The 72089-nt window shown below is 34.9% G+C and overlaps 1 protein-coding gene across 1 annotated transcript; it reads right to left on the reverse strand.

Annotated features, from left to right (window-relative positions):
- Nucleotides 1-17422: 17422 nt before the first annotated feature.
- RAB11FIP2 (RAB11 family interacting protein 2) lies at nt 17423-48544 on the reverse strand. The gene is made up of 5 exons (XM_070946288.1): nt 48063-48544; nt 37697-38139; nt 34133-34598; nt 30095-30185; nt 17423-17650 (listed from the first exon to the last, which is right to left on the reverse strand). The coding sequence occupies exons 1-5, from the start codon at nt 48410-48412 to the stop codon at nt 17423-17425; spliced, it is 1578 nt and encodes a 525-aa protein (XP_070802389.1). The 5' UTR covers nt 48413-48544.
- Nucleotides 48545-72089: the final 23545 nt, after the last annotated feature.

Raw genomic sequence — 72089 nt, forward strand, 5'->3', positions numbered from 1 at the left:
AATCCCATTGCAATTGTCTGGTAAGTAGAGCTGCTGGAAATATGGCACTTGAGAGAGGAAGTTGAGCAGTTATCTGAAACAGAGTGGAAACAGTATGTTTAAAGGAGAGGGAATCTGTGTTTTGGGGATTATGAGTTCACCTTTCTCGTTAATTCACTAATACTCCATTCACACAAATACAAATTGCTGAGGACAAAATCAAGGTGCTTGCCTCTAAATCTGAATACAAATAGGTCAGAAATCTGAATACAAATAGCTCAGACCATATAATATTACTACTATAGACCCAGAAAAATTGTAGAGCATGAAAGTTCTGATCATACAATAAGAATTCTAACTACAAGCTAAAAAAAAAAAAAAAACCCTATGAATACATTAGTAGAAGCCATGGTTTTAAAAAATCTCAAGGATGTCACTTTACCTGAATACTAATAATGAGAACACAGTTTTATTGATGTCTTTTCAAAATGCTTTCCTTTTCCTTGTTAAAATGGGATTAATGGCACTTATCAATATTTTATTTTAGATATAAATAGGAAATATTATTGTGGTTTACAAATCTGACAATATACAATGCAGTCAAAAACAATATGATAGTTACTATAGATTCAATTATTGAAAGAGTTTTGAGCCAAGACATGAACATAAATATCTTTAGTCTACTAACATGTGTTGCTTTTTAGTTTTGTGTCCGGAAACCACAAGGAAGGTTTGGTAAAATAGAAGTGATTAAGTACCCATCATGTTTTTCAAACTTCTTCTAAAAGGGATCATGAAGCTGGCTTGTCAGATGGCAGAGCTTTCATCATATCACACGCTGAGCTGCTAATGAAATGATGGGATTGTAGAATTTTAATCATTTGCTGCATAATAGATCTCCTGCATAGAAGGCTTGCATTATACTGTACCTGCTTGAAAAGTGAGCCTGAAATTAAACCTGCAACATATTAGTGGAAAATATGAAGCATATACTTCCATACTTATCAAAAAAGCTTATTCTCATTTTTGGCCAAATGACATTTTATTGGAGAAGATTTGAGCCTCTCCATTGAAATCAGATATTACAATATGTAACAGATATGTAAAATTACAGATATGTAAAATAGAAAGAGACTGGATGCCCATCTGAATAATTTCGATGCAGTCCTCCTTTTGTATTTTTGTTCACTGTTTCCACTCCCCAATCTGCTTAAAATAGTTTTAAGCCAATCGGTTCCCAGTTGTCTAATAGGAGAACATCATTTCTTATGTCTTGCTCGTGGTTTGTCCAATTGGCTGGTGATTTTTCTAAATAAAGAAGAATGGTTGCTATGGAAAGAGAGATCCAATCCAGTCAAGGCTTTTGTACTCTGTTACATTTAAAAGACCTGCGATTCTGGCATGGGGGAAAATACTGACCCAGTCAGCAAGAAGGTTGAGCAAGACAAGGCTCTGCCACTTGGAAAATAGATCAATGACAAATTCTGAAGAGCTTCAATATGGTAAATAGAAAAGTTGGATTTTCTGCTATTCTAGAGACAGTGCGGCTGAACTAAATATCATTGGCTCAATTGCTCAGCACAATCAGGACACTCAAGTGCTAACCTATTTTTAGAACTGGGCAAAAAACCCATGTGAAAGTATCCTTAATCACACTCATTTCTTGAGAACTAAGTTATTGGTGAAAAACAAAAGCTAGGCTCAGCATTTCTCTCCTCATTTTGAATGAGGTGAATGTTGCAAAACTTCCCATTCAAGATGCTACTCCATATATGGAAGACTGGTCTTGGGAATGATATGCTACATTCTGTACTGAGCAGGTTTTAAATATACAAGTATTAAAGTGCAAATTAATTTTGTGAATGCACTCTTGGTAATGATGCACCTCAATATAGATATTCTGCATGCTGGATCATGCAGTTCTGCTCCAAGGATAGAGCTTCCCAAATTATACATCATGAGTTCATTATCTTGCTGCCAAACATGCTGACACCTTGATGTGGGATTTTCAACTCTGACATGTAAGGTCTTAATTCCTGCCCAACACCTAGAGACAACCAAGGAGCCATAAACAACCACATCAATGACTAGAGATTACACAACCAAATTTGGAAGAAGGCATTTTTCTTAAAGTTACTTATCAGATGAGAGACATGAGATATTAACAAGTGGGGAAAACTACATTCATAAATATAAAACAATGAAAGACATGAAATTAATATTGTTTTAATATTAAAAGATACCCTCTGTACTAAGCTTCAAGAAAATCTTGGCATATTACTAAATACGTCAGAATGAACCTTGAGGCATTGCTCTTCCATAAAAAAATATTTGTACAGGCAAGTTGGCATATCACATATATGAATAATATTGTGCCTATTCTGAATAACATTTTGCATCTATATAGCTGAGTAATGGAGGGATACGAAGATGAAATTCATTGGAAAGCCATATCAGCTTGGCCAAATAGGAAATATCCTTTCCCTTTAGCTTTACCTCAATCTTCTTCTCTTAACTAACATGGTACAAATATTTAAGTTTGCATTTTTAATCTTATTCCCTATAGATACAAACTTGAACAAAAGATGAACACAAAGCGAAACCAAATACCTTATTCACAGCCACAAAATCTCAAGATAAACAGGCAAGTTAAATACCTGTATATGTCTAACACTACAATGAGTTATTGTCCTTTTTTAACATTATAATTAACAATTTTCAGAGTGAATGTTGATTAATTAAATAAAGAATTTAATTTAATTAATTTAATTAATTCAATTTATATGCTGCCCCTCTCCGAAGACTCAGGGCCCCTCTCCGAAGACTCAAGACGCAGACTCACAATACATTTAAAAAAATCATTATAAAAAACAACAACAAAAAGTTTGTGAAGGCAGAAAGATAGTGAGATCTAGGACAATCCAATGGATTTTATAAAGTAACATTTGTATGATTAACTAGTCTCATGGGCAGAAGTTATAAATGTGTGGTTCATGTAATGACCTCCTTTTTACCAGGAACAACCTCATTTTTTGGGTAGGTAGGCAGATGATCTGGAAAGCAAAATGGTTTGTAAAGCCATAATGCTTGTATATACTCTCCAGATTGTCTTAAAAACATGCATATGATAGAGAAGGGATTTCTCTAAGGAAGAAAGAGATGGTCCAATAGATGTAACTATTCCTTTGGGGGTCAAAGTATTTTTCTCTACTACAAATATATGTATTAAGGATTTGTAGTCATAGATAATCTGGCATGGTAACCAGCTTACTTAGTGCAAAGATGATGGATATGATACTTCATCTACTTTATATGCTTAAATATGCTAGAGCAGGGGTATCAAACTCACAGGCCCTGGGCCGGATTCATCACATGCTGGCCACACCCAGTCCCACTTTAGCGAAGGTGAAAAAGGTTGTGATATGTCACGTGACAACAACATATCATCACGAGTTTGACATCCCTGCACTAGAGAGAAGACATTGCTATGGAAAATTTTTGGGGGGAGACTGTGTCAGATAATGTAGGATAAAGGGAAATGGAAAGGGAAAGGTTTCCCTCACACATACATGCTAGTCATTCCTGACTCTAGGGGGTGGTGCTCATCTCTGTTTCTAAGCTGAAGAGCCAGCACTGTCTGATGACAATTCCGTGGCCATGTGGCTGAAGGTGCATGGAATGCTGTTATCTTCCCACCATTTTTCTATTTGCATTTTTACATGGTTTCAAACTGCTAGGTTGGCAGAAGTTGGGGCAAGTAACGGGAGCTCACTCCATTACTCGGTGCTAGGGATTCAAGCCGCTGAACTCACGACCTTTCTGATTGACAAGCTCAGCATCTTAGCCACTGAGCCACCACATCTAGCTAATAAATTGAACATCTGTGTATCTAAATAAGATTTTTCAAAATATGCAGAAGTGTCCTAGATGGTCTAAAAATATTTTATTATTCATATAATTTAATATAACAAATACACCATTACAATATTAGGCTCCACATCTTATTTTTTTCCTTAAACCTGGACTGACAAGTTAACAAAGCAGATTTTTTTCTACTAACCATGAAATTCTAGCCCCTTGTTCTGAAAGTAAATAGCTAACATAGAAATAATCTGAGCAACCATGGATTTTGCAAATTATAGGATGTAGTGAGGTATACAAGAATTCTTTCAAAAAGAAACAATTAGGAGGACATGAGTAAGCATTTCAATTACATTCTCTCTACAAGGGAAAAAACATTTGTAATTGGTTTTTTTAAAAAAAAAAAATCCCCACATTCTAGAACTACAGAAGGAAGGATATTAAGTGTGCCAAGGTAAACTCTCTGTGATATTTTGCTATAAAAAGATGTTCCAGGTTTTGCTGCCTGGGGTTTGAACATCTTATTTCCAACTATTATATTTGTAGAGACTCTAAAAATCTGTCTCTATGTCAACATGAATTATCCTCTGCCTCAGCACACCTTTTTTAAAAATCATACCTCCTCCTCAGAAAAATACTCTAGTGTAAGCCTGACATGAGACATCTTTTCCTCTACCTTCCAGATCCATTTGAAAGCAATGCCAGTTTTATAGAGATTAGGCCATGAAGATAAAAACTCAGCTTAAACCAACAATTACAGGTAGTCCTCAATTTAAAACAGTTTGTTTAGTACCTGTTCAAAGTTACAATGGCACTGAAAAACGTGACTTATGGCTCTTTTTCACAGGTACAACTTCTGCAGCATCCCCATGATCATGAGATCAGAATTCAGATGCTTGGTAACTGATTCATATTTATGATGGTTGCAGTATTCCAGAGTCATGTGATCCCTTTTTGTGACTTTCTGACAAGCAAAGTCAATGGGGAAGCCAGGTTCACTTAACAATCAGGTTACGAATTTAACAACTGCAGTGATCCACTTAACAAATGTGGCAAGAAAGGTCATAAAATCAGACAAAACTCACTTAGCAAATGTCTCATTTAACAATAGAAATTTTGGGCTCAGTTGTGGTTTTAAGGACTACCTGTGTTATTTACCAGGGTCTTCTAGACTCTATTAGTCCAGGTTTCAAAATATTTGAATACATTTTCGAATGATAGAATTTCCTTTAAAATTTGGGTTGTACCATTTATTCTCTAAATCTAATTCTATGCCAATTTAGTGTAGTGATTAGAATGCTGGATTAGCAACTGGCAAACCATGCGTTCTAAAAGTCTCTTAGGCATAATAACCAGCAGGATGACTTTTAGTCAGTCATTCCTTCTTAGCTCAACCACTCCATAGAGTTGTTGTGGGGGGGAAACAGGAAGTGGTAACATTAACTAGAATGTTGCCTTAAATTACAGAAAAATAAAGATGAGATAAAAATTAAATCATGTACTATACTATACTTCAGGGATGGGCAATTATGGCCCCTTTATGACCTGTGGACTTCAACTCCCAGAATTCCTGAGCCAACCATGCTGGCTCAAGAATTCTGGGAGTTGAAGTTGATTGGACATAAAGGGACCATAGTTGCCCAGCTCTGCTATACTTTATCAACTCATTAAAAAGAGTACAGAAGTGAGGAAACATTCTGAATTAAAACACTGTTGACATTAATTGATAAGTATTTTTACATCATTTTCACTTTGAACGTTTCCAGGTTTCTTCAAGTAATTAATATTTTAAAAAAGAAAAAGAAAAAGCAATTGAGCCAATTAAGTACCCAACATTTGGAAATTAAGGAAACTCAAAGTATAAATTGCAGCAGTATTTCTGTTCTATCTACTTCTAAATTCCACTGTTTTTATGTATATTTCAAAGGAATGAAGTTTGTATAGTAATGTAGGATTTTCTTTGGATCAGAAAAAAAACCCAGCTGAAGACAAAACTGGTAACAATTTTGATCTCTGAGGAATGAAAACTTTTGAAACTTACATTTCTTTATATCAGTAATAATTATATCAAATTCAAAATATCATCTGTCGTGTGTGCGTGTGTGTGTGTATGTGCATGTGCCTTGTAAAATCCATGAAGACAGAGCATTGCCTTTAAATAGTTTGAGGGGCTCATCATAAGTTTTGTTTTCTAAACAAAGTTATCCTGCCTTTTGATTATTTCCATAAATATTCCAAATGCAAAGCTCATTGTGGAATTGAGCCAAATTAAATTGGTATGTGTATGTACAGGACATTACTTTGGGTCTCATCTTGCTTCCTGATCATACTCCTTAAGACACAAATAAACTAGAAAAGACATTGATATTTTGTAGAGTATGTCCGATCAGGTGATATTGGCATAAAAGATTTCTATAAAGACGTTTATATCAATATATCTGGCTTAATGACATTATCATATTGCAGCAATATCACAGTAACTCTGCAATTTTATTTTTAGAAAATCTCCCCCCAAACATTTTACTACAGAACACAGAAATAAATTTTTGTTCTGAATGCCAGTTTCATTAATGCAGATATGCGAGTGAAGTGTACTTATAGTTGGTAAAAGAAGATACTGGATAAAAATGAAATGGACAGTTTTGCCTATGGCAACCATAGTGAGCAAAATATGGGAACAAACAATGATATTATATGAACACAATTTGAATCCTGGTCTGTGGAGACAGTTCTTGCTGATATAAGCTAGTGCTTTTTGAAAAATGGAGTTCTGACATTAGTTACAGTATAATGGAGGTAATAATGCAAACTATTTTAAGGAGTTTATTTTTCTGGAGTGTTTGTTTTGTAATGTGATAGATATATGATTGGTTGATCCGATCACTACCTTTCTACAATTTCCTTGAGTTGATTGGCTGGCATATAGCTAATACAGAAAAAAGCCAGAAGGAATTGTGTGATTCTTGCATGTAGTAATAGTTCTATTAACTTTTTTGTGAAAAAAAAGTTTTGCTGTGATCACTGCTTTCAATTTATAAGAAACAATTTTGCTTTTTAAACTAGCTGTAACTCATTCCCTGCATTTTCTAAGTGGTTCCCTTTTTAATTAATTGAAATTAAGTTTGGTGGTTTATTTTAATCAATGGGCAAAGACATGTCACAACACAGCAGAATTTGCTCTACTTCTCTCTTTCTGAAAAGCTTCCTTCTGTTTACTATTAAAAACATCATCCAAAAACATTAGAAACTGTAGTCTTAAATTCACACTTCCTAAACATGAAAGCAATGTTAGCACTACATTTTATATAGATATTTACTGTAAATATAAACATCAAGACACATGACATTTAATTAATTCTATGTGCTGTGTAGCACAATGAGTAAAACATAACAAGCTACCGAATTCTTCTAGGTTAGTTACATGTTTTTGGAATTTAACATTTAACAATTTAACCTTGGGTAGAAGTAAATATTGCAAGGAATATTGTTGGAAAAATATAAATTCAATATATACCATTGTTGAGAAGATAGAAAGAGACTGTGCTTGCTATTTGTGAGTGTCTGCAAAAATTTCCTGTTTCTATCAAAATGATAAAAGCAGCATTGTGTCATTTTGCCACAAGCTTCCCCATTTTGGGGCATGTGTGCAACACCACAATGTACATACGGATGGGTGGACCTTGTGGAGAAACACAGTTTTCATCATTCTACCCCATTTAAACCTTCCTGCAGATATATGTATATCTCCTTATATGTAGGGATCCTAGAACGAACGTATCTCTACATGAAAGATATAGATATCTTCATGCATCCCCATTCATACATGATTGATCTAGCCCATGCTAACCTGTTACTTTTTTTTTTTCCTTTTAACATACAGGAATGTTACTAAATGCATGAGAATACGTCAGCTTTTTCTACATAATGTTTGTGTGTAGAAAGAGAGACATAGTAACTTATATTTTTCCTCACATATATGCCAATCATCATTAGAAGACAAAGCTTCTAAACCTGTTTAGGGATTTCATGTTTTATGATGGGGAACATATTCTCTACTCCAGTCATTCACAAAAATTTTTTGTGGAACCATGAATACACCGCAGGTAGGCAATAGTTATAGTGGAATATCTATTGTACCTTCCTTGATCTCTTCTATTAATTGAAACTTTCCACAAATAGGATTCTAGATTCTAGCAATATTGCACACTGATTTCCATGAACAGGAACTGAATGATATTCAAAATGTTGCTAAGCATAGCTGGGAAGTACCACTTGCCACGTCTTGCCTTCACATAGTTAACAAGTTCATATGTTTTCTATCTCACACCACTTCTTACAAGATATGATCTGCCATGTTTATTGGTCACAATATTTATTTCTTGTGCATTTAGTTGTTTTTTCTTCTGCTCAATCTTGTTTGATTTTGATTCTCAAAGATTCCCTGGACAAGTTCCTATAGTTTTCTTGGCAAGATTTGTCACATGTTTTCCGATTGTCTCCTTCCTAAGACTGACAGAAAGTGATTGTCCTATAGTCACTCAGCTGGCTTTGTGCCTCAGGTGTGACTAGAACTCACATCTCCCAGTTTATAGCCTTAATCCATAGACCAAACTACTCTTCTATTTTCTATTTGAAGTAAACATCATTTTCTACATACAAAAAGTATCTGGAAGATCCATCAGTTAATTTATTCTCAATCTTATACCAGCATAAAAAGATATCATAAAGATTTGATCATAAGTATTATTGAGAATTTGGCATTTAATGTATAGTGACTCTATATCATACACTGTGATAGAGAAACAGAAGGAACATTACAAAGTTCCATTTTCATTCTTTTCTCAGCTTTCCAGAGACTGACAAACTAAAAAATGAAGAAAAACATTATACTAAGTAAAATTTACTTTTAGAGTTTATATGCATTCATATAAATACAAATCATATTTAACTCTGTCATTTCTCAGATATTTTAGCTGTTATAGCATTTTTAAGAATCTTTGTGTATAGGATAATCAACAGATTACTTTTGCTATATTTATATACGTGTGATTTAAATGTATATACATTTATATATGTGAATTTGAGTCTTTTGTATTTATAACTTGTCCCAGAAATGCCTATGGAGATTCTCAGTCATCCAGGTCATGGTTGTCCTCAAGATGCTTTTTCAAAAGGCAACTGGACTTTCTTGTTTTTCTTTGAAGACTTTTCACTTCTCATGCAAGAAGCTTCTTCAGCTCTGACTGGATGGTGGGCAATGGAAGGATTTATATTCCTTGCAGACAGCTGATCATTTGCATTCTTTCAGAGGGTTGTTGAGGCCACTGGAGGTTTATCTCTTGAAAAAGCACCTTTGGATTGCCCCAGAAACATTTCTTATTGATCAAACTAAAATATAAATAAATACTCTTAAGTAATTACAAGTAAATACTATAGAAGCAGTGTTTTGATTAAACACCCAGGAAGAATAGCCAGAACAATCTTTATAACTTTACTCTTCAGAAGCCTGTTTGTGTGTTATTTTTCAAGTTCGGACTAGCTTTTTCATCTATTTTTTCATCAGCCATTCATAAACTGAACATTTCTTAATAGTTCTATATTAGTACATAAACTGCAGTACCTTAAGGTTTTAAAAGTAAGTAGAGCCTAGTGTGACTTTATACTGTATGTTGGAAACTAACTTGTAACATTTTCACTAAAAGCAAAGGCACATGTGGTATTATTGTTGTGGAAATCACGGACCTCAATTTGGGCAGTGGTTTAATATACCTTTTAAACCTTTTTTTTAAGCCTTTTTTTTGCAAGCCTTTTTCTCTTTAAAGCATTACTACAATTCAAAGTTGCTATTAACTGAAAAGTGTAAGGTGTGTGGATAGGAATGAAGGAATAAATATAGTTCTGTGCAAATTCTGTGTTGGAGACAAAATCATTTTTTTTTAACTTTGTAATTTCTCATCTGCTTAGAATTGAAAGAGCAATGGCAAGGTTTAATGCTCTGCTTCTGAGTTTCTAAGAACATTCATTTGGTAGCAGCAAAGAACAAAATACTGATCTTAACTGGATCGTTCCTATGATCTTGCAGGGCTTCTTTTGTGTTTCCTCTATCAGCATGAGCAAGCTGGCACCCAAACAACACGTATGTTTCTATATTAAGAGTTCTATAGCTTTTCGCTACGTCATATAAATATTTAGATGTCTATTGTGACATTATTATCTCACTATTTAGATTGTTATTCTAACTATCAATCTAACTATTGTTACATTCTTTTGTATGACTTTTTAAACATTCTTATTTGCAGATTTTAAAAAAAGAAATAGAGTAGTATTTCAGAAGGAAACTATGCAAAATCTTTGCCTCAAACCACAGGAAACTGTTTTGATTGCCTCACAATATACTGCCTTTGAAAGCCAGAATTTCTAATGTGAATTGTATTGATTATTAGATTCTTAACTGTGCTGCCTTAGTTATAACATTAATTAAAACTGTGGCTGTTTTAACTAAAATGACTACAAACTATTGATAGTTGGTCAAGTCTACATCTGGTTGAAGCAGGTTCTTATTTTATATTTAGTGTTGCTGTGGAGTTTACTCATTGATGCCGCCATAGAGAACAAGGGGAATATTGGTTTTTCTAATGCCATTGTTGGGAACGTTTATAGAATGGCATGATACTCATTAAAATGAGACTCTTTGAAGTTACTTCTAAAGGTGTCCTGGGGAGTTAATTTTCAAGGAATTTCTAATGGAAACCACGGAGATCTGAAAATGAGGCCCACAACACCTTAACAAGGCCAGCAGCAATCATTTAGGAGGAGGTGACATGACACATTGCAATGTTTTTCCTTGTTAAAGCTATTGGCACTATGCAGCAGGCACCTACATGGGGCAACAATAGAGGCAATCTGGCCTGCCACATTCAGCCTATGTCACCAGATTTCGTAAGACACTGCCTGCTGATACTGGTGAGTCTAATCCCTAAAGGTTTAGAAAAGTGTCCTAGAAATCTCAAAAACTGAGGTGACAGCAGGCTGAAGCAATGCATTTGCCCCAGGCATATGTCTTATGGGCTGTGCCTTAGTTACAAACCCATCTGCTAAACTTCCTACCATCTTGCATTGAAAATCAGAATATAATGGTTTTTAATTAAGCAGAACCATAGTTAACTACACACAGGTAGATATCTTAAACTGAAAAAATAAATTCAAATTAATCTCTGCTAAATGAAAGTGCTCCTGTTTTAGCATAATTGGAAACTGACTAAATGTCCTCTAAAGTGATCACGTTCTTTATTTTTAAGTGATTAAACTGAAGATCTGACTAACTATAAGAGTCAGATAACTTGTTTTATTGTTTAGAAACATAATCATTGAATTATGTATATATGTAAAATTATACAAAATTGCATATATCATTATATGAAGTTTGTGATGCAGTCTTTAATATAATTTTGCTGATTTATGACTATATTCTATTGTCAACATACAGTCAATATAAAAATATATTGAAACAAAGTTATTGTATACTAACCTTGTAAAATAAAGCACCTGTGAGCTTCAGGCAGAGATCTAAGGAAGGTCAACATCTGTAACCAGCAGTTACAAAGCCATTGAAATCTGAAATAATAGGAATATAAGGGAGCTCTTTCTATAACTCTGTTCCAATAGTTTTGGGTGAAGATTATGACTGGTTGGGTGAAGATTATGAAATGCAGTATAAGAAACTTCTCTAGTGTCTAATTGATGAAGGGTTACCTATTAGTATATTTAACCTATCAATAGTGAGCATGTGAGCATTCATCTTCCAGTTGAAAACCAATTTTATTCTCGTATGCAAACAATTCCTTTCATCAATAAAACATTTTTTTATTATATAAAACAAGCCTTTCTCTATTGGTATATTACTTCCATGCCTTTGCTTCAGGGATTCAGCTGCAGATTTTTTTTCAGTCACATCGAAGTTATTTAAATCAATTTCACATAAGTGATGGAATACCTTAAATTTTTGATGTAAGATTATTTTTAAAAGAAGTGTAGATTGATAATCATGGATTAGAACTGACTTTGCTGCATTTAGCACTCTATAGCTAAAAGCACAATTTGTAACGTGCTTACAGTTCTGACTGGATAATATAAAACTTGCATTTTCTGAAGCCTATAAGGGGCAGTCAGGCCTTATAAAGAAAGATATTGTACAATTGATCACATAAGCAGTGATGGTAAATATCTCTTCTATAAAGGTGATGTCAGTGAAGGATCAGCCAGCCCATCTGCTCACGGTGAACTCTCTTAGTGATAATTAGAAGCCCGTATATTTAAATTAGTCTTCAGAGAACCAAGTCCCACTTTGTAAAACATCTAAATATCTTAGGTTGAGAAAGATTTATTCACCTGGCTGTGATTGTTGGGAGAACACCAAGTGTACCATGCTTGGATTTTTCTTCATCCTGTTCTATCCACTCCAGACTGCCATAGCTTCCATAGAGTGGGAAAGAACATCAACAGAATATTTATACTGCCCAGGGAACTGATGCATATCTGGATATCATTAGCATAATGATAACAACATAACTCAAACTATTGGACCTTCCCCAGTGGTTTGATGTAGATGTTAAATGCATGGGATGAGAAGCCCTGAAATAACCCTAAAGATAGACTACACCAAGAAACAGATACCAGGTGTTTCTAAAACTATTTTTAAGTTTTATTAAGATTTGCTATTGTAACAGAATTTTGCAAGTCAGAATGTGCTTGTCCTTCTATCTTCATGTGAATTTGGGATACTTTTGCCACTCGTCTCCCCCTGCCAAATCTCAACCTCGGCTTCTGCAATGTTTATTTGCTTGTTGCTTCTATCCGATCTTCCCCGTCAAGATCAACCTCTTACTCTCCACAGATATCCAATATATCAGAAGCCACTGGGTTGACCATTCCTTCCCCATAACAGCAGATCATCTTAAGAAAGAGAAGAGCCATTGTAAAGCAGTGTTTCATCTTCCTAATCCCCAAAGATAAATTACTAAATTATTATGGTCAATGCTATCAAAAAACCACAAGAGATCTAAGGGGACCAGGAGAGGTGTATCAATTCCATCCAGATCCCCAAAGGAGAAGTTTGGAGACTGGCCAATAGTAATTTAGGAACAAAGGATCCAGAGATGGCATTTTCAGAGAATATACCACAATCTATTTTGACTATAGGCAATTCCCCTCACACAGGGAGGCATTATCAATCTCATGGGTCCAAGTGGTCACTTCCCCATTCACTCCTCACAAAAGACAGGGATCCAAAGTATTTATACATGGTAGACCTCACCCCCTCAAATTCCTTGGAGTTCCCCCATACAAAGAGAATCATAATATGGGAGGACAGTGCCCTAGTCACGCCCCAAATTCTGATGAGTCAAGATTGTGGCACTTCGCTGTCAGCAAAGTATTATGCAAACTGATTTTAGCATCCAACTGAGATGACTTTTCTCCAAAAGGGAGTTCTAAACCTAAACAAGACTGCAGGGCAAGTAACTGATACAGTAACAGTAAGCTCATTTTACCACTCTTATCAGCTAATCTGAGCATATAACCATGTTTACTGAATTCTGGTTTTTGTCTTTTTCTACTGAGGCTACAGGCATCATTTCTGGCACATTTGCTGTGTTTGTGTGTGTTTGTCAATCATGGTGCCAACTAGGCTCCACCTTCAGAAAGAGGCTGCTCAGGAACCATTGAGTTCAGTACCCAGCTTTTCCCCTGTTGCAAGGGTTTACCAGGCACTGACCAATTAATTGGAATTTTAAAATCTTATTTAATGGAATACATTTCATCTACTAATTTGGTATGGCAGAGTAAAATGCAGCATATACTGAATACATTAAAATGATGACGACACAAGTGACCGAGTACACAGTGGCATTTTATTAGTGCTTAACATGCAGCAACCACTGGGACAAAATCTAAAATTTAGGATTACAATTTTGATTTTTAAAAAGTGTTGAAGACTACAAATGCAACAAAACAGATGGTTCATGCATTTTCACATTCTACACACATAGGCTCTACTTACATCATGACTTTCCATTTTGTGGAGAAAAATCGTTGTTCAATAGATGAACTTTTCTTGTGCAAGACCTGTTTGGGGATTTAATATATGGCTATACAGGCATTTTATCACACTAATACATAAAAACTGGAATCATCCATGCTGAATGAATCGGAAAAATCATTCATGATAAACTGAAATATACGTACTTGAGATTCTTTTGATACTTGATTTAGAAGATTTAGTTGGGCTAACAATCTTTAAGGGTGTAATAGTGTTATAGTCATAAAATTATTTTAAAAATTTAAAATTTAAAAAAAGATAAAGTGCTATAGCAGTTGCATACTAAAACCTTTTAATAAAAGTAATTAAATGTAGAACTATATTGAACATTCATAAAAAGGGATATCTGGAAGATATCTCATGTTTAGAAATAGTTTAATGGAACTAATACTGCCTTTTTCTTCCTATCAATGCTATGGCTTTTCTTCAGTTGCTTTGAAATCGGAAGGAAATTACCATATTTAAAACATGTTTTCAAATACATATATTTGCATTCCTAACATTCTACAAATGCACAACTTGTGCACAGGACTTTGGATATAGCCATTTTACATTGTTAATAATATTCAGTGCAGCAATAACTTTAGGATATACATTTGATTTCTTTTAAGAATCTGAGCAAAAGGTTTAATGGAGGCAGAAGGGAAGAAATCATTAAAATGCTTAACAGAGATTATTACTCCAATTGAAAAAAGCCTTCAAAATACAGGCAATGTTTTCATAGCTGGACCATTACAAATAGCCCTTGATTTAAGCGAACAACAATAGATAAGTCAACTATAATCTATGGATAATTCTAAATTCAATGAAAAACTGTAATTAAGCTCAAATTAATGTTCATGCAAGGTATCACAAGAGTGTGTGAAATATATGCTTTCCTAATATTACCCATCAGGTAATTTCAATAGATGTAATTTGATTTTAAACAATGCTTCAGAATTATTTTTTTTATGGAACATTCTTGGAGGCAGCATTCTATTTTAAATAAATTAATGAATTATAATGCTTTCCAGAGAATAATAAGCTCTGAAAACACATTAATACTGGCTGTGATTTCACCAACATCATATTTAAAGCAAAATTGCCTTCTATACTGTTAAAGAAACATAGATGCAACAATTATGCTTTTGAAGGCAGTCCCTGCTAATTTATATTATAGATGGTACTTTGTATTTGTTTCTGTAAAACACTTATAAAAGGAAGCCTTGTACCTCTTTTGAAGTTTCAATTATTATGTAGTTAAAGACACTGATATTTAAGAAGTTGATCACAAAGCAGTATTTAAATTATATTAATAAATATATAAGCCATTTCATATATAAATTATAGAGTTGCTATTTATATACATTGCATTGAATATATTTTATGATGCTTTTTAATATACCTGCCTTTTGTGATTTTTATAATTAACTATTGTAAATTTAAAGTATCCTTTAATTCACTTTTGCATCAAGCAGAAATTAAAAGGAATAGAGAATTTAAGGAAAACAAAAAACAAAACCCGTCATAAAACTTAACTTTATTTTAATTTTAAGAATTAAACACTTTACACTCCAGTCTGTTGTTTTTTCCCATTAAGATTAACCAAATTAATTTGAAAACTTAAGTTTTTAAAAGTTAAATATTAAAAATTCCAACATATAAAGTGGTTTACATTCATCTGGTATATTTGAAGAACACATGTAGGAAGGATCTAATGAATTTAATATAGTGGAATCTCAGATTAAATGTCATTGGCCCAAAAATTTAAATAATATAAGTGGAAGTCATTAAATGTGTTACCATGCAACATCTGTAAGCTTTCAATCACCAACTGATTTTTAAAATATATTCTATACAAACTATGAAAATAAGCACCTATTTTAAATGCACAAGTTAACATTAACAAATAAAGCATAGTTTAGGATTTGTACTTTATTTGAATTATAGAGGAAAAATGTATGCAAACTATCTCCACTTAATAAGTTTTACTTATTTATTCCAAACTGTATCGAAAAATAAACCAAAGTCTAATAATTCAAATGGGATCTCTGTTCATGGCACAATATGCTGCTTAATGTGGATAGGGAAATTTAAAAATACAAGGAACACTTGCTCCTTCTGATAATACGCTAACCTATTTTAGTTACAAAAGGGTTTTAATCAGTAATACATAATCAAAAACAAAACTTTCTGAATTTAAATTATTATTACTCTGAAAAAGGGAAAATATTTTCCATTCTTCTCCATAGAAATCCTTAATATGTTTGTGTATGAAAAAAATGTTCATTACACAATCAAGAAGAAAATTGAACAAAAACATCATTTCATTCTTCCCAACACTGCATCCTCCTTATGTCTAAGTCTATTTGCACTTCATACTAGCAATCATTCTGCCTGAATTTTTATAAAATAAAGAAATAACTTTTTGATTACAATATAGTAAACAATATTTTCTGTATGGCAATATTTTCCATTAGAATTGCATTTACCACTTTGAAATAGTTGCACAACAATGCACATACATTTATTTAGTCGGAGACATGCTGAGTCAAATATGTCCATCGTTCTTTAATAGAGGACAATATTTGATTCTGACACAGAATACAGTACTGAAATAATTGCAATCTATTTTACAAAATAATTTCCTATATTGGAGAAAACAAGCAAGTTAATCTCAATTTGTTGTCTCAAATATTGCAGAACCCAAATGATGCATATGTTTATGTATATGTGTATGTGTATACAGACAAACCCCTAAACACACATGTATAGGTTGGCTGACAATGACATATTAATATTTAGACTTTTATGTTCCTGTCAGCTTTTCTCCCCATACTTCTTATACTCTAAACAAATGAGGTATTATCCACTAGTTTCTTCTGCTTTATTTCTTTCTTTTTAAATATGCATATGTATGTTTAAACTAATGGCATGCTGTACCTTTGTATATTAAACTCTGGTCCATCCATATAGGTTATGGAATTTGCCATTTGAAAAGCTCACATTTCTTCAAGAGCACAAATGTAATTGTTTCAAGCTCTACATTAAGGATCAATACTGTCCATCTCCTTAGACAAAAATGTATTATCACCTCATTTAGTAGTGATTCCTAAAGTACATCACATTTTCCTTCATATTAAGAGCTGCAAAACACATTCTAACTCTGCACATTCATTCTGGCAGCATGCTGCAAAACTCCAAAGTGTTTGATTGAAGTGCAAAATAAATATTCAAGTATGTATATTACATGACTATTGTACAGTATTATTCAAACCATAATATTTTGAAAATAAAGCATACCTGGATGTACATGTTCAAGGTAAAAGAATGTTTTGCAGCAAAAGGAGTTTACATTTCACCTTATAAAACCTGGAATTTATATACAGATTCAAGAACTAATACTAACTTAAATTTGGAGTCAAATGCATGAATATGAAATTTACAATATCAAAACACTGGACTGATCCATCTTCTTAATTAATACCAAGGAGTGTTGGCATTAGCTTAGGTTTTTGAAAATTTGCCAGCTCGCCGAGAAGGTTCATATGGCACTCGTAGAATACTTGGAGTTTCTTCCATTACTCGTACTAAAAGATTGTCAATGTAATCCTCAAGTTCACGAATGTGGGTATCTTTTTTCTTCAGTTGTTCTTTGTGTTTCACCAACTCTTGTAAGACCTCTTCATATGTAAGATTACGATATCCTGTTGAAGCATCAAAAGGATTTCCATCCTAGAATAAAGATATTTCTTTAAGATGACAGACCTAGGAGCATTGTCTTAATAGAAAAATGTGAATCAGAGGCCTCACAAAAGTTTTTCCATATAATTCATAATGCCATATGCATTATAGAAGCACGTTTAAATAAAGAGCAAAGAAATGCACTTATGACAAACACCTCTGCATAAATACTGCAAATACATCAAGACCCATTTCTGTCTTGAAGATATAACAAGTTTTTAAAATATTGTAACAAACAGCTTACAGGTAATTCTCACAATTGCTCAGTTGCGACCGGAACCTCTGTCATTAAGTGATGTGGTCCTTAAGTGATTCACACTCAATTTATTACCATTTTTACAGTTTATAAGCAAATGTGGCTTCCCACATGGTTTTGCCTGTCGGCAGCACTGAGGAAGTCTCAAATGGTGATCATGTGACCTCAGAAGTCTGCAAACATCATAAACACATGCAATTGCCCAGTGGCCAAATTTTGTTCACATGACTGTGGGGATACTGCAATGTTCTTAAGTGCGAGGGCCAGTCATTTTCCAGTGCTGTCATAAGTTTGAACAGTTGTTAAACAGGATTCAATCTGGGTTGGTCTTCATTCGTGAGTTGTTAAACAAATGGTCATAAATTAAGGATTACTTGTATTTAACCCAGTTTCTCCATATCACTTCATGTAATTTCAGCATTGCTCTAATTCTATTATCATAGCACATCCTACATAGCACTGTACAGGGTGATGTACAGTGGTCACAAATTTCATGAATTAATGAATAATGAGAACTTCATTTCTAAAGAAATGCAAAGAGCATTAGTAAATGTGTCCTATATGTCATATGGATTGGTAAAAACCAAGGATACTTATATTACTATCATGTGGAAGCTGCAGGTAATATTTCTACATCAGAGCCAGAAATTGTAACCATACAATTTCAGAATTATTCACATATTTTCTCAAATCAGCCACTGGACATCAAGAATTATAAGATTTGGTATATTTGTATTGTTTCTATCAAACTTGCTATTCCAAAAAAAAATCTGTTTAAATCAAGTTCTGATTTGTATTTATATATCCATTGTACAATTGGTCAATAGTATGGAAAAACTTAGCCTTGATCTGAGAAAACAAGCAAAAGGAACATACTGTACTTTCTGCTATCAATTAAGGATCTAGGGCAACTATTATGACTATGAAGTACTGGAACGATCAGGATAACTATATTCATAAGCCAGGAAAAGAACAGCTATATCCTTCTATGTAGATAGAAGCCCTTAGCTGCAACAACTTGTAGACTTGAGCCTGAAAAGGGGGAAAGTGAAAGAAACAGGAACAATTAATTGCCATTCAAGAAAGAATTAGCGGAATGAAGATTAGTCTTGCCCAGCTGGTCACAAATCCTGGGTATAGTTTATCACTTTGTTCTGGCCTTGAAGAACTGATCTCATCCACTGCCTTTGCTTGTATATCTTGCTTTTTTTTTTTTTTTTTTTTTAGTTTGTAAACCTGATGACAGGGCCTCTCTCTCTCTTTTGTTATATGTGAATAGCTAGTTAATTGAAAATTGGGACACAAATACTCACACAAAAGCAACAAATAAATAAATAAAACAACCCAGAGAATTCTGGGTAAATCCTGCAACGATCAGAATGGTTCAGCTGATTAATTCTGGCAGAACTTCAATAAGAAAGTTGCAAGAAAATATAAATACTAAGGAATTTACAGAACATCATTTTTTTTCCATCTCTCACTGTTGGTCTGCACCAAAAGCAGGAGCAGATTGTAATTGAGATCTAAGTGAAAGAGGCCTCCATCTGGGATCCACAATGCAGTGTTATTAAGTGAACATTTCTCTGGACTGTTTCCCACTTTCCTGGCAGATGATGATGCAAGGCAACTAGTCTATATTTGAAAAGAACCCAATATGATTAAAATGGATAATAGACATGACTCAAAAACATTTCTTGGTTGCTTCCCAACAGTGAGACAATGCTACATACTTCTTTTTAATGAATTCAGGCTCTATTTTAAGATTTGCTGGTATCTATCACTTTCTATATTTAAACAAGAAGTTAGGGCTAATTCACATCCACAGAAACCACACTATCATCCAATAATCTGCAACTGAATGAATGAAATTGAAAGTATTACTGCATATATGAGGTAAATTCTATGATATAAAAATGCTCTCTCTTTCTTATTTATCTAGATGACAATTAATACATTGAATTAATACATTCAAATCATCAACTAATGTTGAGCTCATCAAATATAAATATCAATGAATTCTTCTGCCTTTTTGAAACTATTCACAGTAATAGACAGATACAGGCATATAGGTATAGATTTAAAATGGCATTTAAAAGTAAGTGAAACATTTAGATGTGCACAATTACTTTCTAATATACAAAACAGGCAGAACATTTGCAAGATTCCAGATATGTATCGGAAGCATTTAGACTGCTACCTGATGAATGAATATGACTGGAAAATTTCCATGCAGTTTGAAAAAAAGGAAACATCTCTGACCAAACCACCTTAAAATCTGTTCTATACCTCATTATAATCTGACAACATGTTCTAATTCTGTAACTTAATGAAAGAATATGCAAATTCCCCTTGTTCCATTTTGTATACCTTATCTGTACAATTTTATATACCAACCTTTGCCTATCCTGGTAATATAGGGAATGAAATTGTTTTTTTATTTATTTTTTATTTATTTTATTAGATTTACATACCGCCCTACTCCTGCAGGATTCAGGGCGGTGAACAGCCAGATAAAACACATAAATTACAAAATTTAAAAACACTATAAAATCTGATTAAATAATTTGGCCCATGACAATTTAAACAACCCTAATGTTTTTAAGACAAATTTAAAATTCATCATTTGAATTAAAAAGGAAAAAGAAAAAGTTAGGCCAGGCCGGTCTGTTGAAATAGGAAAGTCTTGAGAGCGCGGCGAAAGGTGCGTAGATCCAGGATTCTCTGGGGGGAGCTCGTTCCAGATAGCAGGTGCTCCCACAGAGAAGGCTCTCCCCCTAGGGGCCGCCAGTCGACACTGTTTGGCCGACAGCACCCGGAGGAGCCCCTCTCTATGAGAGTGTACTGGCCGGTGGGAGGCCATTGGTGGCAGCAGAAGGTCCCGTAAATAACCAGGTCCTAAGCCATGGAGCATTCTAAAGGTGGTGACCAAAACCTTGAAGCGCACCCGGAAGACCACCAGGAGCCAGTGCAGCTCGTGCAGGAGAGGTGTTACATGGGAACGCCACATCGCTCCCATAACCACCCACGCGGCCTCACTCTGCACCAGTTGGAGCCTCCAGATGCTCCTCAAGGGGAGCCCCATGTAGAGAGCGTTACAGTAGTCCAGGCGGGAAGTGACGAGGGCATGAGTGACCGTGCGTAAGGAGTCCCGATCTAGAAAGGGATGCAACTGGCGGATCAGGCGAACCTGATGAAAAGTCCTCCTGGTCACGGCCGTCAAATGCTCTTCTAAAGACAGCCATGAATCCAGGAGGACGCCCAAGTTGCGAGCTCTCTCCGTGGGGGCCAACGACTCGTCCCCAATAGTCAGTGATGGCTCCAACTGACTATATCGGGACGCCGAAAACCACAGCCACTCGGTCTTGGATGGGTTGAACCTGAGTCTGTTTCTCCCCATCCAGATCCGCACGGCCTCCAGGCACCGGGACATCATTTCAAGGGCATCATTGGGGTGGTCCGGGGTGGAGATGTTCAGCTGAATGTCATCAGAGTACTGATGATACTTCACCCCGAAACAACGGATGATCTCACCCAGTGGCTTCACATAAATGTTGAACAGAAGGGGCGAGAGGACCGACCCTTGCAGCACCCCAAATATAAGGCGCCTCGGGGTCGACCTTTGACCTGCCAACACAGACTGCTACCGGTCAGAGAGAAAGGAGGAGAACCACCGCAGCACAGTGCCTCCCATCCCCAACTCTTCCAACCGGTGCAGCATGATACCATGGTCGATGGTATCAAAAGCCGCTGAGAGATCTAACAGGACCAGGACAGAGGAACAACCCCTGTCCCGAGTCCTCCAGAGATCATCAACCAATGCGACCAATGCCGTTTCTGTGCTGTACCCGGGCCTGAAGCCCGACTGGAACGGATCTTATTCAAGACATACCTAAAAATTGAAGTCTGAATTGCCTTTCTTTCAGAACTGAATCTTAAAGGTACAAAGATTTATGGTACTTCTAAAGCATTGTTTGTCTAAGTGCTGTACATTTTAGTCCTACCAGAGTTTTAATAGAAAAATCAGAATATTTGCAATATTCATATTTCAGTGATACTAATGACTCTGTGACTATATATGTTTCTCTTCCAGATTGACCAAAGTGACTGTAATATCTAAATTTAAGGATAGCGATAAACTGTCAATATTGCAATGCAACACTTAGTAAAAAATAGAATATCTGAAATTTGTCTTATATGGCTGGTCATATACAGATTTTTTCTTTAAATGGAAGAATAAAAGAGATGCTTGTGTAAATTTTTAATTTTAATATTAATTTGTATATTGTTATAATGATTATTTTATGTGTGTAATGTTTATATTCAATTATTATATGCTGCCCAGAGAAACTTCTTGAAAGGCTGTATCAATTTGATTAATGAATAAATAAATAAGGAACTATTGATTATGCATAGATTATGGTACTTCATTTACTGTGCAAATATACATTTGCATACTATGTATCAATTCAAAATTAAGCTCCATTGTATCAATATAATCAAATTTGAATAAAGAAACAATTTATTAAACTGACTATGACTATCATTAAGTATTGTACCTTATGATTCTTGACGAATATATCTTTTCTTTTTATGTACACTGAGAGCATATGTACAAAAGACAAATTCCTTGTGTGTCCAATCACACTTGGCCAATAAAAAATTCTATTCTATTCTGTTCTGTTCTATTCTATTCTATAACATTATACCAAAAACAGATATTATACACTGCTTCTCAAATGAAATTTATTTGTTAATGTTATCTACAAATAAAAAAGTGTTATGCTATCAGCATAAAAGCAAATTCCTCAACTTGTCTACTAGTAAAAACCAGAATTTCTGCTATGAATGTAAGATCCTTTAACTACTTATCATATAGCCATTAAATCAGATTTTCAACAAATGGGAAGCTTTTGTTTATATCTGAATATGATCATAAAAATAACACCAAAATCATTTGTGATTTAGGAAGCTAAACTACATCAAATGTACAATAATTCAGTTTCAATCTCTTTTATTTAAATTACTTCTATTTAGTTTGGCTATCCTACATATCATTAAAATATGCAAGTGGAAATTTGAAATAAAGCTAACTAGAATGGGTGAGGGAGGGAGGCAATATAAATGCTGCAAATCAGTCAAGTGTTAATTTTTTTGAGCTCCTGATCGATCATTAATAGAAAATAAAGAGAATGCTTTACTTTTTATATCTCATCTGCTTTTAGAAATCATCTCAAAATAATGTGTATATCTCCTGCAACTTTATAAATACTTATAACTGGGAAAAGTTTACAGTATCATAGACATAGCTTTCAAAATCTAAAAGAAATGGTGATCCATACTTTTTGTCTTTCTGAATTATATAAGTAATAATTCTGTATCTATATATTCATTTGGGCTTAAAAAAATATGTTCGTATTTTAGATAATCAATTTTTTTCCTGTTTCCAACTTTGTAACAGTTGGCAGAAGAGATACCATTTTAATTATATACCACAGATGGTTGAATATATTAAATTTTGTTCATTTCTGATCATTTAGATCAAAACATATGCATAGTTGCAAGTAAAACAACTATGTCTATGCAACTAATGTAGTGACTGAGATCTGCATAATTTTACTAATGGAAACACATGTTCAGTAAATGAGGATAAATTAACAAAAAATAAATATTCTATGCCATTTCCCAACAATACTGATATCAAATTCAATAAAGAATAAGAGAAAAAGTTTCAAGCTAGTAAGTGTGTAGAGAAAGCCTGATAATCAAGTATTATTTGGGTACAAACTGATAGCTGCTGCTGGAAAAAGCAAAGATAACATTTGAACTTGGCATTCTTTGATCATGTTTATTCTAATGAGGAGTTTTGTTTTGGGAATATAATTGAAACCACTTTCACATCTCTTGTTTTACTTTTCCATTCTCCTTTTGGCTTTTTAATTGGGCTTTCTTTTCAATGGGCTAACTCTTGTTCAATCACAGGTGATGGCACTAACAAAACAAAACAAAACAAAACAAAACAAATACCATTTTCCCAGGAGAAAACTACAATGTAAGTCATCGAAAGAACACTATCTAAATTACTTCAAACTTATTTGTTCAGTTTAATATTTAATAGTTAAGTTGCGATCTTTGAATTCTTACAATAATTATGTTTTAAATTTCCTGAAAAGTGCCTTCTAGACATTGTATTCCCATAATTTGGACTTCAAAAGTAAAATAGTGTTTTTTTTAGAAATTTGTTATATTGTTCTGAATAATAATATAGAAGCAGAGACATAAAAAGCTTTTAAATATTAGGTAAATAATAACATTTGTTATGCAGGCACTTGGCAACCTGCCCACGTTTACAAATACAAGGCGTGTTTCAGCTTCCTTAGCCATCTATCTCCTCACCCAATCTCGGACTTCAGTCAGTCTGTCGTCTTCTTCTTCCCATTGCTGATAAGATGCAAATGCCCAGGTTAGCAAGGGCAATGGGAGTGTAGAGTGCAGTGAGGTCAAAAGAGCAGAAATGTTGAGGAGACAGAAGGGATGAGTTGAAGCAGAAGTGTGCTAACAGGGTAGGAGAAGTGTGAAAGCCTTGCCTAACTACAGCACAGTCCTGGCTTAGTGACAGCAACAGGGACTACCAAAACTGTTGTCACTAATGCTGTTTTGCCTAATTACCACATCACTTAGAGAGGGAAATTCCAGTCTCAACTGGGTTGCAAAGTGAGTACTACCTGCAATTTTTTTTTTCAGTAATTCTAAATTACATTTTCTTTTTTCATTCTGGTTTGTCGCTATTGCTCTTTGTACTCTACTGGGAGTCATTTATGATTGAGTTTATTTTTAATAAATAAATAAATGTTTCTTGATTATCATCTTGTAATATTTATTAATCAATCTAGAATTCACATTTGGATTAACTTTCCTAAACCACTTAAAAAGACCCATAGGACTTGGATTTAGCGAATAATAATTGAGTATATTATCTTCGAATAAACAAAAAGCAAAAGGATGAAAAGGGATTAGGGAATTTAGGTTCAAAAGTGCTCATGCATTGTCATCTTCCAGTATTTCTGTTACCTACTAATATATTTCCTTCTTAAAATATATATTCCAATGAATTTAATGAATAAAAGTTCATATTTCCATCAAACCGACAAGTTTGTGTGAAGAAGTATTATTCTGTATCTAGTCACCCAATTAAAAATATATAACCAAGGTGAAAAACAACAGGTAATATAGTTGAGAATGTATGACTCCATTCAATATAAATAGAGGCCGAGGGAGGTTAATCTCTTCAGATTAGAAAGCAAGAAACTGGGGAGAAATATACAGCAACATAAATAAAGTTAGATAATTAATTTTTCTTTAACATAGAGTAAGGATAGGCAGCTATGACCCTTGAGCATTTTTTGTAGCTGCCATAACTGCCATAACATATACTGCAAACACTTAAAACTGATAAAACAATTTATTCCCATTTTAAGGCAGGAGATTATTTTAAAAAGCGTAAAAACAATCTTTTAAAAGTTAAACTTTCCCCAAAACAAAAAGGGAAAGTGATAAACCCTACCCCCAACCAAATGTGGTATTTGGTTGTTTTTATTGTCCATCACTGTTCCATCCAATATAGCCTTTGCTTCTAGAAAAAAGTGCTGCCTCCAACCACTAAAAGATTGCCCATCTTAAATATAAGAGGAAAGCACTCTCTGTGCAGGTCAGTCATATCACCCACTTACATATTCAAGCAGTGTGAAAACAGTCTATATTTATACCGGTACAAATTCATCCTTTTTATGTTATGTTATGTAAATCAATTGTTATTCCTTGCGCACTTAAAAACATTAAGAAAACACATAAGTAGGTATGCATCCCTTCTTATGCATATCAGGTATGGGATTAGACTGCATTATTCTGCTTTTCACCCAAACTTTTAATATGTGGTTTGATTCATGAAACCACTTGCCACAGGTTCATGAAGAACAGGCTACCGTATTTTTCGGAGTTTAAGACGCACCTTCGTTTTTGGGGAGGAAAATAAGAAAAAAACTGATTAGTAGGTGGATCGGCCTCCCGGAATACCACCAATCAGCTGTTCCCAGAGGTGAATTTTAGCAACAGGTTCCTTGGTTGTGAACTCTGTGCCTTGCTTTTTTTTCTGCCTTTGAAACTTATAAAACTCTGTTTCAGAAAAAACTTTTTTTCCTGCGTCTGAAAGCCTCCGAAACAGAGCTTTAGAAAAAAAGCCTCTGAAGCTCTGTTTGGGGGCTTCTTTTCTGAAGCTCTGTTTGGGGGCTTCTTTTCTGATGCTTCATTTCTGATGCTTTTTTCAGCCTCTGAAACCTCCGTTTGAGAAGCCAGGCGGGGCTACATTCGGAGTATAAAACGCACCCAGATTTTTACCCTCTTTTTTGGGGGAAAAAGATGCATACCGTATGAAAAATACGGTATTTATACCTTTAAATTACTAACCACATTTAATATATCTCACGTCAAAATAATCAACAAGAAAAGACAACTTGTTTCTGAATTGTCCATTTCAAGAAGGAAATAAACGTATTGGACTAGATAGGTTTCTGAATTAATTCAGGAAAGAAAATCTGCCATTTGTACTATGAAATTAAGGTTCAATCAGTCAGTATAAAAAAAAACAAAGTTTTAAACAACAAAGCTTTAAACACCGGATATCCTTTCTCAATATCAAATGGAACATCAATCAAGTAGTTACTTACCATTGTTTTTTGAAATTCTTCAGAGTTTTCAGAATTCACATTAAGACTATGGAAGTAATAAAAATATATATTATATAATAAATATTTAGAAGCATATGATCTCAACATAATGGTTGCTCTTTTTTTCCATATATCATCCTTCCCCCAGATTTTTGAAAATCAGACATTTTTTTCTAAAGAGCACTATCTTTTTAAAAGTTAACATGTTAATATTTAACATGTGTAGCAAACATAAAGTTCAGAAAATTTGGATGTCTTCAAGAGCTATATGAATAATGGAGTTCAAACCCTTACAAGACATTATCAGACCATATGTGAGCTCAATAAAATGACCGTGCATGGTAATAATGTGCTATTATTCTGGTTACAAAACAAACACAAACACACTCTTCTTTACTATAAAGTCATAGTAAGAAGCAGTAAAATATATATACATTATATGCAAATACATCATAGAAAACTATTTGGCTGTAGCATTTTAAAATGTATATTAATGTAAACACATATACTAAGAGTGGATAAGTTGAGAGTTGGCTGACCCTATTCCAACTTTAATGACACTAAAGCACATCGATTCCTATAGGCCCTTCTTTATCTAGAATAAATGCTATGTGAAAATTGGTTGAAGTTTATACCAGGTTTTCAATGCAAGGGGTAGCTGTCCTAAAAACACAAAACACAAAAAACCTACTGTATTTTCCGGTGTATAAGACGACTTTTTAACACATGAAAATCTTCTCAAAAGTCGGGGGTCGTCTTATACGCCGGGTGTCGTTCTCCTGTAACCAAGCAGACCATCCCGAAAGGCTCTGACGAGCCTTAAATGGCTCTGGCGATCCCAGCTCTGGCGATCCCAGCTGAGTTCCCTGCAACTCAGCTGGGATCGCCAGAAACCATGTAAAAGGAAAAAAGTCTTTTCCCTTTTACTCTGACGATCCCAGCTCTGGCGATCCCAGCTGAGTTCCCTGCAACTCAGCTGGGATCGCCAGAACCATGGCTCTGACGGTCCCAGCTCTGACGGTCGATCCCATCCCAGCTGAGTTCCCTGCAACTCAGCTGGGATGGCCAGAGCCATGTAAAAGGGAAAAAGTTTTCCCCCTCCAGCTTGCTTACCTCAGCTGCTAGTCCCAATGCTTGCCTTGCTTCGCTTGCCTGAATCTATTCCATCAGCAATCAGCAATCAAGCAAGCAGGGAGTTGTGGACTTCAACTCCCAGAATTCCTCAGCCAGCAAAGCAAAGCTGGCTGAGGAATTCTGGGAGTTGAAGTCTACAAGTCTTAAAGTTGCCAAGGTTAGAGACCCCTGTTCTATTGGGTAAGTTTTTTTCCCCTTTGGGAGCTTTAAAAAAAATAGTCAATTGGGTTTTTTTTTAGTTGTTCTTTTTTAGACCTAGCCATTTAAAGTTTAGGAAGTTTTAAATTTAGCTTTCATATAAAAATAAAAATAAAATAAAATAAAATAAAATAAAATAAAATAAAATAAAATAAAATAAAATAAAATAAAATAAAATAAAATAAAATAAAATAAAATAAAATAATATTTGTGCAGCTTTCTGAGATTTAGTGTGTTTCTGTAGTGTTTCACTCTAACTACACAAACACACAAAATCTCACAAAGCTGTATGTGGAATTTTGTGTGTGTAAAGTGTGAAAGTTGGTTTTTTGGACTTTTTGTGGCTGTGTGAGGTTCCTGCTTGTTGCAGGGGCCATTTTGGGTCTAGCACAGCTGCTTTTACATTGTGGGTGAGCCAGTTGTGTTGTGTTGTGTGTGTTTAGAGTGTGAAAGTTTTTTGGGGGGGCTTTTTGTGGCTGTGTGAGGTTCCTGCTTGTTGCAGGGGCCATTTTGGGTCTAGCACAGCTGCTTTTACATTGTGGGTGAGCCAGTTGTGTTGTGTGTGTGTAGAGTGTGAAAGTTTTTTGGGGGGCTTTTTGTGGCTGTGTGAGGTTCCTGCTTGTTGCAGGGGCCATTTTGGGACTAGCACAGCTGCTTTTACATTGTGGGTGAGCCAGTTGTGTTGTGTTGTGTGTGTTTAGAGTGTGAAAGTTTTTTGGGGGGGCTTTTTGTGGCTGTGTGAGGTTCCTGCTTGTTGCAGGGGCCATTTTGGGTCTAGCACAGCTGCTTTTACATTGTAGGTGAGCCAGTTGATGTTTTTTAATTTTTATTTGGTGTGCATTGGAAGATGGGTAGTCTTATATGGCGAGTATAGCCCAAACCCTATATTTTAACAGGAAAAGTTGGGGGTCGTCTTATACGCCCAGTCGTCTTATACGCCGGAAAATACGGTAATGGTTGACCCTTTGGGGCTTTGTGTCCATGTAGCAAGAATATAGTTAGGATGGGGATCAGGATATTAGTTTTCCTTCCAGAAGAAATTTGCTCAGGTATTATCAGAGAGGAAGAAAAAGTCCAAAGAAAGTAGAATAAAATCTCTTTATAAGCCTAAGGTTATCAGTGCAATGATCCCATGGGTACTGATTCAACAATGGATTAAAACAGCTGGTTTGCTGTTTTCTCCTTTGAAGAAACAATATTGCAATTTGGCTCTGTCCCCAAATAAAGAATGAAGGAAAAAGTCATTTATCCCTAGCAGATAGAGAGTTGATATTTCTAATTTCCATGAATTCAAATCATTCTAATTAATTCTAAATAACAAAATATAATTTGTTAGAAACTAGAAAAAGCATAATTTGTATCATTTTTAATTCTTTCAAAATGATTACAGGGAAATTCACAAGAATGACTCAAAATATAAGTCTTAAGATATGTTTTGGCAGTAAAGAAACATCTGTTAAAGAAACATCCATTTGTATAATTACTTTTTAAACTTTTGTATAAACTTAGGGTAATATTTTTGTTGTAGGAACTGTAGATACTTGGGCTGTTAACAGAGATGTCTGCTCTTGGTTTACAGTATCTCAAGCGGGCAGAAGTGAAAACAGAAATTAACTTTCTTCTAAGTACTTTTGGAGGTTTGGAACATAGAAACAGTACGGGTATAGCAGAAGCAAACCTATGTGAATAATATTATAAACAAACCAGGTCACAAAAGTAGCAATATGTTTTTATGTGAGTGTTGCTTGCCTTTACATTTTAAGAATACAAGTAAATTACCCCAAAATAATCAGGCTTCCAAAATCAAAACATTAGAAAAATATTACAATTATTTTATATGCTAAGTTATGACTGCCCATATCTGCAAAATATATTCCAACTTTTTTCCTCTAAGCAACATGATGTCCAAAACACTTTTTGTTGTTGTTCCTAGAATTTATCCCAACCACACTTTTCTGGTGAGATTGCTAAAAGGCAATCTCCCATTTCAGGCTTCAAAACACTAAACTCTAATGCAAGCCTGAAATAAATTTACATAGTTAGTGATTCTCCTCCCCTCTCCCAACGCCCCCCCCCCAATTATTATAAAATCAAGAGCAGACATATGTGTAAATTGTCTTCATTTACCTTTTTTATTCTTAACTGCCCAATATAACCCTCAATTTCCTCAAAAATGTGAACCTGTTCCCCCAAAGTTTCTTTCCCTCCCTTAAAAAGACTATTATACATAACATCAAGATGATATGTTGCTAAGATAAACTACCATAACAAACATCAAACCATGAATAACATTTTCAAAATGTGGCAAGGAATATACCCTGCAAACATGGAAAAATAGATCCCAAGTAGGCAATATTAACAGTTTGAAACTTTGTTTTATTATGAGCAGATTAAATCAATGCCTGATATAAATTAATGCCTGATATAACGTAGTATGCCTAACATTAAATTCCATCAGTATTCAGAAACATGAACATTCACAGATGAAGAAAATAATGTTGCTGAAACTGTCAGACAAAAAGGAAGCAGAAAGATAAATGAAAAAGATGGAAATTAAGATATTTGATTTTTCCTAAACTTTTTTTTAATGTTTGAAGTAGCAAAAGAACATTTCAAAACATAAGCTATCAATGCAGAGTACAAAATACAAATCAAACCACTTTTTTGTATTGCCATAATATAGAACTTGAACACTGAACAATATTTAATATGCTAAAATTACTGATTTGATTTTGCAGTAGTGGAAAAAACGTATATTTTCAAAATTATACTAGCTATTCCTCCATTTAGTTCCTTATTCAAGGTCTTTCAATTACTACCCATTTTTAGAATATATTTCACCATAATCAACATCATCACCATCACCATCATATATTTTAAAAAACTGAAAATTATAAACATTATATGAATAATTATAAAATTAAATCCCTTTTAAAGAAAAATATACAGTGGGCTTAAAAGTTTGTGAATGCTTTTGAATTTTCAATATTTATACATGAATATGTATAAATTACCTAACAGGTGCTCCAAACAGTTGTTTCATTGGGTTCTCTTTAGCTATATTGTTTAATTGGGTTCTCTTCATCTGTTAAGATTCCATTCACTACCAAAAACCCTACATATTTGATTTCTTTATAATCCAGATGACATTTTGTTGGCTCTACTGTGAAACTCAATTTTTGGAGACTTGTTGCTACTTTTTCCAATGCATTAAATGATTTTCCCAGCTTTCACTATAATAATGATATCATTTAAGTAAGTCTCACATCATTTTAGTTGATCAGGGAAGATTTGGTCCATTAACCTTCAGAAGAGACTGTCTCATTAAGTGGTAGGTCCTTCTTCACTAAAGCTGAGGCTGGATAAACATTTGTCTGATATGCTTTAGTAGAACTTTTACCAAGCAGAAAGATAGACTAGATGACCTGAAAAATCTTCCAACAACTTGTGCATAGCTAGAAATTATAAGCAATATTGGAAATGAACTAAAGTAGAAATGATGGAACCTCTCTAAACAACAATGGAAATAGAGGAGAAAGAACTGGAGAAAATCACAAAATACAAAGACCTGCAAATAGAAAAGGAACAACTGTAGCAAAAGAAAGCAATTTCATTTCATTTCATTTCATTTTATTAAATTTGTATACCGCCCTACTCCCGAAGGACTCAGGGCGGTGAACAGCCAGAAAATAAAACATATAAATACAAAATTTAAAATAGAGATAAAACAAATTAAATAAATTTGGCTGAACCGTTTTAAAACCCCAATAATTTAAAACCAAATTTAAAATTCCCATTTAAAAGAGGAAAAGTTTAGGTCAGGCCGGCTTGCTGGAATAAGAACGTCTTAAGCGTGCGACGGAAGGTACGCAGATCCGGAATCCTCCGTATCTCGGGGGGGAGCTCGTTCCAGATAGTAGGTGCCCCCACAGAGAAGGCTCTCCCCCTGGGGGCCGCCAGTCGACATTGTTTGGCCGACGGCACCCGGAGGAGCCCCTCTCTATGGGAGCATACTGGTCGGTGGGAGGCTATTGGTGGTAGCAGGCGGTCCCGTAAATAATTATAGTACCAATAGTAATAAGTGCCTTGGGTGCAATCCCAAAACATCTGAATACTATTAGTATTGACAAAATACATTTAACAATACATTTAACATCATCAAATCACAACATCTGTATCCCAGGTCCCTGGAAAGGACTTGTTAGATAAAAATGTGAAATCCAGTCTAAACATCTGGTTGACTATGTGACCAATATAATAATCTAATTAGACACTTCATTGAGACACCTATCTATTCACATTCTCAAACCTGGCATTCGATCATGCTAGTAACAACCTGTCGCCTTTAACTACTGAACTATTTGTTACCCTGTGTCCAGTGCCTAAGAGCTTGTTAATTATCCAAATTTCTCTTTCTCTAGGTCTTGTTAATTACCTGTCTCCTGTCTCAGAGGACCTTGTTAATAACTTTTACAGTCCCTCTAAAGAGGGCCTAACAACACATTAAAATTAAAGATGCTTTTGTTTTAACACCTGTCAAGTGCTGTAAATTGAGAAATTTTCACATTAGTATATTAGTCTACTGTAGTGTAGCATAAAAACAAACATTTTTTATAAAAATGTTGCACACAGAGTTATCTATATCCTGGAAAACCAATGTTTTAGTTGACATTTGTTCTTAAATACTGTATGTTCAGTGCACAGGACTGCTATGAGAGCTACACATTAACACCTGGACAGCTACTATGATGAATAGTGCCATTAGGCTACTGTAATGAAAGTGATGAAGGAACTTTAAAAGAGAAAACTTTGAAAAGTGTAATTGGGATTACAAAACATTAACTCTATTGTTGTTAACGGACAATATGACCTCATGTAGGTTTTTCAAAGAATTAGTCATTTGAGCTATAGATTCTATATCAATGTGTACAAAAAGTCAAATAAGCTATTACTTCTTACAAAGACTTTCTTTAAGGGAGGTGTGGAGAAAAAAATCTCAATAGCAGTAACTGACTTCAGTATAAATAAAATATTATTCTGCAAACTGATAAGCAACTTTATTTTAAATCAATCTGGAAATTTCATTATAGGTAGTCTTTGACTTACAACCATTTGTTGAGACTATTTGAAGTTGTAACAGCACAAAAACACAACAACTTATAATTGTTTTTCACACTTACAGCAATGCAGCATTTCTATGATCATGTGATCAAAATTTGGACGCTTGGCAACTGGCATGTATTTATTACAGTTGCAGTATCCTGCATTGTATTGTGAGCCGCCCTGAGTCTTCGGAGAGGGATGGCATATAAATTTAATTAATTAAATTAAATCCTGGAGTCATGTGATCACCCTTTGAAAGCTAACAAACAAAGTCAATGAGGAAGCTAGGTTTACATAACAATTGTGTTACTAACTTAACAATTACAGTGATTCACTTAACAACTGTGGCAAAAAAGCTTGTAAAATGGACAAACCTGTCTCGTTTAATGACAGAAATTTTGGGTTCAGTTGAGGTTTCAAGTCAAGGACTACCTGTATACTAACTACAGCTAAAAAATACCAATTTTACCATGGAGATAACAAAATATGGCATAGATTATATGACAATTTTATTGCTCTCAGTGCATTTCTAAGCTCTACTTAAAGTGCCTTTAAGAAAAAAAAATAAGGTCCAATACTATTTGGCACCAGGTATCTAAAGGACACTGGTTTATAAAGGTTGTGCAATGCTTCAAAATCACTTTCAAAAGTGAGATGTCTTCTAAGGAAGTAAGTGCATTTCAATCATTTTAAAAAAAACTTGAATATGTAGATGGGTTTTCAAAACACACATACTTGTGTTCAGCTGCATAGACATATTCAACCTTTTAATAATGGATACATTGAAGCTTTGCTTGATCATTTAAAGCACAAGGGGTTCTTAATTTTTTGTTAGGTAATCCTGCATTTTAAGAGTACACTGGCTTTTGTATAATAAAATGGCAAAACTATTTGTTATAGACAGAATTGTTCCACAATATCCACCTAGGCTAGTTCCTTCACAGCACTGAAGTATCAGTCCAAGACTGCAATATTTATTAAATAATATTTTCATTGTACAAAGATAAGAAATACATTATAATAAAAAACATCAACTTAAAAACATCTAACCAAGGAACTTACCTAGATAACAGCATATTTTTTGGCTTGAAGTTTGTAGTAAAGGGATTAGTGGAATCAAAATCAAAGTTGCCCTGATGACTTTCAGCAAAAGGACTGGGTGATTTCAAATCAGAGGAGCCTTCTGATCCTCCATTACTAAGTCTATCTGATCGTTTGCCTTCTTTCTTTCCAGTCACTCTTTCAAAGAGACTAACCTTTTCCTTTTTCTCTTTCTTATTCTCTTTTTTTATTTCAGGTGGTTTCGAAAATAAGCCTACATTTTGTTCCCATGATAAAGGGTTTTCTTCAAATGGATTCTTCTGTCTTGGCAATGTAGCAAACTTTTGAGGCAATGAAGCACTCACATTTGTAAAAGGATCGTTTTGAGCTACAAAAGCTGAGTCACTGTCATCACCTGTATTGTCCAGTTTACTCACTTTAGTGGTATCTGCACTTAATGTCCGTCTGTGTGGAGATTTTAGATTTCCTGAAAACAATGTTATTAGTATGCAACTGGACTCAAGTGTGTAAATAGAATATATATATACATACATATATATGTATAAAATATTATACGACTATTTGCAAAAAGTTAAAATTAAAAGTTTATTCCAACAGCTATTATTCTACAAATATAGACTATAAAAATTATTAGCTTTGGCTGAGTGAAGACCAATAGTTTCAACAAGCCTTTGACCATATAATAAATTCTCCCACTACAATATTATGCTTGTGTTTATGTTCACTGTAGTCACCTGAAGAACTTCTAAACATAACAAAATTGCAGTACTATATTAAAAGTTTTTTTATATTTAGCAAGTGACCATAATGATTATAGGGTGGAGAAAAATAGTGCCATTTATTTTGGCAATTTGTAGCCCACCTTTACTCCCAAAAACTACTTCAAGGCAGTTAATTTACAATTAAAACAAAATTAATGCAGCTTATATTAGCCTCTAATTTTGAATACTTTAATAATTCCTGTATGAGGACAAATGTCCGAATACTATAAAACATATTATTATAATAACATTGTAACTTCATGTATATAGAATGATCTGAACCAATTGTAATCATTACTTCACTGGGGAGAGTCAACATTAACTAGTTAATAGGCTTAGCACATAGTATTTTATTTACCCAGGTGTTTTCAGCCGATTCAAATATTTAAAATTTTGCCATTTTTTCCACTGTTACTGTTTTTGTATTTTAATAACATGTGTCATCCAATCTGAAAATTTCTAGTTTAAGGATGGTGTATAATATGGATATACATAGTATGAAAAACAGATTTTGTTTCAAGCTTGGAACAAAACAGTCAAAATAGAAACATTCCAACTGAGATTACTATGTTCCACTAAGATAAAACTTAACTATTTAGAAGATTTAATCAAAGAAAGCAATGGGAATTCAGCAGAACTGCCTTGCTCTTTGTTTTCCTCCAAGGGCCATAAGAGTAGTTGAAATATTAACTCATGTTGATTGCTATCTGCCATCCAACCTGCTGCAAAATTGGCCACAATTTAATTTAATTTAAACATTAAAAAATTCCTATAGAAATTATTTTAGTATCTGAAGAAAAAATTTAAACAAGAACCAACAAAAATCAGGTTCAAGCACAAGTCCATGTTTTGTTTCTATTATTAACAAAATCAAATACAAGTTTTGCATAAATCCAGGAAAAAGCAATTATATGTTATAGGAACAAAGTGCTTCTCCTAATTCTTGCATGAGTAAGAGTAAAACGAAAGAGCATAAGTACATCCAGTAATACAACTAAACTCTAGAAGTCATTAAAAGTTGTATTGAAATGTGTTCTAAAGTACAGATCACAACATCATAGAGTGCACACAAAGATAACAAATCAAAATAGGACAAGTATTTTCAGCTTTAAATGAAAATACTTGTCCTATTTTGATTTATCTTTGTATGTAACTATGTATCTTAATGTCCATTGGATTCAAGACTATACACATTCTGCAACACTCCCCCAAAAAGCTCAATAAATCAGGGCTTGATCCTCTCTCCCCTCCTATTTAACATTTACATGAAGCCACTGGGTGAGATCATCTGACACAGGGTGAGGTATCAGCAATACGTGGATGATACCCAGTTGTATATCTCTACCCCGCATCAATTCAGTGATGCGGTGGATGTGATGTGCCAGTGCCTGGAAGCTCAACAGGATCAGACTTAACCCAGACAAAATCGAGTGGCTGTGGGTATTGCCTCCTATGTCGATTGTCCATCCTTGGTACTGGGGGGGGGGGGGTAGAAATTGTCCCCCTCAGAACGGGCTCCCAAATTGGGTGTCCTCCTAGACTCACAGCTAAGATTAGAGCAACATCTGACAGCTGTGGCTAGGGGGACCTTTGCACAGGTTCGCCTGGTGCACCAATTGCGACCCTACTTGGATCGGGAGGCTCTCATCACAGTCACTCATGCCCTTGTCATCTCACAGTTAGATTATTGCAACACGCTCTACATGGGGCTACCCTTGAAAAGTGTTCGGAGACTACAGTTGGTCCAGAACGCAGCCGCGCGTGCTGTTTGGGTGCATCTAGATACACCCATACTACACCAATTCTCCGCGAGCTGCACTGTCTCCCTATTGGTCTCCAGTCACAATTCAAGGTGTTGGTTATTACCTTTAAAGCCCTACATGGCTCAGGCCAGGTTATCTTCGAGACCGCCTTCCGCCGCATAGCTCCCAGCGACCGGTAAGATCCCACAGAGTTGTTCTCCTCCGGGTCCTGTCAGCTAAACAATGCCAGCTGGCGGGCCTGCGGGGGAGGGCCTTCTCTGTGGCTGTCCCAGCTCTCTGGAACCAGTTACCTCCTGAGGTCCAGACCATCCCCACCCTATTGGCCTTCCGAAAAGCGGTGAAGACCTGGCTTTTCCGGCAGGCCTGGGGCCGTTGATCTCGCTCTTGTGATCTGGCGAGATCCGGCCATGAATGGCGTGAATGAGTTTTTAATGTTTTTAATGTTTTTAATTTTTAAATGTTTTTTTATAATGATTTTTTTAAATGTATTGTGAGCCGCCCTGAGTCTTCGGAGATGGGCGGCATATAAATTGAATTAATTAAATTAAATTAAATTAAATTAATTAAATCAGTCCCACCTGCTGTAGTGCCTAGGCTACAACATCTGGGAAAAGTCAACTGCAAGAAAACATGTCCCATCACAGCATGCAGAACAGCACAAAATACAAAACTGTCAAGGTTTATTTCAAGCTTGAAACAAAACTCTCATTTCAATCATGGAAGATGCAGAATGTCTGTTTCAAGATAAAAACATTTGAAACTTGGAACTTTGGACTTTTGTATACATCAAATCTATTTTTAAAACAAATTACAGTGAAATGAAACTGAATATAGTAATAAGTAATAAAGTTGGAAAAAATTATACTTATTAAAACAAATTATTGATGAAGCATTCTATTCTTCATTTGATTTCCACTATATCACAAATTCTTAGCAACTATATTTTTCTTGGGAATAAGAGCATAAAGATATGGGGTTTGGAATAATTCTACTAGAAGGCTTTTCAAGTAGAGTTTGCCTTTTAAGAAATCTGTACTTACCACTTTCATCTTCAGAACCAACAGACTCAAGCTGATGTCTGAAGAGGTAAGAGTTGCCAATTGTTCCTAATTTACTTTTTTCTGAAGTCATCTGAGGTCCAGTTAGATCAGACATTGAGTGAGCCAAAGAGAGCCGCTGAGGTCCCAAAAGAAAAGGTTTTTTTGGCTTTGATTTTAACTGCAATTCATTGAGGGATGTTATATTGTTAGTTTCTGGGGTATGAGTACTTGGAATGATTGCAGAAGATGTATCCAAAAATGTTCCGTCTGTCTTACGACCCTTCATTTTGTCCTTTAATTTGGCAAAAGGGGATTTGGTTTTGTCCTTAATTGACAAGTCAAACATGCTTGCTGTCATGTTGTTTCTCATAAACTGAATGTTGACTTTTATCTCTCCTCTGTCTTTAGTTCGTTTTCCTTGCTTGGACTCAAGAGGAAACCATCTTAAAGAAAAGATAGTATGCTGTTAGTTGCATAAGCATGCCTCAGAATCATATGATGCCATTTCATCTAAACAGTACTTATGTAAGATTGCAAAAAGTTAATATGACACATATCAGGGAGATTGCTTTACAATTTTAAATGTATTTATTTCAAAAAGTATTCCTTGGTCAAATTTTAGAATAAGTGTGTTAGAAGAATAAAAGTCCCTAATTTAATTAGAATCCTGTATACTAAAGCAATATTAATTAAACTTCAAGAAATTGCAGCAGTTAAAAATGTATTAAAATTAGTTTCAAAGCTGAAACACAAGTAGAGGAACCAAATGACATTTGGAAGACTTAAAATAAACATTTACATACAACTTTCTCGAAACTGACAACAATGATCTAAAGGGAATCCTGTTGATAAGGCATTCCTCAGGTGGAGATAACATTGCAAAAAAGGCTGTCTCTTTGTAGACAATTTAATGACTACTAAAATAGGGCAAAAGATCACTTAGTAAAAATGCTTTAAACAGGGCTCAGAAAAATACTAGCAGCCAACACAATATGAGGCAATATGAGGCTCATATGTTTTAATCATTTTGTTCCCACCATCATACAATTTTTAAGTCAGGTGTTCCTGAACCTAATTCAAGATCAGATCCCATAGATTTCATATATAAGTTCTTAATATTCAATTAAAAATAGTAATATCCACTATTTTATAATTCATAGTAATAAACTTAAAACATATTCCTGTATTTTATTTGGGAAATAGTGTCTACACTGAAAGAGTAACAACCCAAAATGATGTTCTTAGTTGATAAAATACTTGAAAGAAATTTATAGATTTAATTACTATAACAATAGCTTTTGTGAAAGTGCTAAAAAAACCTTATGTTGAATGATAATGTTGAGGTTGAGTATATCATCCACATCTTTTATAAAGTACACTACAATATTACAAATAAAAACTAGGTTCTATAAGTAAATTTGATATTTATTTATTTATTCATTCATTCATTCATTCATTCATTCATTCATTCATTCATTCATTCATTCAACTTGTATGCTGCCTTTCTCTGAAGAATCAAGGCAGCTTACAATGCATTTAAAAACCATATATAAAAACATTAAAAATTAAAACATTAAAAACAATTAAAACCCATTCACACCATTCATGGCCGGATCTCACCAGATTGCAACAGCGAGATCAACGGCCCCAGGCTTGCCGGAAAAGCCAGGTCTTCACCGCTTTTCGGAAGGCCAATAGGGTGAGGATGGTTCGGATCTCAGGAGGTAACTGGTTCCAGAAAGCTGGGGCAGCCACAGAGACGGCCCTCCCCCGCGGGCCCGCCAGCCGGCATATAGTCTTGCATTTTAAGCACAGAAAGACAGACCATACTATCTCGTTCAAAACTATTTGACAGGTTTTTCAACTAATTTTCAGTATCCTATTTAATTTCAGCATTCTACTATTATGACAAATATTCATTCTTTCGATATATGTCTTGTCAAAAGAATGCAATGTTTGGATATGCTGAGCTATTTCACACTGTTCTTAAGTTGTGGTTGTTCTCTTTTCTCCTTCAGCAGGGATGAAAACTCACCAAACAGTTTGGAGGTTGCAGGTACAATTATGGAAAAAGTATGTCATGGGATTGAATTTCCTTTTGATTTATTAAGTAAGGGAATCAAAAAGTGACATCCCAAATGCCATCCAAAATTGGCAGCACTACAGATTTGCTTCCTAGAGCCTGTGCCATCCCCATCCTTATTTCTAAATAGGAGAAAAAATCATGCCACCAAAACCTGGTTATTTTACCACTGAATTTTAGAAGGGAATGAAATCCATAGTTTGCCTATTGCTGTGTTTATTCCTATTTTCAGGGCCCTTCTCAATATTTTTTTCCTATTAAGGAAAAAAGATCCCTCAATATAGACAGGGAGTCCCAAGGTCTGTAATATCAAATTAAAATAACCTGAGTATCATTTGTTTACCAATATGCTGTTAAGGAACAAACCATGTAGAATCATAGAGGTGGAAGGGACCTCAGAGGTCTTCTAGTCCAACCGCCTGCTCAAGGCAGGAACGTTATACCAGCAACCAGTCAAATGGTTGTCCAGTCTATTCTTGAAAACCTCCAATGATGGAGTACCCACAATCCCAGGATGCAAGCTATTCCACTGATTAATATTTCACCAGTTTCACACAACATGCTAAATCTTAACTCATTGTTTACAATACATTAAGCCAAAATCAAACACTGTTACGTTTAGCACAGTATTATAAACTCTTATCTCTATTTTGAAATAAAACTGTTTAAGATTATAATCATTTTATGTATTTTGAATTAAAGCCAGAGCAGTAAATTAAAACAAAGAAGTTATTTTAAAACTTGTGCTACACATATTCCACATGCCATTGGAATATGGCATGTGGAAAATGCCATATTCAGCATATGGCATATTCATCAATCTAGTTGATGAATATAAATTTCATCAACTTTCAGCAATCTAGTTGGTATATTCCACATTTACTGCAGCCAACATGTTTTTTTTAAAGGAAACCTCAAAGGAGTTTGCTTATTATAAAAGGGTGATAAGTTATGAATGCTTAGTTCTCATTGGACATTCAAATTCCAGAGTGCTTACCTTATAAGCATACATGTCCCACATAAACACCAGTCAAATGGCATCAGTTCCTTTCAGGAACAAAGCCTCACAAGTGAACTTAAGTTATATGGATGTAGGTTTTTATATATATATATAATATTCAATGATATGTACAGGTAATCCTCAAGTTGCAACTGATTGATTACTGACCATTCAAAGTTACAACGGAACTCCACCAAAAGCTACTTAAACCTTAAGAGAGTTAACAGAGCTAGAAGGGACCTTGGAGGGCCAACTCCCTACACAAGAATGAGACCCTGATTTCAAAGTTACACTTTATACGACTGTATAAACCTTCACAGTCATGTGATCACATTTTGGTAGCTATTCACCTTTATGGCTATTTGGAGTATCCTGCAGTCATATGACCATAATTTTTGACATTTTTTGCCAGTTTCCAGAGTTTACTTCCAGTTGCAGGCAAAAATGCCCATTGGGTAAAATGGATTTGGAAATGGAAATGCTGGAAATGTCTTAATTTATGATTGCAACAATTTACAACTATAATTCTGGGCTCAAATACTATTGTAATTTGAGAACTACCTGTAGACATTTGTGACATTAGCATTTCATGTTATGTGTACTTTGTTAAAAAAGTTTGTGCAATTGCATTATGTAGTGAATGAAGAACCATAACGTATGAGAAAATATACAATTATATTTTTACTGTGAAGGATAGAATAAAGAGCTTTGTTTCCATTTGAAGCATTCCTCTGTATAAAGGTATAAAAAGTCTTGTTAGTTAGTATAAAAGTCCTGTTAATTATGATTTGAGATTATTCCAAAATTATGGATTAGGAAATATATCAAGAACTAACCAAAACTGTAGTGATTCAATACTTTCATTTATTCTTTCTATGGTGCTGTTACAGACTTAATGAAAGTTTCAATAGTTTGAATGGAAATGGCAACTTTTCAATAAATAAATATAATTAAAAATGCCCACCTTTGGCCAGAAAGAAATATGATTTTACATTTACAAATTTATATACTGTACAAGTGTAAACATTCATATTAGTCCTCCTCCAATCTTCCAATATTTCTAAGATCAGCTTAATAGTGTAGCCACATCCCTCTCTATTTAGGAATAAATCCTATTAATGGGAGTTCTATGGATATAGAATTACAGCTTTAATGTTTTATTTTTTGATCATCTAAACAAAAATAATTATTTATTCTTTAATTTATTCTGTGTTGAAGGAAAGAAAAAAAGGGGCGTGCATAAGCGCACCAACGTGCCTTCAGTTCTTGTCCTAATGTCCCCATTTATTCGTATTCATTTCATGTATTCATAATCATGTATATACTTATATATCTTATCTTATACATGCTTGACCAATAAATAAATGAAATAAATGAGAATGACAATGACAATGAGTGAGCAATTCTCAGTCCAATAAGTGCAGCAAAGGATTAAAGCAGACCAGAGTTGGCCTCCAAGTATTAGCTAACTAATGAAAAGGCCTTAAGTCACTCAAATTGTCATGCTTTACAATGTTGGATAGTCTAAAGAAAGAACACAACTATTTCAGGTGTTCATGGTTTAACAATTCAAAAATTGTAAATTACACTTGTTCCAAATCTGAAGCAGCAATTCTTTCTCCAACTGCTGAAGTTTATTCATACTCATAAAGAAATCACCAACCCGTCTCCCAAATAATCTTTGGGTCTTTTGCCAGAGTGAATATATTATATTTTGCCATAGACAAGGAAGGTTCAACTTCATCACTCGTATTATTTTTAAAGAAATATGCTTAAGCCATTACTAACAGCAACTTAAATAAAGTTAATATTTATGCCTTTGATTTGGGGGCTGATATATCTTTAAAGTCATAATGCCTGGCAAACAAAATTTTCTCTGATACCAGCTAGGCTGCTGGTAGCTCAATATTGGAAGAAGGACTCTTTGCCTACTATTGAAGAGTGGATATTGAAAGTAACAAACCTAGCAGAAATGGCGAAAATCTCAGTGTACTTGAAGGACCACACGCAAGAAAGATACGTATCGGAATGGAGAAGATGGATTGATTATATTCAAAATAAGTATCAGACAAGAAAATATCAAATAGTTTATGAATGAATGTTAGTATTAGAAGTATTAGGTTATCTATAGTGGAGTTAAGGTTTCAGGGGGGGAGTTAGTACTTTGAGGATAAGTAGATTAATCTAGTTTATGATTGATTAAATTAAATACCTTGTATTTTGCTCTGGAAAGTCTGGGGGGGAGGGTGGGATGAAGGGGGGGAAAGGGTGGGGGGAACATGGGGGGAATTTTTTTTTGTATTTCTTCTTTGTAAAACTTTTCAATAAAAAAAAAACTTTCTCTGATAAAAAGAAAATTGAACAAGTTGCTAGTTATGCAGTCTTCCTAGAATTCTAGATCAGCTGTTATCCTTCCTTTTCCAAAAAGAAACATGTGCCACAGAACTGCTTACAAGTTTCAATATTATGCAGAATATTAAAATATCTCTTTTTCTAATACTCTAGTGATTTTGAAGGATGTCTTTTAGAAAACCATACATATAGTGTGTTTGAAAAAGGAAGCTATTAACTATATTAAAACTAAAAGAATTACTAATAAAAACCATCAATACTTCCAAAACTAAGTAATGTTAAAATTACCTCATCATTTAAGAATCATTTTAGATAAAATACTATATTTATATTTTATACAATTTATATTTATTATCTATCTTGAAAAAAAATCAGCATTACATTATTAGATACCATAGGTCATTCTTCAGAACTGATTAGTACCTGTATTTTACATTTAAAGTATTGGACCAGAGGACAGCTTATTTGTTAAACTACTGTATTTATTCACATACAATATACAATTTTATCTTTGAAAAGCTTGGAAAAAACTTGTCTTCCTTCTACCCTCTCAAACTTCTAAACAGGATAATGATGAAATTTCTGTGATAACCTAGTTTCCTCTGCAATGGATTTTAGATGTTAATATATAACCACACAAAACGGTCATGTATTCCTATATCACGATTATAGTTATAATGCACTGAAGATTTATTACTTCTAGCAACACAAACACTGAATATATAACAGAACAATGGTGCCTATGCCAAATAAAGTGCAAATTATAGATATGGCGTTTTTAGAAAACAATTATAATGATAATGATAAGAGCCCCCCTCCTCCAAAACCATCCATTTATGCTAAGGTGGAGTAGCCCAATACTTGTGTTGGAAATGCAGAAAGGCAGCTTCCACTGTTTTAATATATACAGGTAGCCCTTCATTTCTAACAGCAATTGGGACTAGAATTTTTGTTAGTAAGCAATGCAGTCATTAAACATGGTTGTCAGACAAGGCAACTTTCTGAGAACTTCCCACAACCAAGTCAGTGAGCAAGATGGCTTGCATGCAGGCCGGCAAGCAGAATCTAATATAGTACATATTGGCCAGAAAAACCTAGAGTCTACACTCCAAAACCAAGTAAGTTTTCTCACTTCAAGAAATTTGGATCTGATGTAGAACTCCAACCCTTACAGTTTGTATGTTCCAAATGTCTACACTGGGTTAACTTAATATCTTAGCCCAATACAACAGATGGAAGAGGAACTCTTTCAAAAAAAGGAACAGACTGTATGCTAGTTTTTAAATTTTTCTTTCTCTATCTTTTCATCTGTTTCACTTTGTGCTATGAAGTACAACCTTAAAGAATATAGAGTTTTATTTTTAAGAGTGGAGAATATCACAAACCACAGGGAATTGCATGAGAAGGTGATAAATGGCCTTTCTAGCTTCACCAAATGAGTGGAAAAAGTGTTATTATGGAATACATAGCATAATATAATTTGAAACTATTTAAAAATATAAAAACTGACCATGTGTTAAAGTAAAAATGAAATGAACAGTTTGTCCCTGGCCAAACATAATAGCGCACATACAAGAAATGCTTCTTATATTCAATGCCATAAACATACTGTATATTGGCACTTTTTCTTTCTAGAAAAATATATCCTTTCACATTGATATGCTTCCTAAATTAAAAATATGTTTGGATTAGGGGGCAAATATATCATTATATAATAAATATTTACCCAAAAAACCTTATGACTATTACAATCAGACTACATATTTAGACTTACTTAAATAAATCTACCTACTTCTACCTGCCTACTTCTGACTATCTATCTACCTACTTCTGACTAATTTAAAATTATCAGAAGGCTGTGCCTTTCTTTGCTAGTACCAAAGAAAAGCAACATGTGCAAAGAGTTAACTTGGCATAAAATCATTCATATGGTATATTTACGGTAACTCATCTGAATTATTTCAAACTACATAAATATTACACGTCCCAATGCTAGTAGATTTATGGAGGGAACATAACTGAACCATTAGGTTTGTCATCTTGAGTGAACATGCTAAACAGATTCTGCCTGTTAATGATGCTCTGTGTATCTGCCACTACAATTCAACTATGACATACATGGCGCAGTCAGACAGATCAGAAATACTGTATTGTTTCTATGTCTTATCGTAGCCATTAACTAAAAGCTGCACAATGCAGCAAATTATGTGGGAGTACATTCCTCATTATTGCCTTCAGAAACTTAGCAAGTTTCCAAATATGTTAAATCCCAACACTATGATTTCAAATATTTGGTCTTCCTCATTCCCTGGTTATTGTAAAATACTACCTGATCAAGAGTTTGAACAGCTTGAAAAATTAATACTTTTTGTATGATTTTGGTAGGCCTTAATAAAGATATAATCAGGCACGTTGAGCCTAATAAAAGTATTGCTCAATTCTGGACTAATCTGCTGTACTTTTTTCATCTTATTGATATACAGGATTAAAACACAAAATTATTATAAACTTGGCATAAATGCTGTGCACAAAGAAAATAACTTTTAGGTCAGAAAATAACAGTTAGGTCATAATCTCTACTTAAAAGGCCAAGATATGAACAAACTGCAGAAGAAATAAATGTACTATATCTAAACAAAATAACTAGTATTTCATATCATTAGAATTGATAGTCATTGACCAAATAACATCACTATCCCTCCTGAATATTAAGGTGAAATTCAATACTTCTTTTAAAGACATAATTCTATTTAAATTAATTTCTTGTCATAGATGACAAGAAAGCATGTTATGTAAGATCTGAAGTGAGTATATAAATTCCAAAATTGGGGTATACAAATTGTGCAGTTTACCATTTAATGTTCTAATGACCTTAATCATTAGTTTGACCTTAATCTTGACTTCAAAATGGTGGGGAATAAGGGACACAATGCAATACAATAAGGCTTGTCAAAAATGTTTTAATTGTCAAATGAAGCTATTTAGAAAATAATTGTAAAATATTCTGTTTTTCCTGAATGTGTAGATTCTTCCTAGATAACAATCTTAAAATCTCTCTATAACATAATTCAAAAATTAACTGCAGTATGCAACATTTTAGATAATTAGCAATAGGGTAGAAACTGGAAGACCATGCATTTTAGTTCTACTTTAGGCACAAAGCCAGCTGGGGAACCTTGGGCCAGTCTCTTTCTCTTAGGCTCAGAAAGGAGGCAATGGAAAACCACTTCTGAAAAACCTAGTCAAGAAAAACTGCAGGGATTTTTTCAGGCCGTCTCAAAGAACTGGACAAGAGTCAATGGAAGGGGGGGGGGACCTCCTTTGTTTCGTAATTTAAGTATTTACCATAATACATTAAACATAAATAAAAATGGTTTATGATAAAATCTGTGAAACTTCATTCCCAAGGTTTTAATCAATTCACTTTTTTTTTCAATATCCAATGCTCTACTTCACTACTGCAGCTGAAAATATAGATACACCTCACTACTTCCCAACTAAGTGGCCTTTTAGGATGATAATTGATACTTGGGACAAATATATCTAATAAGAAAATGTAAACATTTCAGAAGGACTGCTTCGAAGTGCTGCTTTCTATATTCTGAAAAATTAGAAAATTAAATATATCCCAATTCAATAATGAATGGATGGATCCATTATCCTATCCCTGTACTAAACTTGTTTAATAGTGTTTATTAAAACACTGCATCAAAAGCTAGATAGCATAGGCCAGGGCTTCGCCAAGCTGGCCATGCCCACGCCCAGTTTAGCGAAAGGGGAAAAGTCCCAATATATCACGTGACAATGCCATGATCACATGAGTTTGACAAACATGGCATAGAAGTTGAAATGGTGGTTTTATTCTGTGAGATATCCATTCAACCAAGGAGTTCACTGTGCAATTTTAAGCAGTTACTCTAAGCCAAACCTCCCATATAGGAGGTTGTCCTATATGTCTTGTATTGTTAGAAAAAAATGTGGAAATATAAAGAAGGGAAAGATATTTAATAAATAAATAAATAAATAAATAAATAAATAAATAAATAAATAAATAAATAAATAAATAAATAAATAAATAAATAAATAAATAAATATAAATGATAATGAAATAAATATCACATCCAAGAATACTGTACCTGTATGTTCCAAAATACCACACCCAAGAACATTTTTGTGTGTATACACACACATACACACATTGTACTGTGTATGGAATAACAGGATATCATGTAATATGAGTAGAAAAAAAAAAGAAGCAACATATCTCCAAAGATACAGCATATTCTTAGAATCACGAATGTTACACTGTGGAGAACATCAGAAGTTCACAGGCTCTGACTTCAAGCCATACATCTTGCAATCAATAAATCAGACAAGAAAGGACCACATCTCTCAAATCATCCATCCAAATAATAGTTCTTGTGCCAGATTATTCTACCATTGCTTATTGTCACTATATATTCAACGTAGATCACGTTACAGTATAAGCAATGATTTACAAGCCATATTTTCAAAATAAAATAATCCAAAAAAACCATACTGATTTCACTTTCTTGTAAAGTTACTAGTGCATAATCCATAATTCACAGTTGTTCCCATCAAATTGGGGAAAAAAACATTTTAAACTACATATGAGCAATGAACTCTTATGAGCAAGCCTATAAATTCTCATTGGCTTTGACTCGATACTAATTGTACTTATGAGGTAGTTACGTGAACTATTAGTGGAGATTTTAAGATAACCTTTTAAAAAAGGGTTGGATAACATGCAACCTCTAAAGTTGGTACTCAATAAAACCATTAGCTCCAGTCAACAAGAACACTGGAAGATTATGGAAGCCAGGGTTTGGTTATATCTTCTAAAACCACAGATTTGCAACACCTACAAAAGATTACATTTCCAACACAAGACATATAAAAATAACACTTACTCTGTTTTCCTTCTCAGTTTGTCCTCAAAAATATCATTTAAATTAATTGCCACTTGTCCCAGAAATTTATCAAGCCCAACAAGAGACCTATGCATGACTATCAGATAGAGAATGTATTTTTCAGAGTTCCCTTCCATCAGCAATCCAGGCAGCTCAAACGAAGCTTCTTCTTTCCATATTGGATCAAGGGTCTTCTCTGCCACCGAAGTAGAGTATTTCTCTTTTCCCAATTGTATGATAGTGTATGTATCATTAGTGCCACTTTTGCCCTTTGGCTTGAGACCTTTGGCCTGAAGGACTGTGACCTGCACATGAGTTGGGAACCACTTTTGAGCTTGCTCGGCCAACATAGTAACAAAAGGGGAGTGGGGATTTTGAGTAACAATAGCCACAGAAATAAAATACTGGATCAGAAGGTATATTTCACAACAGGGAAGCCTGATAGAGCCTTTCAGAGAACTAAGCAACTCTCATTTTTGAGATTCTTATTCATTCAGCATCATTAAACAAAGTGGGCCAGGTTCCCTAACCTAGTTGAGCATCCCTTCAGATTATTGTCTCCAAATGTTAATTTCCAGCATACCTCTGCAATCCTAGAAATAGTTCTGCTTTTCCATACTTCTCTATACAGGACAGTATATATTTGATTTTGTCCTCTACCCACCCTATTTTCACTCACACCCAAGGCCGACCGGAGACTAACGGGCTTTAAATAAAAAGAAAACTACACCTCCCACCTCCCTCCCCGCTTTCCCAAGTACAATTTGGCACTTGCCCTGGCTAACACCGATCAAGATTCCTCTGCATGCTCGCAAAGCAACCTCCTACACCTCTTTACAACACGGGGGAAGGGGGTGTCGGGCAAGACTTTGGGTCTGCCGAAGGCACCGAACCAGCTCCTGCCGAGGTAAACTGGACCCGGTCCACCGGGGGCTCTGCCAGGCCGCCCTTGCCCGGTAACGGCTTTTCTGGGGAGGAGGGTATCCCTCGGTATCCCCGGGATTGGGGGGAAAAGGGGGGGAGCGTCGAGAGAAAGAACGCCTCGGAAAACGGGCAAGTCGTGCGGACGCTCAGCAGCGCGGTGGCCCAGCCGCCTCCCTTCCTTCGGCCGAAACGCTCCAGCCGCCGAGCCGAGGCCCCACTTCCGCCTTCCCCATGTTGCCTAAACGGGCGCCGCTGAGTGGGAGCGAGGGAACGGCGCCGCCTCTTTCCTCGGGCGGTCAGAGGGCGAAGGGTAGGGTTCAGGCGGGCCAGACGCTTCCCCTGCCCTGCCTCGCCGGCTTCCAGTGGGCCCCGGGAGTGGGGGGGGACGGCCGGGGAGAAATCCCAAAGGATGGCGTGGTCCCTCACAGCTCGCGCAGCCCGGCGGCCTCGCGAGCCGCACCTCAGGCCACCGGATTGAGCCCCTAGGCGGAAGGCAGGACCCCCCGCATAAGGACCGCTTCCAAGCTGGAGTGTATATTTGGTGGAGGTTTGACTTCTGCCTTCTTCTTTCTCCTTCTTCTTCTTTTCGCCCTGCCTTTGAAGGGTTGCAATGCAGTAAACGTTCCAAAGGGCTTGCGATAGACTCGGTTTTAAAGATATTCCTGATTGGTTCGTAAAAACTTTTTTTTTTTTTTGGTCTCGGTCATGCTGAAGTATCAAAAGACTCTACACAATATGGGCGAAGTTGTGAATCCGCACAAGAAGGGCAAGCGAATTGCAGTGAGAATGGAAAATAAACTGATCGGGAATAGCATAGAAAATTTAAAAAGAAGGGGGAAAAAACGAGTTATTGATATATGCTGACTGTAATGGAGTGGCGGACATGATAATGAAACTCGGAAACGCCTTCAAAAACGATGAATTTTGTTGAGTTGGTGTAGTTTAATAGTTAAGGTATTCAATGAGAACCAGATTCAGGTGCCATCTCTCCTTAAAAATCACGAGGTGACTTGGGGCCAGTTTTAGTCAGCTCAATCTGTCCAACCGAATGGATATGGAAATTAAATGGACAGAGATCCAAATGTGTCAATTTCTGGCCCATAGGATGATGATGAAGATAACAACTCAAAAAAGTGGAGAGTCCCCAAGCAACAATATTTTTAAAAAGCCATGATTGAAATAATAATAGTGAGATCGGTTGGGATTCACACTTGAATATAGGGACCATGATGAAGGCCTTGCAAGAAAACCATAAATTTAAAAATAAAGCTCATTTAACTACTCTAGGAAAACATATTTCAAAACATGAAACCAATAAAAGTGTATGCATTCTGCAAATAACTTCTAGATGATGGAACACAGGTATGTTGACCTGCAAGGTAATCTGTAAATTAGGCATTCTGGCTTCAATAAACTACTGTGGTGTGACTGTGGTTGGGATAAAATTGGACTTTTATTTTGCTTGTATACTTGCTGTCAGGATTCACTGGTACTGTTGTTGCAGTTAGCTGGAAATACTATATGGGGCATTAATGTGATTATGGGTAGTAGTCTAGTCTACATCTTTTATTGAATTTGTTATGTGAAAGCTTTAATTAACCAAAGCTCTGATGGGCAGCAGAGGTCAATATTTGTGGCCCTATCGTTGTGTTGGTTGCTATTAAATATTTACAGAATCTCAGCAGTTTATTTTAATTAAAAGATAATTCAGTAGAAATTAAAATGTCTACTGTAGAAAATAATAAGAGTATCCTGAAGCAAAATACATAATACTGATCAATGACTGGTGCAACTGATGAGTGTCTCTTTGACCAACCTTCAGAAGACCATCAGTGGGGAAACTGTTCTTAAGTGTAGGTGGTACATCTGAGATACTATTTTTACTGTCCTTGAGACCCTCCTGATGTCCCCATTCTAATTCTGCAGGTGGCAGTCTTATTTGGCAAATAGTACATATAATGCTATCCATATCCAAATCACAGCATAATTTCTCAGATATGAAAATGAGATCCAGCATACATTCATTGGCATGTATCAATCCATGACAATGGTATGATTACTTTGGAGGCCATGAACTCTGGCATTTCCTGAACAACGACATAGAGGTTGAAGTCACTGAACACCAAAAGGTAAGGAGACAAACTTCAGTCTAGAAGTTTATCTAGGAAAGATAAAGGGAGGAGGGCAACAAAATATCTGGTGTACCAGTAAGATCACAGTTTGTCTCTATGACCCAATATAGGCATTCACGTAGGTTATCTCATCAATAGGATCATGGAATATAAAAGTGTCATGTAGGGTCAATATAATTACCCATACAGCCTTGAGCTCAAGTTGCAGGACCAAAAGTCCAGAAATGAGGGGGGCAAACGGTGCATAAAACCAGGAGAAAGTGAAAGATTTAATGGCTCTGAAGGAAAGTGTTCTGATCTAGTGGAATGCAGTGAATGAAATAAAAAGGATCTGAGCTGTGTGGAGACTCATCTATGAATGAATGGCTTGATGAAGACTTGCTTCAAAAAATATGTTTTAAACAAATTAATTCACTTGGGAATAAAGTAAAAGGAATAAATCAAAAGGCTTGATTATTTTTTACGATACAAGACTGAGACCATTAGTGAACAATGAGAAGTTCTGAATGTGGGACAGAACATTCCTGATAGTATCTAAAGTAGATCTTTTAAAAAATGAATATTAAAAAATACTAGTAAAAGAAAGTAGAGTAAAATGACAACTAATACAGGAAGGGAAAGTATTGGAGTAGTAATTTAGAAGCTAAATTAATTTCCCAACAGAATGAATGGAAATTAAATAAATAAATAAATAAAAGTAGATGCAAGGAAAGAATGTGGAAGCTGCATAAAATAGAGTGCAGAGAGGTGTACTGCAGAGGTGTACTGCCACAGAAGTGTGGAATTAACACTAATAAGTATTGTATGAAAAAGGATATTTGATGGAATAATGAAGTAAAAAAAGGCTGGATGAGAAAATGCACAAAAAAGAATGATATTAAGATATTAATATGCCTAGAAGGTATTGATATGCAGAATGTATATAAAAAGATATTAACAAAACTGGGAGAGTGAATGCAGAGCGTTTTTTAATGAAATTGGTAAGAAGGCTATACATGCCTTCAACAAAATCATTGTAATAATAAAAAGGAAATCATTTCTAATGAGTGGATTAAAGAAGGAATGTTCAACCTTGGCAACTTTAAGACGTCTGGACTTCAACTCCCAGCATACACCAGCCAGCCATGAGATGACTTCAAATCGTTTCACTTATGATCTGAGGAAGAGATGAAAACAATGCTATGCAACCAAGGGGAAAGATCAGCATAATAACATATTTACTGCATGTTTGAATGAGTAGAGAGATAATTTGCATACTTGCCTAACTTTGAACTGTGTTAGACCTTTTTAGCTTGATTATCTTTCCCTCCATTAACAAGGCTAGTGTTTCTGCAATCTTTAAACCTCTTTATTGGGGAAAAAAAATCATTGTTTGCTGTAAAACAAAGCTTGAGTTTATGGTCTGAGGATTGCTGGTTCACTCTTCTGGAATTAAAAAGGCAAAATGTATGTGTGATAACCACAAATGAATCTAATAATTACCCAGTGCACAATTAGATGAGGTAATGGGATTTAACTCAACAGACCACAAAACCACAATGTTAGCCTGCAGAACTTTGAAAAATGTGCTCACATCATCAGCCCTTGGTAAGCATGCATTTTTGCCTATAAACTCAGGTAAATGGGTTCTGAAATATTTGTAAGATAAGGCAAAATGAAAAGCTTATATTGTTTCAATGGTAGGAGGAATATATTAGTACATTTTCAGTATGTGTATGTGAATGTGTGTTTTTGTAAGGGATTTATGGTACATTCAGGAAAATAATTGCAAAATTGAACAAGTCTACACTTTGACTCAGTTACGGGGGTAATAAGTGCACTGTTGGAAGACCTAAAAGACAAGTTTAAGGACAGATCTTCAATCAAATAACCCAGCTGTATGATTGCTAAAAGTCACCAATCATACTTTATGAAAATATTTTGGTTGCTTAAAAATGATTCCCCAGTATATAGAAATATATATCTACTGGATGCAATCACATTTTCCCTTAGCAATATTAGATTTTTGATAATGAAATATATCCAAAGAGTGTTTCGCAGGAAGATTTGGAAAGATGTCAGCTAATGACATTAATAAATTCATGGGTACATTTTAAATCAAATGATAGCTTGCTTGTTTATGCCTTAAATGTATAACCTCAGTGATCAAGGTTAGTAAACATTATTGAGTAAATTAGTTAAAAAAGACCAGGGTATAAATTGTATGAAAAACAGCTGTAAATGTACGAATCTGGAGACCAATAAAAGTTAAATGCCATACTTCAATTACAAAGTAATGACTAAAAATGTGAAATGAAGTTAAAATAAAACCTCAAAATATTGATTACTTGAGAAATGTAATATTCTTTACTTAAAATATTAGTAAAAAAATGACAGCTATTTATTTGATTTCATTTAATTCTGATTTTTACATTTTTAAGTATTTTATAAGGAATATAAACTCTAAATTAATAAAACACTCCCCAATATTCCTTTTTATAAAAAAGCAATTAATGCTTTCTGATAAATTAATGTTTCTTTTGAGAAAATCTTTTGTGTACCAAAAATAATGAATACTAAACAAATTTTTCCCATAAGGAATGAATAAATGTAATGTGTCCCCAAACCAAAGACCCATGATGAAGAAAATAAGCACAAAAATACACAAAATGACTATAGAAACTAAGCTAAGGCCTCAAAGAAATGTGCACAGGGCAAGAGCTACTATGTGACTAATGTGTGATCCTTTGTTTTGGCTGGAAAGGGTGGCAAATCATGAGGCAATTCACATTGACAAATTCTAGCTTGCACCAAACACAATGAGTACCGGGACAAAATTTTCATGTCAAAATATGTCAAAACCCAAATTTGACCAGTTTCAAAGCTGGTCGAGTATTACGGTATGACTATGCCTCAAGTAGGCTAATTTACAGAATGTGTCCAATCCAATTAGTCCAATGTATTGTGATTCATGGTCACAAAGGAATGAAATTTTGTACACTTGTGGCTATTTCAGTGCTACAGGCTGTTGCTGGGCTGCTGTTGCAATCGTGATCTTCATTTTCAAGATTCCATGACAGTTTCTCAGCCAGTGTTGCAATCCCTCTCACTCTCTCCAACTTACCTGGCTGCTGGAAAGGGAAAGGAAAAGAAAAGGAGGGAAGAAGGAGGGAGGAGAGGAGAGGAGAGGAGGGAAAGAAAGAAGGGGGGGAAGGAAGGGAGGAGAGGGGGAGAGAGGGAAATAAGGGAAGAAGGGACAAATAGAGGAAAGATTTCTGATACTCCCTGCCTGCTTCCCAGAAGGAAACTCAATGGGGAAACCAGTAGAATTTTAAAGGCACTTTTTTAATATGCTATACTTGGAATCAATGTTTGTTCAAATAAAAGAAGATATAGAAAAGTAATTTATTTTGATATATTGCCATGTTTATCCAAGTGCACCTACCATTTAAAACTTTTCTGTTCACAAAATGACCTCTCTTTTTTTCAGTAACCTCTGTAGACTGAGTTTTCAGTTTAGTAAAGATCCCGGATGAAAATTAAAACCAGCTGGTGCTATTATATCAGTTTAATCCACTCAAAATAACAAGACGAACAGTAAATTATTTGGGACGATTTGGTTTGTATTAGAATTAAACTTAATTGCTGAATTGCTTAATTTCTCTTGTTAAGTGGGACATTTGTTAAGTGAATTTTGCCCCCATTTTACGACCTTTCTTGCCACATTTGTAGTAGTTAATGAGTAACATGGTTGTTAAATGACTTTGCAAAATTGACTTTGCTTTTCAGAAGGTTGTACAAAATGATTACCTGACCCCAGGACACGACTTAAATATGAGTCAATTGACAAGCATCCGAATTTTGGGCACATGATCATGAGGATGCTGCAACTGTCATAAGTGTGAAAAATGATCACAAATCACTTTTTTCAGTGCTGTTGTAACTTAGAATGGTCACTAAACGAACTGCTGTAAATTGAGGACTAACTATTAAAAGAAATACTTTCCTTAGTTGTTGGCACCTATCAGTTTTAAACTTTGAAAATACTCTTGAATTCACATCATAACAAATTCTATTTCTAGGACTAACATGAGGTTAAAAAGTTCATCGTATCAACATATTATTCTGCTTTATGACTTATTTAAATGTTAAAAATTTTAAAAAACAATAGATTAATTCACTCACCCACAAACACATGATGTTGGGCGTGAGATGTAGGGAATGTAGATTTGAGTCTAAGATGCTTACGAAAGAATGGCAGATGTTACATTCCAAACATAATAGCACAGGGTTCACAGCCAAATGCTGTTTGAACCATCCATCTCTCTGAATTATGAAGTAAATTGATCTACACACTTTGGACTAATAATACATCAGAACTTTCTTCACTGGTCAAAAAAAAAAAAAAATCCAGTGAGAACCCAACTCCCACGTGAATCCAAGCAAGGTTATCAATCAGACAGCATGAATATCTTCCACCAGAGCCTGTGGATTATCTTCCCCCACCAACAGGAAACAGGTTACTCTAAATAGGGCTGCTGGGTAACTCTTGGGCAGCTACTGGGCAGATGAAATAATATGGAAAAATAACTATATTTTGCCATCCTTAGTACCATGATGTGGGGCAAAATATGGGCTCTAACTTACATTGGATTGGATTCACTCTTCTTGTTCTCCAGGTGTTGCTTTTGGAAGCTCATCTAGTGGAACTCCTTGAGATCAGTGCCCAGAAAAGGCCCACACAGGAACAATCTAGACCAGACTTCATGCACCCATACATTCCAGCCTGCAATCAAAGTCCCTGCCAATCTGTCTGACAGATCATCAGGGAAAGCCTCAAGCTCTTTCTAGGATTATGCAGGGTTCATTAATCACCTGGGGTGGGCTAGCTAACCCAACAGACCTTGCCTCTCCATAGAGGTATATAGTCCCAATGAGCCAGAGGGCAACCTCAGAGTGATTTGTCCATGGAAACCAATTAATGGTAACATCCTCCAATGTCAGATCACCCTGCAACTGCCCTATGACAAAAAACAGATCTAACATATGACCCCTGGTATTTGCTGGGTCATTTACTTGGAACATGTTCATGGTTACCATGGAGATCTTGAACCCTAAGCCAACCCAGACTCAACGTAAGGTTGCAGGTACGAGATGCAAGGGCTGAAGAAAGGCTTGGAAAACCACTTTTGGAGAAAACAAGAAAAACATGTACCAAGACACTGATTCCAAGGCCATTTATCTAGAAAGAGACTCAGTACATTAAATGTACCTTATATAACCAAACAAGATGAACATCTCCTAGTGGTCTTTATGCCTGGGTGAGATTTTTTTTCTGTAAACAATGATTATCCATTTGAAATTGAATTAGCCTCTGTGGTTACTTCAAGATTTCAATCCATCCTGTGACCTAACCCAACAATGATAGAATTCCTCAGGAGAACAACACAAGATAATATTCATCAGCTTTCTCAATAAGCAATTTCTTTGGATTATGTTGATAAGAAGCTAATGAGTTTCCCAGATTTACCTTCTAAAATTGTTCATAAACATAAAGAGTTTAATCAAGTTCAGTTGATAGCAAGACAGCATGACCTTTCTTGCTTTACTACAATTATTTGTCCCTGCAGGTGGGAAGAAAAAAAAATATGATTCAAAGTTGCTAATATTTGAACATATTTGAAAATCAGATCTGAGTACACTGAGAGCCAGAAAAGAAAACAACAGTACTCTTAGTGAATGTGACATCTTTCTTTTTCTGTAAAATAAATTTGTAAATTGATAATTTCTTTAGCATTGAGAGAGGAAATGCAATATGCCATTTTCTTATGGCTATGCTGGAGATCTGTGAAGATGCAGGATTTTGTCGGGGGATATGTGTTCATGTAGATAATAAACTGATCAAATTTAGAAAATGGCAGAAAACTTGCCATTTACAGAATATCTTTAGTATTCATTCATCCTTTATTAGAGGGATTTGAATGTAGTTATATTTCATGGCGGTAAGATGACTTTATCTAGCAGCCCAGGACAACATTATGTTCTTGTTGTTCAAGATTCTCTGTTCCCATTCTATCTCCAAAGGATGGTCTGCAGTAATGGTAGAAACTTCAATATACTTTCTTTTAATCCCCCTCTTCCAAAATCAATAAGGGTAGTTCTTCTCATCCTTATGCCATTTCCTAAACTGTGAGTAGCATACGGTTTGATAAACAGAAAAACTAACAATTCAGGAAAGGTGCAGTTTAATTACAGATTAGTTTCCCATCCGCTCCAGCCTGGGCATTCAATTTTGAACTATTTGAACATCTTCATTTTATTAGGTATCTGTTCCATGTGACTTCACCACACTGGAACAGGTTAGAATACCAATAATGTGAAAATGGAAATGAACTATATGTTCTGATTATGGAAAACCAGTGCCAAGGATATCAAGATTGATGCTACTCAAATAGATTCATAGTTTGTGCATGTACCCATACAATAACAATGTGGTTTACTCACTGCAATACTCTTTTACTTAATTAGAGTAGTTGATATTAACTATGAAGGTATGAAACATATGGCAGTTCTGGCAGTTAATGGGATAATATTTGTGGCATGTGTAAGGAGGAAACACATGCAAGACATTTAATTTCTTATTGTATGGCAGGTTTCTTCACCCATGAAGCAAATATATACATATAGTTCTGCTCATATTTGACATTTTTATATTTGAGTTTCTCCATGTCCATATAATAAAGATAAAAATCTTTAATACATCCTGGTTATTCTGCACAGATCAAAGAGAAGAGACAATCAGAGACTTAAACTTTCTTGCCAAGATACTTATTTGAACAGTATCCAATACAGCCGTTCAAGAAATGTATGTCAGTTTCAGGGTTAGCAAATACGTGTGTTGCTTGATTCTAAGATGCTCTCTTACAAATGATTTTACATTTTGGGCCACTTTACTCCATTCTAGCATACAGTACTTCTGCATCAGTAGCTTAATGTTAAAGAGACTGGCTTAAAATACAATGAAATTGTGATAATTAATAGGCCTATATTGGGCTGTGGGTAGAAAATTTACTAAGAAGTACATAAATCAGTAAAACTGAGTAAGTAAATCAGTAAATCAGTGAGTGGGTAAATGTGCATAGATTGAAGTCTAATTTTTTTTTTTAAAAAAAAGAAGGAAAATCTAGGCTCAAAGCAAGATATGTTGAAGTCTGGAGTAGACAAAGTATACACTCAATCTTATTTGACTTAAGCACCAAAACCAATGATTGCCATAATATATTCTATCAGAAAGATATGCTGGTTCTGGAACCTAGGAGTTACAGAGCCCATGAACAATGTTTACCCACATGCAGTATATCTCTTATTTTTTAATTACAAACAATTTCCTCTGCAGGTTAAGACCAGAGGACACAAGTAGTAGTGGCACAGAGCTGAAATGTGTACAATCTCAGTGGATCAGGTTATTTGAAAACATACATGGCAGTGAAAAAAGTTGTTACTGTAAAAGTTTAGAATTTCAAATGCTCTGTAGAGAAGAGAAGATTGGGGTAGTTTCAAGTATACCAACTTCTAAGTGTTCATAATAGAAAACATTACCTGGATGGAATGTAAATCCATTTAATAGTTCTCTCCTATTTAGGGAGCATGGTAAAAGTCAGTGTCTTCTCTTCTCTGAAATATAACCCTCGTGGTTATATTTGAATATGAGAAATGTTGATTTATGATTTGTGTGCTACTAAAAGAATATTTTGACAATATTCAAGGAGATGCAATAAAACAGTAGCCAGAACTGATCACTTTACAATTCTACTTTGGCACGAAAGACATTTTTATTCATAGACAGAACTGATGCTTTGTTGACTGTATACCAGTAATCCATGGACAATAAGCAAAAGTCTGTACAAGTCATGTACATGTACAAGATTAATCTGCTATCAGTCATGAGTTGATGGAGAATCATTATCGGCCCCATTTACAATTTGCAGAGCAGAAACAATGTTTGGAACTATACCAGCAGGAGAAGGCACGGCCTTTGACCTGTGGAGCAGATCAGTCCAGTAGATCAAATAGATTAACACTGTGAGTTATTAGCCTTAAAAGCCAGGCCTGCAGAAAAATAGGATCTTAAAATAAATGTCTCTTCTGATTAGGCAGAGAACTCTAATCACATGTGGTTTCTTTTAGCTGCTAACTGCTACACTGGTATTCGCAGAGTGCTTTTAAAAACCCCACTTTTATAGTGATGTGTTAAAGTGCAAGAACAGTGATAATGGATTACATATATGTAACTTTAAAGTAATGTTTGCTGTTTCCCTTCCTCCAACCCCTGCAAGGGTCTGGCTTGCATCTCCCAAGTGAGATGTCACCCATACCTGGTCAAGGGAGGGGCAACAACTCATTCCAAGTAATTGTTTTTTCAGCTCTTTTTTTTCCCTTGGTTCAACTTTTTAAAAATGTGTATTTGCTCTACCGTTAACCATCAACATTTTTTGGGTGGTGATGGGGTGCATGTGGGGAATAGCCATCCTTCCCTTTCTATTTGGATCTCCAGGTAATAACATAAAATAGAAACAGGTTATACATTAGAATAAAATAAATGAAAGCTGGAAAATCATATTCTGGTACCATCTGATTATACACTATGTATAGCCCTAACAACCATTCACTGAAATTTGTAAAAGTATCTAAAACAAACCCACCTTGTGATGTTTTAAACATCAACAAAATGTTTAAAATCTAAATTAAGGCTAGCTAATTGTATGAATAAAATATTCAAAAGTGTCTCCCACATGAACACATTTTTGACAGAATTGGTCCTTATAAGCTTTTTTTGGAGAAAGAATATGCCACGATTATGATATATAAGCAAGTCTTCCTTACTCCCTCCCTCCCTCCCTCCCTCCCTCCCTCTGAACTTACAAACTTCTCAGTCATAAACTCTGAGCACTTTATACAATATGTGGTAAGAAATATTTTGCCAGCATATTACTGCTTATATTCTAACATATTTAAATCATGTTAAAAGTAAAAAGTAACAATACAAATATAATGTAACAATGACATCATAATGAATATATTTGTAGGAACATTAATTAATCAACCATTAATCAAGTCTAATGAAATAAATATATGCCTATCAGTAAGGAAAAACACATTTCATTACCAAGGGAAATTAGATTGCAACATTCTAATCCTAGAAAAACTATGTTTTAATGGAGCTCCTGAAAAGATCCTGAAAAAATAAACATACTTTCATTATTATGAGAATTTTGTATTTGTTGCATGTCACGTTCAATTCACTTTCTAGTACAATAGAAAAAGACAGTGTTAAAAATAGTAAATAAGAAATTTTTTTAAATTTAATATTTAAAGTAATAGGAGCAAGTAATAGCACTTAGACTTATATACCACTTTACAGTGCTTTACAGCTCTGTCTAAGCAGTTTACAGAGTCAGCATATTGCCCCCAACAATTTGGGTCCTCATTTTACCCACCTCAGAAGGATGGAAAGCTGAGTCAACCTTGAGCCTGGTGAAATTTGAACTGCCAAATTGCAGGCATCCGGCAGTCAGCAGATGTAGCCTGCAGTACTGCACTCTAACCACTGTACCACCATGGCTCATTGAAAGACAATTATAAAGCAAACACAGAGTCCACTCTTAGCCTCTTAGACTAGGGATATACAACATGATGCAAAAAGAAAACAAAAACAAAAAGCACTACATAATTCACCATCTGACTTTATTTTTAAATTCCCTGAATTAAACATGAATACACTGATGCTATCAGCTGCAAAGCAAGTATCAGCCTGTAGCATCATCTCTATTTAACTTTCCTAAGTACATCTGGGCCCTATATACGTCCAGTAGACATTTATAGAACATAAATGCCAACCTGCTTAATTTCATTGCTCTGTTTGGAGGCGAGCCACTTGCAAAAAAATTAAAAAGGCAATAGAAAGCTAGTGATGGTAGGAAGAAGTTTCTCCAGGTTATTTCCTGGAAAATTGATTCTTTTGTCCATGCCGTTCTTCTAAATGTACATCTTTTATCTAAAGCAAATGCCCATATCTAACTCTCAGCATCATATCTAGATGTGCAGATGGCTTCAGGGTTTCCACATTCAGAACAAATATGTAATAATGCATCAAACATCTACAGTTAACCATCATTCAATGAAGGTCCAAAATTCAAGGCAGACCTGGCTTTTTGCAGTAGCGTAGCCATTACAATTTCATATCAGTAAATTCATTGGGCAACAGAAAGATAAAGCCACACTGGTGTATTGCACTCTGTTTCTGTGGGTTTATCATTATATAATATTACTCTGAAGTTAGTGTACAGTGTTGCTAAGAAGTCACTGTGTGTGAAGATTTCTTCAAAAAAGCAACGCTGTTATAGATGATGGTGGTAATTTAATAAATGTGTTTATTCTCTTCACTTTTAAAATAAGAGACAGAATAAGGGGTAGAAAAAAAATGATAGAAAATTGCAAGCTCATAATAATGCTGGAAAATATGTTCAGGTGAAAATGTTTAGAAAAAAAGATTATTACTAAAGTATATTAGGTTATTGATATTTGTGTTGAAATCATTAAATATTTTGATTCTAATTTCAGTTTCATTCTGAACCTTGTGTTATTATTAATACCGTTTTAATTATTATTATTATTAACTTTCTATTTTTCATTTTTAAAAATGATACATCTTATAAAACCTCGTATTTACTATGGGATAGCTTTTCAAATGTAGCAGGAGTTAAGAGGAGAAATCTTACAAAATCACAAATATTCATAATTTCTAAAATAAAGAATTAATTCAGTAAAACCCCAAAAGCATTTCAGGAAACAGAATTTGGCATATCAGTTTTTAAAATTATGTTATTTTATCTCTATAAATGCCTTCTACTGTATGCCTTAATGAGAGTTTGATATGATAAATAATCACAATGCAGATTAAAACTTTACATTACACTCAGCATGACTAACCTATATATGTATCATTCCTGTAATAAAAATATGTTCTAGAAGTTTGCTGCTAGAGGTCTTTTTCATGAACTTACACATAAGTTATCTAAACAGTTGAAAAAAGATTTATAGTTATGAAGAGGCCTTTATGTCAAAGAAAGGTTTATTATATGCTCTATAATAAATTAACGATAAATGGATGCAGGTGACTGTGGAATTTATAGCCTTTAATGTTTTAGCACTCTACTAAAGGGGAAAAACTCTATTGTTAAGGTTTGAAAAGGTAATACTAGAATACCATCTAGAAATTGTCAAATTAAATCCTTGTTAGGCAGTTGAACTTCAAATCTGACTAATAGCAAGGGAAAATGAACAAAACGCACTGAAAGCACCATGCTACTAAAGATGAAATAAAAGTGCAAATCATAATTCCTGCCCTATCAGTATGGCAACCTGTCAAATACAATCAGGGATTTCAGTTTTGCTGCTAAAGAGGGAGAAAGCTAAAACTTTTGTTCTCTAAATAATGAAATAAAAGTACAGATGATGAAGGGATGAGACTTGTCCTTAACTCGGCCTTTTAAATGATAAATGTGCAAGGGCATATTTGAAGACAGGAAAATGAAATGGTCAAAAGTGGCAAGAAGAGATTTCTGAACAGATAAGGTCAGAGAATACGAGGACTCCACAGTTCAACCCAGAGCTACAAGTAAATTCTTTACTCTTTCCTATTACAAAGAATGAGGGTTCTCGTGCCCCATATGTAATCCATACATATAATTTTAATTATTAAAGCGTTTTACAAAAAAAGGCTTCCTTGATGCTATTTGTGCACACTTGTGATATGATAATATTTTATTTGCCTAAATATTTCAGTATATACGGTCAGCTAGTTATGTATGTATGTATGTATGTATGTATGTATGTATGTATGTATGTATGTATTTAATTAAATTTTTATACCGCCCTTCTCCTGCTGGACTCAGGGCAGTGAACAGCCAAGAATAAAAAACATCCAATACAAAATTTAAAATTATTAAAAGAATTAAACAGTTATGATTTAGATTTATTTATATGTTCTTCTGAACCAGCTTGATTTATGTATGTGCTGATTCAGCCCCATTTTTATATTCTAATACACCTTCATTAAGATCTTTTTATTTTACTGAAGCAAACAATAAAAACTTTAAAAAAAACAAACCTATCCGTACTCTAATTTCCAAGGTATCAAGGTGAGAAATATATATATATATATAATCCCAACATCAGGGCCAACTTGTTCATATTGTGACTGCTCCCTCTAGTGACAATCCCTAATGCAAAGGGACACACTTTCTAATCTGTATCAAAATATACTCCTCTGAAGTCCATTTTGCAATCTCCATTGCAACTTTTTATTCATCTGTAGTCTCTTAAATAATCTTTGAGAACTGATTAGAGCCTTAAATATGAGAATAATTTAGGATACTGACGTGATCAAAAATAGAAGGAATATAGTTATACTGTTATAAGATCTGGGTAGATGTGGATCTGGGTAACCACACAGAGTTACCATATTCTCTTAGGAAATCAATCTTAGTAAGAATGGTGCCATTCTTACCAATAAACTATACCAATAAGCTAGAAATTTTGTCAATTAGATGCTAATGTGGCCAACTGTCTCAAGAAATCCTTTTGACAGAAATTTGCTTTCACAGAAAAGAAAATGTCCTTTAACGATGAGGCAAAGCTTATGGATAAATAACTTCAGTTCCTGGGTCTAATTAACAATGATTGGTAATTGGTAATTGGCTAATGACAAGGTATTGTGGTAGTTTCCTAACTAATCTGTAATGCCGCTCTTGGTCTGCTTGGGCTTGTTTACACATCCTCTTCCTCATCAAACTGATTAGCTGAATCGTATGGAAAACCTGCATATTTCAGCAAGATTTTTAAAGGGTAACCACACAGAGACATAACCTTTTAATAACTCATAGCTTACAGCCTGCATTCAGCCCTCAAGCATTCCTTAAATAGATGACTGCTTGAAGACCACACTGGCAAAAAGTTGAAGATTTTTAAGATTGTTCACTCAAATTAGTTTAGTGTGATTTCCCACTGATCTTTGTAAGGACTAAAATAGGTGAGTTGTGCTCCAGTTGGTGCTTATTAACATTAAATATATTTCCTAATTCTTCCAAACAACAACAAAAAAAAGGCCCAAGATTCAATTATTCCATATTTTCATTCCCTACTGTTAGAAGCATAACCCTGCTGTCTTCTGCCACGAGGGAATAAAGTTATTTTAAAAAGTGCACCGGAACTGTGCATTTGCCCCGCATGTTTCCAAATCAACAGGAGGAACTAATTTAAAAGGCAGAAGGATCTAACTATGTCATTAAGAGACAGTCTATAAGAAAAGATGCGTTGTTGACTTCCAATAAACCTCTGCCCATAGTTTCTATTACTCTAAAACTGTTATCATTCATCTGAGGCATCTTCCATTTTTTCATCATTCAGAAACAAACAAAATGGAAACACAAAATTCAACTCACATATTTCCAGTATGGATGTACTCTAAACTGCATTATATCTCAATCTATGAAGCCAACATACCATGCAAATAATGACATCAATGTTCCTTCTTTTTAGCACCATGTCTCCTTTTTCTGATTTATTCAACATACATTCCTGGAAAAACATAGCTAAACATGCATTGCATGCCCATAGGGCATAGGAAAAAGATTGAGATGGTAGCCATCAGAGTTTGACACAAGCTATTCTCATTTTCCACATACATCATGTCACACAAAAGGGGACCTTCAACTGCACCATTATGGCCACAATCTTATTTATTTATTTATTTATTTATTTTATTTTATTTAAATTTGTATACCGCCCTTCTCCTAGCGTGGTAAAATCTTGTTTTACCACATCTTGTGGACATCCAGGTTACTGAAACTACTGTTTCCTGATTACACACTGAGATTTAAAATAACATGTTTTACCATCCCCAATACCATCTAGGAAGGTATTTAATGCACTCTTGTTTAACTTTGTTTTTATTCAGTTTATGGTTTAATCAGTTTCACTATGCTTGAATGCTCTTTTTAAATGTTTACATACCCTGGTTCTTTTTAAATTGTTTTGTGTTTTTTTTTAAGTCAAAGAGAGAATATATAAAATGTTCTACAAGTATATAAGTAAATAATAAGAAGTAAATATATATATATAGGTATTCACAAGGTAGAAAATGCATTGTTTTTCTAGTCAATTGGTCTAGCCTGAAAACTGCTTATACCATATTTTGGTTTCCTGCCAAAAATGAGTAGAGTTTGACCATATGATGGGTGGAGCCTTTTTGCTTTTTCATTAGTTCTCTCACACTCTATTCTACTCATAGCAGCAACAGATTGTTCATCCCAGAAATCTGAAAAACAAAAAGGTTTTGTAATTTGCTCAAGAATATAAATTGTCTATCTCTTTAAATAAAGTGATTGGATTGACCCCTGAGTGAACAAACAAAATTACAGAGTTGAGATAACACTCAGAAGTCATACAGTCCAACAAACTTTTCAATGCATGATGCACTAAACCTTTTACAGATATGGCTTCCTAATCTGTTTGAAGATCTGTAATGAGACAGCCATTTAATAACCCAACCTATTTCACTGATACAGCTTTTAGCATCAGGAACTTATTCCTAATATCTAATTGGATTATTTCTTTTTCTTCTGTTCAATTGTATCCAGTTTTTGGAGGCTGCCTGGACAAGTCCCTTGGAAAAGTTTTGCAGAAGTAATTTGTTATTGCCTGCTTTCTAGGGCTGAGAGAAAGTGACTGCCCCAAGGTCATCTAGCTGGCTTCCTGCTTAGGCAGGACTGGAACTCATGGTCTCCTGCTTTCTAGTCTGATACCACACTAACCTCAGTCACTACTTCCCTGATTTTCTTCCTACTCTTCAGAGCAACAAAAAACATTAATCCAATCTCTATTTTATATATTATCCTTTTATTATTTTGTATGCCACCCAGGGTCACTTCAACAGTGAGAAGGGCAGCATATACATTTAATAAATAAAGAAACATGGCAACTCTTTAACTTTATTTCAGTTGAAATTTTTTTTAACCTTTCCTTGCCTCACCATCTTGATATCTGTCTTCTAAATTCACTCCAGTTTAGCAATGTCTTTTTAGGCAACGATAATATTCCAAGTAGGGCATGTTCAAGGCCAGAGAAAAGAGATCTGACTCTATGTCACTGTTATTAATACATCCAAAAATATCATTTGCCTTTTTTAGAACTGCATCATGCTGTTAGATAATAATGGCTCCTGCGTTAGCAAGAATGAAGATAGGATACCAGTGGGATTCCTTTTAGCTTTTCCATTCAATTCATTTTAGCTGCAGTGTCCCACCAAGGTCAACTGTGCATGTTAAGTCCAAATGCATACTTTTGTATTTATATTTGCATAACTTTTATTCAATGTCTTTCTTTGTTAAATATTCTTTATCCTTTATTTTTCTTTCTCAGAGTCTGAAGTTGTAATTTTACAATTAGTTAATTGTAATAAGCTAATATCTAGGATAGTAAGAAACAGTAAAATATTTAACTATGCTGGCTTTTACTTCAAACATGATAACATCCCCCAAAGTAGAAATATGAATGGATGGCTTAATTATATTGCCAACATGAAATGGAACTAACAGATGTCTGTGTTATTTATGATGCTAGGGTTAACTAAACTGCATATAAAATGTTCCAGCATTTATGAACACAATCTTTCTCAAGAAGAGACACACAGCAAACAGGCTGACAGTAGATAATCAATTTAAGCAATACTCTACAATCTTTTTTATTTCTTAAAGAGATAACAAGAAAAACTGTCACAATATTTATGAAAGCTAATTGGAAAGGAAACAACACACAAGGCTCTTTTTGCCTCTGGTAGAGTTGCACTGAAGATGGATTTGCCTGCCTGTGTTTCTCCTAAATAAATTAGGGGTCATTTGGAAAATGTAAATAAATCTTCCAAATTCTTTAACTAAAAAAAACCCCTCTCTAACAAACCTTCAAGAGGAAAAGAAAAAAAATGATTTATTGTATTTCCCCAGCTTTGCTAGTTTCCAGGTGTTCACCTTTTGCTCTGTCTACAGGCAATGATTTTCTGAAGTGGTTTTTGATGGTGTTTGACATCATTTATGACACTCTTGAACAATCTTGTAATGTGCTAAACTACACAAAATTAAATGAGTTAGTAGCTAACAATAAGCACCAAAATGACCTTATCACAGGAATGTGTCTAGCTGAATCCGTCTACATCAGCTCCCTTAAGGGCAAAGTCTTTTTACTTTACATTTCAGGAAGCAGTATTAATGACAATGACAGTCTCACAAGATTGTTCAATAGTCTTCATAATGGGTCGTTTACCTTCACCTCTTCAATAGATATACACATCCCGACTGTGTTGGCATATGACAGAAAAGACTGGGCTACATGGATTTCTATATATTACTGGAAAACAGTTTCTGTGACAAGAGATGTGGCTGAACCTGAGGAGTTCCCAATTTCACTAATATCTGGAATACCCCAGATTCCCATCATTTTATTAAGGCCATCTGTTAGGAAAAATATATACCAGTGTTTCTCAACCTTGACAACTGTAAAATGTGTAGACTTCAATTCTCAAAATTTCCCAGCCACCCAATATTGGTCCTTAGAGACAAAAAGTTCTCTCCAAACTTATCAATATTAATTTATTTTTTAAATTTATATGCCATCCATCTTGTCTGAATCTCGACAATTATGAAGCTTTATGTATTATTTGGTTTCTTTCATTTAGTGGTGCAGTTCAAACGTTTTCTAAATAATCTGCAGATGAAATATTTCATTCACTCTTGGCAGGTAAAATAAATTTTAAAAATGACATTTGTTCCAGAAATCTCAGAAAATTTTCTTTCAATTTAAATGCAGGCAACAACAAATGAGGCAACAACAAAATATCTGCCCATATGTACTGAGTGCCCAACACACAATTATCATTAATGTGGCTAGTTCTTTTTGGCTGCTTGGCTACTCAGAGGTTCAGTCAGTGGTGAAATCTAATTTTTTTTCTACCAGTTCTGTGAGTGTGGCTTCGTGGGTGTGGTGTGGCTTGATGGGCACGGCTTGATGGGCGTGGCAACGGAAGGTTACTGCAAAATCTCCATTCCCACCCCACTCCAAGGAGAAAGATATTGTAAAATCTCCATTCCCACCCCACTCTGGGGCCAGCCAGACGTGGTATTTGCAGGTTTTCTGAATTCAAAATTTCTGCTACTGGTTCTCCAAACTGCTCAAAATTTCTGCTACCGGTTCTCCAGAACCTGTCAGAACATGCTGGATTTTACCCTTGGGTTCAGTATAATTCATTTTATCATTCCTGCTCACTCCTAACATAGTAACTGTATAGTGAAGGCAGGATGTATATCTGTTAAGAATGGCATAGTATGATAACATATTGGAAGTTGTGATGGAGACCTATGTCCAGACCACAAGTGAGTATATTTATATTTTATATTTGGGAGACATTCCAGTATCTTGGTTCTAGCTGATATGTCATTCACATACATTGAACAGTCTTAGGTTTGCTTAACGCCAGGAAAGCAAAATAGATTCTCAGTCTCAGCCTGAGATAAATATTGAAAGTGGTGTTTGCTTTGATCAGTTTAGAGAATGGATATCAGAAATAGGTAAATGAAAATAAAAATATTTCAATGTCATCTCTCTAACAGAACCTAAAATCTGCTTATTGCTTATTCTGATATCTTGGGCATCAGAGAAGAATCATCAAGTTCTGAAGAAGACAGATCTGAAGCCCTGAAGGCACTTCTAATTCATCATTTTAAAATCTTTCCTTCCCCCATTTTGCAGCAAGGAATTGGTTAAACTGTTGTTTGAAATGCTGGAGCGCTTTAAGGAAGATGCTGCACTAATTATTCCTAAATCAAATGTTTCTGAAAAAGACTCATATTGGAGGAATCGTGGGATAACATCTCAGAGTCTGCTGTTCCTTTTTTTTTTTTTAATAGTAGTCTATTACTGCTCTGCAAAGGGAGGCAGTAATCTCTGCTTAGCACAGATAGGCATTGTTTCTTATCTCCACTCTTAGAAACTAGACAGTGAATAATGCATGCTTAAAATTGCTTGGACGGAAACAGCCCTCCCTACATGCTGACTGTATTAGCTTCAGGTAATAATGCTTTTAATTCAAGCAAAGGAGAGAGATTCCTGCTGGACCAAGAGTCCAGGCTTTGCCTAGTTTTTGGCTGAGCTGTCAATTGTGGCCCTTTTTAAGAATGATTAGCCTGGTGGCTACCATTGTGTACCTACCATCTCATCAAAGAAATCTAGCCTTTCATTTCTTCAGTATGAGATGGATACAATCACACATTCATTATTTGTAACCTAATCCAGAGGTGAGCCTTTGAAATATGCTGTCCCCTAAAGCTCCTTTAAATTCTAATTTCTTGGACAGCAATAAAGTTTCTAGGGCACATATTTTTCTCCTCATGTCTTCCGTTGGGCATATCTGGCATTAAAATCGAACATTGTTTGGTCTTTGGAGTGTCATTTTAATATTATGGTTAGTCACACAGTCAGTAAGGTGTTTAGATTGAGTTTGATATTTTTATCCACCTATTTAGTCCTCCTCAGTACTTTTCAATTCTGCTGTTGCTAAATACTGCAACATCCAGTATCCTGACTTTTTTTTTTCTTTCCTAACAATTGTTAAGTGGCAGGTGCTTATCTGTTGAATTTTAACATCCCAGAGTACTTTAGCTTCTTTGTTTTCTTTATTACTTTCTCTATTTTATGTCCCACTAGTTCTTGCATGCAGACAAGTGGTATTTTTTTTTGGGGGGGGGGAGATTTCCAATCCACCATTGTTGCTACTTTGTCATGCCGTTGCTTGTGGTGAGTCTGTGTGATCTTCTGGTAGCAGCTAACCAGATGGGCCACTGTTTCTTCTGCTGCTGTCTATTCAATTCTGGCTTTGTATGCATTTATTCTTAAGGTTTGGACTTGTACAGCCAGAATTAGATCCTTTGTCCCTTTCTTCAACTTTCCTGTTCTTAGACATTGCAATATCTTGCCATTCTTATCTGCTTTGCCTGCTAATAGTGTGATTTTGTCTGTCTGTCTCTCTCTGTGTGTATGTGTATGTGTGCACGGGTATGTACTGGCATATAACGGGCCTTGCCATGTCTCTTATCTGTTCTTCATTTGCTCTTTCTTGTAGGCCAGTTTGATCTGTCCAATACTCAATAAACCTTCATGGTTTACTAGCTTCAGTGCATCTTCTTCACTGTCATCCAGATATTCTTTCTATGCTCTTTATTCTACCTCAACTGTCTGTACGTATGATTGTTATTATTGTTGTTATTATTTATTAACTCTTTTATTCATTAAGCCTGAAACTCAGTCAACTGAACATTTAAAAATGTGTCACAAATACGATTGATTGATGCTAATAGTTGGTACGGGTTGCTGCCAGTGTCCTAGGTATCAACCAAGTATCTTCTTAAAATATACGATGTTCCGAATAGTGCAGTTTTTGCAGTTCCACTGGTGTTATTGCAGGAAGCTGAAATTTCTTGATGTGTTTTGTAAAATTCTTGGAATGGTACCAAGTGCCCCAATGACAATGGGTATCACTGTTACATGTTTCATCCATAGCTGTGTAGTTTCGATGGCCAGGTCACAATATTTCATGATTTTTTTCCATTTCATTTTCTTTGACTCTGGTGTCTTCTGGTACAGTGATATCAAGAAACTGTACGCTTCAGCCCTCAACAACCGTGATATCTGGCGTATTATGTTCCAAATGACGATCTGTCTGTATTCGAAAGTCCCAAAAGATGATGATGATGATGATGATCATCATCATCATAATATGGATGCTTTTTTAACAAATGACATATTTTAACAGTAAGATTACCATTATTATAAGTCATGTGGGACAATGCTTCTCAACTTTAGCCATTTCATGTGAACTTCAACTCTCAGAATTCTTCAAGTGGCCAAGAATGGGATATATGGGCAGTTGAGAGCAAATGTAGGCAGGTTAGAGAAAGTAATATATACACAAATTCATATTTTGAAATAAGAATAGTTGGATCAGTGAAATAATGAATAATTTCTAGTTTTTAGGAGGGAAAGAAAGTTTCCACTTTCTATGGGAAAAAAGTAACTGGTGTCAAGGGTACCATTCCCCACAATTTTCTTTGGGGAGTGTATTTTCTTGTCTTAAATTCTCCTTTCCAAAATCTATGGAAAGATTCGTTTCATTTCCCTTTTAGCTTAAATGTAAGAAAAGCTTGTCCTTTAACAGTTCTCATAATCATTAGGTGTTTGTGTGCAATAACTTCAGCGGCAATAGTGTTCCCCATTTGGGACTGATTGTAATTTTCTATTATTAGAAACCATAATAAAATATTTCATTTGAAACAGGATCAAGATCTTTAAGAGGCAACATGAAAGGGTTTGCGTTCCAGCAAGACTAAACTTACAGTTTTCAGGACTTTTAATGGATAACTCGAGCTAGCCAGGAAAGTCTCAAATGCTGGCAAAGAAGAAATGCCAAGATACTAAAGCTGTGCTGGATATTCCCAACAAATTTAATTGCTGTCATATTTTCGTAATTGGTCTTAAAGATTATAGATAGATTAGCCTGATCTTTTACAGACTTTGTTTTGTAAAAGAAGCAAACAAGAAGCAGATATAGTATGTAGAGCTAAAAACTGGTAATAACTACACAATCAATAGAAATATATTACATTCAATTCATTGCATAAGTAGAATTGCCCTAGATATAGACAACACTGATTAAAATAGTCTGGATTTCTGGATTAAAGTCAGTACAATAGTGGCTCAGTCTACTGTTAAGATTGTGAGTTCTCTGTCTTTGGTGGAAGTCTTTAATCTGGTTAGTCACTTTTTGGTTGCTGGGTCATTTAATTTCAATTAAATAATTAAATTAAAATTTTAATTTAATTAAAATTTT

The sequence above is a fragment of the Pituophis catenifer genome, unplaced genomic scaffold, assembly GCF_029215685.1.
Source record: "Pituophis catenifer annectens isolate HBS135680 unplaced genomic scaffold, rPitCat1.0.hap2 SCAF_6, whole genome shotgun sequence".
In the NCBI taxonomy this organism is placed as follows: domain Eukaryota; kingdom Metazoa; phylum Chordata; class Lepidosauria; order Squamata; family Colubridae; genus Pituophis; species Pituophis catenifer.

Coding starts and splice junctions, on each gene's coding strand:
- RAB11FIP2 (XM_070946288.1), bottom strand. CDS start 48,412: ATGTTGGCCGAGCAAGCTCAAAAGTGGTTCCCAACTCATGTGCAGGTC. Junction 30,186..34,132: donor AAAAATATGCTGTTATCTAG/GTAAGTTCCTTG, acceptor TATGTATAATAG/TCTTTTTAAGGGAGGGAAAG. Junction 17,651..30,094: donor GGCAGTTAAGAATAAAAAAG/GTAAATGAAGAC, acceptor TCTTTATTCTAG/GATGGAAATCCTTTTGATGC.